Here is a 70,523-nt window from a genome sequence, read left to right as displayed (position 1 = left end):
AAACCGGGAGATCCGAGATAAAGTCCATAGAGATGTGCGTCCACGGCCTCTTCGGAATAGGCAAGGACAACAACAATCCACTAGCCCGAGAACAGCAAGGCTTGGCTCGAGCACAAACATCACAAGACTGTACAAAGGTACGCACATCCCGAGACAGGGAAGGCCACCAGAAGGACCTGGCCACCAAATCTCTGGTACCAAAAATTCCAGGGTGGCCCGCCAACACAGAAGAATGAACCTCTGAGATGACTCTACTGGTCCACTCATCTGGAACAAACAATCTCCCAGACGGACAACGATCAGGCCTATCAGTCTGAAACTCCTGCAAAGCACGTCGCAAGTCTGGGTAGACAGCAGACAAAATCACTCCATCCTTAAGGATACCCGTAGGCTCAGAATCACCAGAGGAGTCAGGCTCAAAACTCCTAGAAAGAGCATCTGCCTTCACATTTTTCGAGCCCGGCAAGTATGAAACCACAAAAGTAAACAGAGAGAAAAACAATGACCAGCGCGCCTGTCTAGGATTCAGACGCCTGGCGGACTCAAGGTAAATCAGATTCTTGTGATCAGTCAAGACCACCACCTGATGTCTAGCACCCTCAAGCCAATGACGCCACTCCTCAAATGCCCACTTCATAGCCAAGAGCTCCCGATTACCGACATCATAATTTCGCTCGGCGGGCGAAAACTTTCGAGAGAAAAATGCACATGGTCTCATCACTGAGCAATCGGGACTTTTCTGCGACAAAACCGCCCCCGCTCCAATCTCGGAAGCATCATCCTCAACCTGAAAAGGGAGCGAAACATCAGGCTGGCGCAACACAGGGGCAGAAGAAAAGCGGCGCTTAAGCTCCCGAAAGGCCTCCACAGCCGCAGAGGACCAATTGGCAACATCAGCACCCTTCTTAGTCAAATCAGTCAGAGGTTTAGCAACACTTGAAAACCCAGTTATAAATCGACGATAGAAATTAGCAAAGCCCAAGAACTTCTGAAGACTCTTCAGGGAAGTAGGCTGCGTCCAATCACAAATCGCCCGAACCTTGACAGGATCCATCTCAACAGAAGAAGGGGAAAAAATATACCCCAAAAAGGAGATCTTCTGAACCCCAAAGATACACTTTGAACCCTTTACAAACAGAGAATTGGACCGCAAAACCTGAAAAACCTTCCTAACCTGTTGAACATGCGACTCCCAGTCATCCGAAAAAATCAAAATATCATCCAAATACACAATCATAAATTTATCCAGGTATTTACGGAAAATATCGTGCATAAAGGACTGAAAGACTGAAGGAGCATTAGAAAGACCAAAAGGCATTACCAAATACTCAAAATGGCCCTCGGGCGTATTAAATTCAGTTTTCCACTCATCTCCCTGCTTGATCCGCACCAAATTATATGCACCCCGAAGATCAACCTTAGAGAACCACTTTGCCCCTTTAATTCGAGCAAATAAATAAGTCAGTAGTGGCAAAGGATACTGGTATTTGACTGTAATCTTATTCAACAGGCGATAATCAATACAGGGCCTCAGGGAGCCATCTTTTTTACCCACGAAAAAAAAACCTGCTCCTAAAGGGGATGAGGATGGACGGATATGTCCCTTTTCCAAGGACTCCTTAATATACTCTCGCATAGCAGCATGCTCAGGCACAGATAGATTGAACAAACGACCCTTGGGAAACTTGCTGCCCGGAATCAAGTCTATAGCACAATCGCAATCCCGGTGAGGGGGGAGAGAACTAAGTTTAGGCTCCTCAAAAACATCACCATAATCAGACAAAAATGCCGGAATTTCAGAGGGAGTAGATGAAGCAATGGAAACCAAAGGTACTTCCCCATGAGCCCCCTGACATCCCCAGCTTAACACAGACATTGTTTTCCAGTCAAAGACTGGATTATGAGTTTGCAACAATGGCAATCCAAGCACTAAGACATCATGCAAGTTATGCAACACAAGGAAGCGAATCACCTCCTGATGGTCAGGAGTCATACACATAGTCACTTGTGTCCAGAACTGTGGTTTATTCCTAGCCAAAGGTGTGGAGTCGATACCCTTCAGAGGGATAGGAACTTCCAAAGGCTCTAGGCTAAACCCACAACGTCTGGCAAAGGACCAATCCATAAGACTCAAGGAAGCGCCAGAATCCACATAGGCATCCACAGTAATAGTTGATAATGAACAGATCAAAGTTACAGACAAAATAAACTTAGACTGTAAGGTGCCAATTGCAAAAGACTTATCAACCTTTTTTGTGCGTTTAGAGCATGCTGATATAACATGAGCAGAATCACCACAGTAGAAGCACAACCCATTTTTACGCCTATAATTCTGCCGTTCACTTCTGGACAGAATTCTATCACATTGCATAATCTCCGGTGCCTGCTCAGAAGACACCGCCAAATGGTGCACAGGTTTGCGCTCCCGCAAACGCCGATCAATCTGAATAGCCATAGTCATGGATTCATTCAGACCTGTGGGCGTAGGAAACCCCACCATGACATCTTTAACGGCGTCAGAGAGACCTTCTCTGAAATTCGCCGCCAGGGCGCACTCATTCCACTGAGTAAGCACAGACCATTTTCTAAATTTTTGACAATATACTTCAGCTTCATCATGCCGTTGAGAGAGGGCTAGCAAGGCCTTTTTAGCCTGAATCTCCAAATTAGGTTCCTCATAGAGCAACCCCAGTGCCAGAAAAAACGCATCCACATTGAGCAGCGCAGGATCCCCTGGTGCCAATGCAAATGCCCAATTCTGGGGGTCACCCCGCAACAAGGCAATAACAATTTTAACCTGCTGAGCAGGGTCTCCAGCGGAACGAGATCTCAGAGAAAGATACAATTTACAATTGTGCTTAAAATTCAAAAAGCGAGATCTATCTCCAGAAAAGAACTCAGGTATAGGGATCTTGGGTTCAGACATAGGAGCATGTATCACATAGTCTTGGATATTTTGAACCTTAGAGGCAAGAGTATTAAGATTAGAAGCTAAACTCTGGATATCCATTTCTCAACAGCAGAGATCTGAGCCATTCAGGGGTTAAGAGGAGAGAAAAAAAAAACAACAAAAAAAAACAGCAGATTGCAATTATGGCTAGACAGAACCTCTGAGTAAAAAAAAAAAAGTGTCAGAAACTTCTTTTTTTTCTCTCCTTCTTTAGCCAATACCTTTAATACATTATGGCCGGCAATACTGTCATGATTCCCAATGGCAGGGACATGGGCACAAACGGACTAGCTCTAGGAAGATGGTATCTCAGGTAACCGCGATGCTGAACCTAACACGCAAATAAAAGTAGCCAGGGGGTGTGCCTACGTTGTATCCCTAGACACCTCGCGCCAGCCGGAGAGCTAACTACCCCTATAAGAGGAATACACAGACCTGGCTTGCCTCCAGGGAAACCCCAAAAGTTATAGTAGCCCCCCACATGTAATAACGGTTAGGTAAGAGGAAAACACAAACGCAGTATGAATATAGATTCAGCAAAGTGAGGCCCTCTGACTAGATAGATGAAAATACGAAAGAGGACTTCGCGGTTACCTCAAAACCCTAAGCAGCCATCCTGAAACTACCTTAACTCCGTTATCAACTCATGACACCGGAGTAGTAATTTCAGATCACTAGAGCTTCCAGCAGCACGAGAAATATAAATGCATGCTGGACAAAACAAACACAAAAAGCCAAAGATTTCAACTTAGCTGAATTGCAGACTTGGAGCAGGTAGCAAGCAACAGAGATGCTCTGGTAACATTGATTGCCGGCACTAGAGTGACTGAGAAGCCAGACTAAATAGGAAACTCCCAATTTCCTGATGAAAACAGGTGCACTGGAAACACAAGACCAAAGTCAACCAGTACCACCAGTAGCCACCAGAGGGAGCCAAAAACAGAATTCACAACACAGAGGTGGAGGAGGGGCCGCAGCAGGCATCAACATCGCAACAGGTTCCATCTGCCGGGCCCGTATCTGGCCCAAAATGCGTGTCAAAGCCAAAACCTGTTGGAGGACAGCGTGGCCATCCGGTTAAAGCTCAGTCTGCAATCCCTGAAAAGGGATCCGATGCTAGGAAGAGTGCAGCCTGGCATTTTTTTAAACAACATCCAATTGATCAGCGCAAAGTCATCTGTCAAAAATGTTCAACTAGCTTAAGCAGAGGTCAGAATCTGAAAAGTCTCAATACTAGTTGCATGCATAGACACTTAACCACCATGCATTTTCAAGCCTGGACTAACTACCAAATGTCCCTTAAGGTTGTAGCACCCTCGGCCAATGAACCTAGTCAGCAACGCAACATCCCTTCCGTCACTGTAAGGCCACCATTTTCCGCACCACCGGCAGTATCTGTGCAGGTTTCTTTGCCAGCCAAAAGCAGTCAGGGTCAGGGAATCACCAGTTTTGTAGGAGGAAATATTGCATCTAGGGCACCGGCAGAAACAATACCGTCTCCAACCGTCTCTCAGTCTGCCATGTCCACCGGCACACCCGAAAGTTCCACGATCTCCAGCTCTCCAGTCCAGCTCACACTACATGAGACTCTGGTTAGAAAAAGGAAGTACTTATCCTCGCATCCGCGTACACAGGGTTTTAACGCCCACATAGCTAGACTAATCTCGTTAGAGATGATGCCCTACCGGTTAGTTGAAAGCGAAGCTTTCAAAGCCCTGATGGAGTACGCTGAACCACGATACGAGCTACCCAGTCGACCCTTTTTTTCCAGAAAAGCCATCCCAGCCCTGCACCAGCATGTTAAACAACGCATCGTCCATGCACTCAGGCAATCTGTGAGTACAAAGGTGCACCTGACTACAGATGCATGGACCAGTAGGCATGGCCAGGGACGTTATGTGTCCATCACGGCACACTGGGTGAATGTGGTGGATGCAGGGTCCACAGGGGACATCAATTTCGGGACAGTTGTGCCTAGCCCACGGTCTAGGAAACAGTTGGCTGTAGGCGTTCGCACCCCCTCCTCCTCCTCCTCCTCGTCCTCCTGCAGAAGCTACAGCTCTTCCACAGACCGCAGTCGGCCAACCACTCCATCAGCAGATGAAACTGTTGCACACCAGTTGTCCCATTATGGGCCAGCTACTGGCAAGCGTCAGCAGGCTGTATTGGCTATGAAGTGTTTGGGCGACAACATACACACCGCGGAAGTTCTGTCCGAGTTCTTGCAACAAGAAACGCAGTCATGGCTGGGCACAGTAGATCTTGAGGCAGGCAAGGTAGTGAGTGATAACGGAAGGAATTTCATGGCTGCCATCTCCCTTTCCCAACTGAAACACATTCCTTGCCTGGCTCACACCTTAAACCTGGTGGTGCAGTGCTTATTGAAAACTTATCCTGGGTTCTCTGACCTGCTCCTCAAAGTGTGTGGACTTTGCTCACATATCCGACGTTCGCCTGTACACTCCAGCTGTATGCAGACCTATCAGCGGTCTTTGAACCTTCCCCAGCATCGCCTAATCATAGACATTGCAACAAGGTGGAACTCAACACTGCACATGCTTCAGAGACTGTGCCAACAGAGGCGGGCTGTTATGTTTTTGTGGGAGGATACACATACACGGGCAGGCAGTAGGATGGCAGACATGGAGTTGTCAGGTGTGCAGTGGTCGAAGATACAAGACATGTGTCAAGTCCTTCAGTGTTTTGAGGAATGCACACGGCTTGTTAGTGCAGACAACGCCATAATAAGCATGATCATCCCCCTAATGTGTCTGCTGATGCAAAGTTTGACGCACATAAAGGATCAGGCGTCTGCACCAGAGGAAGAGGAAAGCCTTGATGACAGTCAGCCATTGTCTGGTCAGGGCAGTGTACAGGACGAGGTAGCGGGCGAAGAGGAGGTGGAGGACGAGGAGGATGATGGGGATGAGTATATTTTTAATGCGGAAGCTTTCCCGGGGGCACTGCAAATTGGTTGCGTGGCAAGGCCGGGTTCTGGTTTTTTGAGGGACACAAGTGACGTAGATTTGCCTGAAACTGCCCCTCAACCAATCACAACCGGAGATTTGACAACTGGAACTTTGGCCCACATGGCGGATTATGCCTTACGTATCCTAAAAAGGGACACACGCATTACGAAAATGATGAACGATGACGATTACTGGTTGGCCTGCCTCCTTGATCCACGCTATAAAGGCAAATTGCAAAATATTATGCCACATGAGAACTTGGAACTAATATTAGCAACCAAACAATCAACTCTTGTTGACCGTTTGCTTCAGGCATTCCCAGCACACAGCGCACGTGATCGTTCTCACACGAGCTCCAGGGGGCAGCAGACTAGGAGTGTTAGGGGTGCACACATCAGAAGTGGTGTTGGACAGAGGGGTTTTCTGACCAGGTTGTGGAGTGATTTTGCTATGATCGCAGACAGGACAGGTACTGCTGCATCAATTGAAAGTGACAGGAGACAACATTTGTCCAGTATGGTTACTAACTATTTTTCATCCCTTATCGATGTTCTCCCTCAACCGTCATTCCCATTTGATTACTGGGCATCAAAATTAGACACCTGGCCAGAATTGGCAGAATATGCATTGCAGGAGCTTGCTTGCCCGGCAGCAAGTGTCCTATCAGAAAGAGTATTCAGAGCTGCAGGTTCAATATTAACCGAAAAAAGGACTCGTCTGGCTACCCAAAATGTTGATGATCTAACATTCATTAAAATGAACCACAACTGGATTTCAAAATCTTTTGCCCCACCTTGCCTGGCCGACACCTAGCTTTCCTATGAAAAGCTCTTGCCTGTGGACTACTGTGAATTACTTTTCTAATGTCTAATTTGCTGCAGCTGATTGTCCAGCATATGACATGTTTACACCTCCCTAAATGGCCAAACTCCCCACACGGGGCCGTGGTATTGCGACTTGGCGCAAGCACCCGTGAGACTGCTCTTTGTCTGAAGAGGTGGGTGTGCTCGCTTTTGGTCGACGGCATTGCTACTGGGTCCCTCATAGTACAATAAAGTGTCTCTGGCGGTGGTGGTGCGCACCCAAAGTCAGACACACTGTTGTAACATGAGGGGCCCTGGGCCTGTACCGCCGGCCACAAGAGAGTTCACCCACCCCCAGGTCAACCATTGCTCTCCCACTTCCACAGTTATCTCTCACACTTCCACCAATGTTTAGTCTATGCGCTGACATCCTTCCATACCTGCCACTGACAATACCATTGTGTTGACATGTATGATGGTACTTAACATAGTCAGGGGCAGTGTCCTCTATTTACCACAGTAAATACTTTGCGCTAAATTAGTAGGTCTGAAACAACGCAGAGGATCCCACCCCTGAACCTAATGATTGCACCCTTTAGTGTTTTTGTTTTGTTTTAATGCGAGACATTCACATTTATTTGTTGTTTTGGACTACTAACTGGCAGACACTCATTACAATCGGCCTCCGTTGACCAGACCACTGCTGCCCGTGTACCCATGGAACCAATTATAAAGTGCCTACAGCCAGCCCATTTTATTATGTTAGGCCTTCGAAGCCTGTCTGCGGTCCCTCCTTCCACTAGGCCTCCACTGACCAGACCACTGCTGCCCATGTACCCCTGGAACCTATTTTACAGTGCATAGAGCCTATTTTTTAATTTTATTTAATATTAATAAAGCCATGATGGACTATGCTGTACCACGCTATGAGCTACCCAGTTGACAATTCAAAAGCCATCCCACCCCTCCACCAGCATGTTAAAGACCACATTGTCCTTTCATTCTGTCAATCAGTGAGTCCAAAGGTACACCTGACAACAGACACATGGAGCAATAGGCATGGCCACGGAAGGTTACATGTCCTTTGTGGCGCAATGGGTTAATGTATTGGATGCATGGTCCACACAGGGGACAGCCTGGTAAGTCTGTCTGCAGTCCCTAATTCAAGTTGTCCTCAAATGAATAAATCTGAGCTTCCACCTTCTGGCTCTCATTAACTGCTGTTTTTTAAAAGATTGTTGGTTATGGGCCTACTAACAGTGTCTGCCCCTGCCTGGTGTTGTCCTCAACTGAATAAAGCTGAGCTTCTACCTTCTGGCTCTGATTAACTGCTGTTTTTTAAAAAATTGGTGGTTCCGGCCTACTAACGGTGTCTGCCCCTGCCTGGTGTTGTCCTCAACTGAATAAAGCTGAGCTTCTACCTTCTGGCTCTGATTAACTGCTGTTTTTTAAAAAATTGGTGGTTCCGGCCTACTAACGGTGTCTGCCCCTGCCTGGTGTTGTCCTCAACTGAATAAAGCTGAGCTTCTACCTTCTGGCTCTGATTAAGCTTTTTTTTTTTTTTTTTAATTGCTGGATGGGGCCTAATACCTCTGTTTGCTGCTCCCTGGTGTTTGTCCTCAACTGAATAAAGCTGAGCTTCTACCTTCTGGCTCTCATTAAGTGCTGTTTTTTAAAAAATTGGTGGTTCCGGCCTACTAACGGTGTCTGCCCCTGCCTGGTGTTGTCCTCAACTGAATAAAGCTGAGCTTCTACCTTCTGGCTCTGATTAACTGCTGTTTTTTAAAAAATTGGTGGTTCCGGCCTACTAACGGTGTCTGCCCCTGCCTGGTGTTGTCCTCAACTGAATAAAGCTGAGCTTCTACCTTCTGGCTCTGATTAAGCTTTTTTTTTTTTTTTTTTTTTAATTGCTGGATGGGGCCTAATACCTCTGTTTGCTGCTCCCTGGTGTTTGTCCTCAACTGAATAAAGCTGAGCTTCTACCTTCTGGCTCTCATTAAGTGCTGTTTTTTAAAAAATTGGTGGTTCCGGCCTACTAACGGTGTCTGCCCCTGCCTGGTGTTGTCCTCAACTGAATAAAGCTGAGCTTCTACCTTCTGGCTCTGATTAACTGCTGTTTTTAAAAAAATTGGTGGTTCCGGCCTACTAACGGTGTCTGCCCCTGCCTGGTGTTGTCCTCAACTGAATAAAGCTGAGCTTCTACCTTCTGGCTCTGATTAAGCTTTTTTTTTTTTTTTAATTGCTGGATGGGGCCTAATACCTCTGTTTGCTGCTCCCTGGTGTTTGTCCTCAACTGAATAAAGCTGAGCTTCTACCTTCTGGCTCTCATTAAGTGCTGTTTTTTAAAAAATTGGTGGTTCCGGCCTACTAACGGTGTTTGCCCCTGCCTGGTGTTGTCCTCAACTGAATAAAGCTGAGCTTCTACCTTCTGGCTCTGATTAACTGCTGTTTTTTAAAAAATTGGTGGTTCCGGCCTACTAACGGTGTCTGCCCCTGCCTGGTGTTGTCCTCAACTGAATAAAGCTGAGCTTCTACCTTCTGGCTCTGATTAACTGCTGTTTTTTAAAAAATTGGTGGTTCCGGCCTACTAACGGTGTCTGCCCCTGCCTGGTGTTGTCCTCAACTGAATAAAGCTGAGCTTCTACCTTCTGGCTCTGATTAAGCTTTTTTTTTTTTTTAATTGCTGGATGGGGCCTAATACCTCTGTTTGCTGCTCCCTGGTGTTTGTCCTCAACTGAATAAAGCTGAGCTTCTACCTTCTGGCTCTGATTAACTGCTGTTTTTTAAAAAATTGGTTGTTCCGGCCTACTAACGGTGTCTGCCCCTGCCTGGTGTTGTCCTCAACTGAATAAAGCTGAGCTTCTACCTTCTGGCTCTGATTAACTGCTGTTTTTAAAAAAATTGGTGGTTCCGGCCTACTAACGGTGTCTGCCCCTGCCTGGTGTTGTCCTCAACTGAATAAAGCTGAGCTTCTACCTTCTGGCTCTGATTAACTGCTGTTTTTAAAAAAATTGGTGGTTCTGGCCTACTAACGGTGTCTGCCCCTGCCTGGTGTTGTCCTCAACTGAATAAAGCTGAGCTTCTACCTTCTGGCTCTGATTAAGCTTTTTTTTTTTTTTTTTTTTTAACTGCTGGATGGGGCCTAATACCTCTGTTTACTGCTCCCTGGTGTTTGTCCTCAACTGAATAAAGCTGAGCTTCTACCTTCTGGCTCTGATTAACTGCTGTTTTTAAAAAAATTGGTGGTTCCGGCCTACTAACGGTGTATGCCCCTGCCTGGTGTCCTCAACTGAATAAAGCTGAGCTTCTACCTTCTGGCTCTGATTAACTGCTGTTTTTTAAAAAATTGGTGGTTCCGGCATACTAACGGTGTCTGCCCTTGCCTGGTGTTGTCCTCAACTGAATAAAGCTGAGCTTCTACCTTCTGGCTCTGATTAACTGCTGTTTTTAAAAAAATTGGTGGTTCCGGCCTACTAACGGTGTCTGCCCCTGCCTGGTGTTGTCCTCAACTGAATAAAGCTGAGCTTCTACCTTCTGGCTCTGATTAAGCTTTTTTTTTCTTTTTTAATTGCTGGATGGGGCCCAATACCTCTGTTTGCTGCTCCCTGGTGTTTGTCCTCAACTGAATAAAGCTGAGCTTCTACCTTCTGGCTCTCATTAAGTGCTGTTTTTTAAAAAATTGGTGGTTCCGGCCTACTAACGGTGTCTGCCCCTGCCTGGTGTTGTCCTCAACTGAATAAAGCTGAGCTTTTACCTTCTGGCTCTGATTAACTGCTGTTTTTTAAAAAATTGGTGGTTCCGGCCTACTAACGGTGTCTGCCCCTGCCTGGTGTTGTCCTCAACTGAATAAAGCTGAGCTTCTACCTTCTGGCTCTGATTAAGCTTCTTTTTTTTTTTTAATTGCTGGATGGGGCCTAATACCTCTGTTTGCTGCTCCCTGGTGTTTGTCCTCAACTGAATAAAGCTGAGCTTCTACCATCTGGCTCTCATTAAGTGCTGTTTTTTAAAAAATTGGTGGTTCCGGCCTACTAACGGTGTCTGCCCCTGCCTGGTGTTGTCCTCAACTGAATAAAGCTGAGCTTCTACCTTCTGGCTCTGATTAACTGCTGTTTTTTAAAAAATTGGTGGTTCCGGCCTACTAACGGTGTCTGCCCCTGCCTGGTGTTGTCCTCAACTGAATAAAGCTGAGCTTCTACCTTCTGGCTCTGATTAACTGCTGTTTTTAAAAAAATTGGTGGTTCCGGCCTACTAACGGTGTCTGCCCCTGCCTGGTGTTGTCCTCAACTGAATAAAGCTGAGCTTCTACCTTCTGGCTCTGATTAAGCTTTTTTTTTCTTTTTTAATTGCTGGATGGGGCCCAATACCTCTGTTTGCTGCTCCCTGGTGTTTGTCCTCAACTGAATAAAGCTGAGCTTCTACCTTCTGGCTCTCATTAAGTGCTGTTTTTTAAAAAATTGGTGGTTCCGGCCTACTAACGGTGTCTGCCCCTGCCTGGTGTTGTCCTCAACTGAATAAAGCTGAGCTTTTACCTTCTGGCTCTGATTAACTGCTGTTTTTAAAAAAATTGGTGGTTCCGGCCTACTAACGGTGTCTGCCCCTGCCTGGTGTTGTCCTCAACTGAATAAAGCTGAGCTTCTACCTTCTGGCTCTGATTAAGCTTCTTTTTTTTTTTAAATTGCTGGATGGGGCCTAATACCTCTGTTTGCTGCTCCCTGGTGTTTGTCCTCAACTGAATAAAGCTGAGCTTCTACCATCTGGCTCTCATTAAGTGCTGTTTTTTAAAAAATTGGTGGTTCCGGCCTACTAACGGTGTCTGCCCCTGCCTGGTGTTGTCCTCAACTGAATAAAGCTGAGCTTCTACCATCTGGCTCTCATTAACTGCTGTTTTTTAAAAGATTGTTGGTTATGGGCCTACTAATGGTGTCTGCCACTGCCTGGTGTTGTCCTCAACTGAATAAAGCTGAGCTTCTACCTTCTGGCTCTGATTAACTGCTGTTTTTTAAAAAATTGGTGGTTCCGGCCTACTATCGGTGTCTGCCCCTGCCTGGTGTTGTCCTCAACTGAATAAAGCTGAGCTTCTACCTTCTGGCTCTGATTAACTGCTGTTTTTTAAAAAATTGGTGGTTCCGGCCTACTAACGGTGTCTGCCCCTGCCTGGTGTTGTCCTCAACTGAATAAAGCTGAGCTTCTACCTTCTGGCTCTGACTAAGCTTTTTTTTTTTTTTTTTTAATTGCTGGATGGGGCCTAATACCTCTGTTTGCTGCTCCCTGGTGTTTGTCCTCAACTGAATAAAGCTGAGCTTCTACCTTCTGGCTCTCATTAAGTGCTGTTTTTAAAAAAATTGGTGGTTCCGGCCTACTAACGGTGTCTGCCCCTGCCTGGTGTTGTCCTCAACTGAATAAAGCTGATCTTCTACCTTCTGGCTCTGATTAACTGCTGTTTTTTAAAAAATTGGTGGTTCCGGCCTACTAACGGTGTCTGCCCCTGCCTGGTGTTGTCCTCAACTGAATAAAGCTGAGCTTCTACCTTCTGGCTCTGATTAACTGCTGTTTTTAAAAAAATTGGTGGTTCCGGCCTACTAACGGTGTCTGCCCCTGCCTGGTGTTGTCCTCAACTGAATAAAGCTGAGCTTCTACCTTCTGGCTCTGATTAAGCTTTTTTTTTCTTTTTTAATTGCTGGATGGGGCCTAATACCTCTGTTTGCTGCTCCCTGGTGTTTGTCCTCAACTGAATAAAGCTGAGCTTCTACCTTCTGGCTCTCATTAAGTGCTGTTTTTTAAAAAATTGGTGGTTCCGGCCTACTAACGGTGTCTGCCCCTGCCTGGTGTTGTCCTCAACTGAATAAAGCTGAGCTTTTACCTTCTGGCTCTGATTAACTGCTGTTTTTTAAAAAATTGGTGGTTCCGGCCTACTAACGGTGTCTGCCCCTGCCTGGTGTTGTCCTCAACTGAATAAAGCTGAGCTTCTACCTTCTGGCTCTGATTAAGCTTCTTTTTTTTTTTTAAATTGCTGGATGGGGCCTAATACCTCTGTTTGCTGCTCCCTGGTGTTTGTCCTCAACTGAATAAAGCTGAGCTTCTACCATCTGGCTCTCATTAAGTGCTGTTTTTTTAAAAAATTGGTGGTTCCGGCCTACTAACGGTGTCTGCCCCTGCCTGGTGTTGTCCTCAACTGAATAAAGCTGAGCTTCTACCTTCTGGCTCTGATTAACTGCTGTTTTTTAAAAAATTGGTGGTTCCGGCCTACTAACGGTGTCTGCCCCTGCCTGGTGTTGTCCTCAACTGAATAAAGCTGAGCTTCTACCTTCTGGCTCTGATTAACTGCTGTTTTTTAAAAAATTGGTGGTTCCGGCCTACTAACGGTGTCTGCCCCTGCCTGGTGTTGTCCTCAACTGAATAAAGCTGAGCTTCTACCTTCTGGCTCTGATTAAGCTTTTTTTTCTTTTTTAATTGCTGGATGGGGCCTAATACCTCTGTTTGCTGCTCCCTGGTGTTTGTCCTCAACTGAATAAAGCTGAGCTTCTACCTTCTGGCTCTCATTAAGTGCTGTTTTTTAAAAAATTGGTGGTTCCGGCCTACTAACGGTGTCTGCCCCTGCCTGGTGTTGTCCTCAACTGAATAAAGCTGAGCTTCTACCTTCTGGCTCTGACTAAGCTTTTTTTTTTTTTTAAATTGCTGGATGGGGCCTAATACCTCTGTTTGCTGCTCCCTGGTGTTTGTCCTCAACTGAATAAAGCTGAGCTTCTACCATCTGGCTCTCATTAACTGCTGTTTTTTAAAAGATTGTTGGTTATGGGCCTACTAACGGTGTCTGCCACTGCCTGGTGTTGTCCTCAACTGAATAAAGCTGAGCTTCTACCTTCTGGCTCTGATTAACTGCTGTTTTTTAAAAAATTGGTGGTTCCGGCCTACTAACGGTGTCTGCCCCTGCCTGGTGTTGTCCTCAACTGAATAAAGCTGAGCTTCTACCTTCTGGCTCTGATTAACTGCTGTTTTTAAAAAAATTGGTGGTTCTGGCCAACTAACGGTGTCTGCCCCTGCCTGGTGTTGTCCTCAACTGAATAAAGCTGAGCTTCTACCTTCTGGCTCTGACTAAGCATTTTTTTTTTTTTTTTTCTTAATTGCTGGATGGGGCCTAATACCTCTGTTTGCTGCTCCCTGGTGTTTGTCCTCAACTGAATAAAGCTGAGCTTCTACCTTCTGGCTCTCATTAAGTGCTGTTTTTAAAAAAATTGGTGGTTCCGGCCTACTAACGGTGTCTGCCCCTGCCTGGTGTTGTCCTCAACTGAATAAAGCTGAGCTTCTACCTTCTGGCTCTGATTAACTGCTGTTTTTAAAAAAATTGGTGGTTCTGGAATACTAACTGTGTCTGCCCCTGCCTGGTGTTGTCCTCAACTGAATAAAGCTGAGCTTCTACCTTCTGGCTCTGATTAAGCTTTTTTTTTTTTTTTTTTTAATTGCTGGATGGGGCCTAATACCTCTGTTTGCTGCTCCCTGGTGTTTGTCCTCAACTGAATAAAGCTGAGCTTCTACCTTCTGGCTCTCATTAAGTGCTGTTTTTTAAAAAATTGGTGGTTCCGGCCTACTAACGGTGTCTGCCCCTGCCTGGTGTTTTCCTCAACTGAATAAAGCTGAGCTTCTACCTTCTGGCTCTGATTAACTGCTGTTTTTTAAAAAATTGGTGGTTCCGGCCTACTAACGGTGTCTGCCCCTGCCTTGTGTTGTCCTCAACTGAATAAAGCTGAGCTTCTACCTTCTGGCTCTGATTAACTGCTGTTTTTAAAAAAATTGGTGGTTCCGGCCTACTAACGGTGTCTGCCCCTGCCTGGTGTTGTCCTCAACTGAATAAAGCTGAGCTTCTACCTTCTGGCTCTGATTAAGCTTTTTTTTTTTTTTTTTTTTATTGCTGGATGGGGCCTAATACCTCTGTTTGCTGCTCCCTGGTGTTTGTCCTCAACTGAATAAAGCTGAGCTTCTACCTTCTGGCTCTCATTAAGTGCTGTTTTTTAAAAAATTGGTGGTTCCGGCCTACTAACTGTGTCTGCCCCTGCCTGGTGTTGTCCTCAACTGAATAAAGCTGAGCTTTTACCTTCTGGCTCTGATTAACTGCTGTTTTTTTTTTTTTTTTTAACTGCTGGATGGGGCCTAATACCTCTGTTTGCTGCTCCCTGGTGTTTGTCCTCAACTGAATAAAGCTGAGCTTCTACCTTCTGGCTCTCATTAAGTGCTGTTTTTAAAAAAATTGGTGGTTCCGGCCTACTAATGGTGTCTGCCCCTGCCTGGTGTTGTCCTCAACTGAATAAAGCTGAGCCTCTACCTTCTGGCTCTGATTAAGCTTTTTTTTTCTTTTTTAATTGCTGGATGGGGCCTAATACCTCTGTTTGCTGCTCCCTGGTGTTTGTCCTCAACTGAATAAAGCTGAGCTTCTACCTTCTGGCTCTCATTAAGTGCTGTTTTTTAAAAAATTGGTGGTTCCGGCCTACTAACGGTGTCTGCCCCTGCCTGGTGTTGTCCTCAACTGAATAAAGCTGAGCTTTTACCTTCTGGCTCTGATTAACTGCTGTTTTTTAAAAAATTGGTGGTTCCGGCCTACTAACGGTGTCTGCCCCTGCCTGGTGTTGTCCTCAACTGAATAAAGCTGAGCTTCTACCTTCTGGCTCTGATTAAGCTTCTTTTTTTTTTTTAAATTGCTGGATGGGGCCTAATACCTCTGTTTGCTGCTCCCTGGTGTTTGTCCTCAACTGAATAAAGCTGAGCTTCTACCATCTGGCTCTCATTAAGTGCTGTTTTTTAAAAAATTGGTGGTTCCGGCCTACTAACGGTGTCTGCCCCTGCCTGGTGTTGTCCTCAACTGAATAAAGCTGAGCTTCTACCTTCTGGCTCTGACTAAGCATTTTTTTTTTTTTTTTTTTAATTGCTGGATGGGGCCTAATACCTCTGTTTGCTGCTCCCTGGTGTTTGTCCTCAACTGAATAAAGCTGAGCTTCTACCTTCTGGCTCTCATTAAGTGCTGTTTTTAAAAAAATTGGTGGTTCCGGCCTACTAACGGTGTCTGCCCCTGCCTGGTGTTGTCCTCAACTGAATAAAGCTGAGCTTCTACCTTCTGGCTCTGATTAACTGCTGTTTTTAAAAAAATTGGTGGTTCTGGAATACTAACTGTGTCTGCCCCTGCCTGGTGTTGTCCTCAACTGAATAAAGCTGAGCTTCTACCTTCTGGCTCTGATTAAGCTTTTTTTTTTTTTTTTTTTAATTGCTGGATGGGGCCTAATACCTCTGTTTGCTGCTCCCTGGTGTTTGTCCTCAACTGAATAAAGCTGAGCTTCTACCTTCTGGCTCTCATTAAGTGCTGTTTTTTAAAAAATTGGTGGTTCCGGCCTACTAACGGTGTCTGCCCCTGCCTGGTGTTTTCCTCAACTGAATAAAGCTGAGCTTCTACCTTCTGGCTCTGATTAACTGCTGTTTTTTAAAAAATTGGTGGTTCCGGCCTACTAACGGTGTCTGCCCCTGCCTTGTGTTGTCCTCAACTGAATAAAGCTGAGCTTCTACCTTCTGGCTCTGATTAACTGCTGTTTTTAAAAAAATTGGTGGTTCCGGCCTACTAACGGTGTCTGCCCCTGCCTGGTGTTGTCCTCAACTGAATAAAGCTGAGCTTCTACCTTCTGGCTCTGATTAAGCTTTTTTTTTTTTTTTTTTTATTGCTGGATGGGGCCTAATACCTCTGTTTGCTGCTCCCTGGTGTTTGTCCTCAACTGAATAAAGCTGAGCTTCTACCTTCTGGCTCTCATTAAGTGCTGTTTTTTAAAAAATTGGTGGTTCCGGCCTACTAACTGTGTCTGCCCCTGCCTGGTGTTGTCCTCAACTGAATAAAGCTGAGCTTTTACCTTCTGGCTCTGATTAACTGCTGTTTTTTTTTTTTTTTTTAACTGCTGGATGGGGCCTAATACCTCTGTTTGCTGCTCCCTGGTGTTTGTCCTCAACTGAATAAAGCTGAGCTTCTACCTTCTGGCTCTCATTAAGTGCTGTTTTTAAAAAAATTGGTGGTTCCGGCCTACTAATGGTGTCTGCCCCTGCCTGGTGTTGTCCTCAACTGAATAAAGCTGAGCTTCTACCTTCTGGCTCTGATTAAGCTTTTTTTTTTTTTTTTAATTGCTGGATGGGGCCTAATACCTCTGTTTGCTGCTCCCTGGTGTTTGTCCTCAACTGAATAAAGCTGAGCTTCTACCTTCTGGCTCTCATTAAGTGCTGTTTTTTAAAAAATTGGTGGTTCCGGCCTACTAACGGTGTCTGCCCCTGCCTGGTGTTGTCCTCAACTGAATAAAGCTGAGCTTCTACCTTCTGGCTCTGATTAACTGCTGTTTTTTAAAAAATTGGTGGTTCCGGCCTACTAACGGTGTCTGCCCCTGCCTGGTGTTGTCCTCAACTGAATAAAGCTGAGCTTCTACCTTCTGGCTCTGATTAAGCTTTTTTTTTTTTTTTTTTTTTAATTGCTGGATGGGGCCTAATACCTCTGTTTGCTGCTCCCTGGTGTTTGTCCTCAACTGAATAAAGCTGAGCTTCTACCTTCTGGCTCTCATTAAGTGCTGTTTTTTAAAAAATTGGTGGTTCCGGCCTACTAACGGTGTCTGCCCCTGCCTGGTGTTGTCCTCAACTGAATAAAGCTGAGCTTCTACCTTCTGGCTCTGATTAACTGCTGTTTTTAAAAAAATTGGTGGTTCCGGCCTACTAACGGTGTCTGCCCCTGCCTGGTGTTGTCCTCAACTGAATAAAGCTGAGCTTCTACCTTCTGGCTCTGATTAAGCTTTTTTTTTTTTTTTAATTGCTGGATGGGGCCTAATACCTCTGTTTGCTGCTCCCTGGTGTTTGTCCTCAACTGAATAAAGCTGAGCTTCTACCTTCTGGCTCTCATTAAGTGCTGTTTTTTAAAAAATTGGTGGTTCCGGCCTACTAACGGTGTTTGCCCCTGCCTGGTGTTGTCCTCAACTGAATAAAGCTGAGCTTCTACCTTCTGGCTCTGATTAACTGCTGTTTTTTAAAAAATTGGTGGTTCCGGCCTACTAACGGTGTCTGCCCCTGCCTGGTGTTGTCCCCAACTGAATAAAGCTGAGCTTCTACCTTCTGGCTCTGATTAACTGCTGTTTTTTAAAAAATTGGTGGTTCCGGCCTACTAACGGTGTCTGCCCCTGCCTGGTGTTGTCCTCAACTGAATAAAGCTGAGCTTCTACCTTCTGGCTCTGATTAAGCTTTTTTTTTTTTTTAATTGCTGGATGGGGCCTAATACCTCTGTTTGCTGCTCCCTGGTGTTTGTCCTCAACTGAATAAAGCTGAGCTTCTACCTTCTGGCTCTGATTAACTGCTGTTTTTTAAAAAATTGGTTGTTCCGGCCTACTAACGGTGTCTGCCCCTGCCTGGTGTTGTCCTCAACTGAATAAAGCTGAGCTTCTACCTTCTGGCTCTGATTAACTGCTGTTTTTAAAAAAATTGGTGGTTCCGGCCTACTAACGGTGTCTGCCCCTGCCTGGTGTTGTCCTCAACTGAATAAAGCTGAGCTTCTACCTTCTGGCTCTGATTAACTGCTGTTTTTAAAAAAATTGGTGGTTCTGGCCTACTAACGGTGTCTGCCCCTGCCTGGTGTTGTCCTCAACTGAATAAAGCTGAGCTTCTACCTTCTGGCTCTGATTAAGCTTTTTTTTTTTTTTTTTTTTTAACTGCTGGATGGGGCCTAATACCTCTGTTTACTGCTCCCTGGTGTTTGTCCTCAACTGAATAAAGCTGAGCTTCTACCTTCTGGCTCTGATTAACTGCTGTTTTTAAAAAAATTGGTGGTTCCGGCCTACTAACGGTGTATGCCCCTGCCTGGTGTCCTCAACTGAATAAAGCTGAGCTTCTACCTTCTGGCTCTGATTAACTGCTGTTTTTTAAAAAATTGGTGGTTCCGGCATACTAACGGTGTCTGCCCTTGCCTGGTGTTGTCCTCAACTGAATAAAGCTGAGCTTCTACCTTCTGGCTCTGATTAACTGCTGTTTTTAAAAAAATTGGTGGTTCCGGCCTACTAACGGTGTCTGCCCCTGCCTGGTGTTGTCCTCAACTGAATAAAGCTGAGCTTCTACCTTCTGGCTCTGATTAAGCTTTTTTTTTCTTTTTTAATTGCTGGATGGGGCCCAATACCTCTGTTTGCTGCTCCCTGGTGTTTGTCCTCAACTGAATAAAGCTGAGCTTCTACCTTCTGGCTCTCATTAAGTGCTGTTTTTTAAAAAATTGGTGGTTCCGGCCTACTAACGGTGTCTGCCCCTGCCTGGTGTTGTCCTCAACTGAATAAAGCTGAGCTTTTACCTTCTGGCTCTGATTAACTGCTGTTTTTTAAAAAATTGGTGGTTCCGGCCTACTAACGGTGTCTGCCCCTGCCTGGTGTTGTCCTCAACTGAATAAAGCTGAGCTTCTACCTTCTGGCTCTGATTAAGCTTCTTTTTTTTTTTTAATTGCTGGATGGGGCCTAATACCTCTGTTTGCTGCTCCCTGGTGTTTGTCCTCAACTGAATAAAGCTGAGCTTCTACCATCTGGCTCTCATTAAGTGCTGTTTTTTAAAAAATTGGTGGTTCCGGCCTACTAACGGTGTCTGCCCCTGCCTGGTGTTGTCCTCAACTGAATAAAGCTGAGCTTCTACCTTCTGGCTCTGATTAACTGCTGTTTTTTAAAAAATTGGTGGTTCCGGCCTACTAACGGTGTCTGCCCCTGCCTGGTGTTGTCCTCAACTGAATAAAGCTGAGCTTCTACCTTCTGGCTCTGATTAACTGCTGTTTTTAAAAAAATTGGTGGTTCCGGCCTACTAACGGTGTCTGCCCCTGCCTGGTGTTGTCCTCAACTGAATAAAGCTGAGCTTCTACCTTCTGGCTCTGATTAAGCTTTTTTTTTCTTTTTTAATTGCTGGATGGGGCCCAATACCTCTGTTTGCTGCTCCCTGGTGTTTGTCCTCAACTGAATAAAGCTGAGCTTCTACCTTCTGGCTCTCATTAAGTGCTGTTTTTTAAAAAATTGGTGGTTCCGGCCTACTAACGGTGTCTGCCCCTGCCTGGTGTTGTCCTCAACTGAATAAAGCTGAGCTTTTACCTTCTGGCTCTGATTAACTGCTGTTTTTAAAAAAATTGGTGGTTCCGGCCTACTAACGGTGTCTGCCCCTGCCTGGTGTTGTCCTCAACTGAATAAAGCTGAGCTTCTACCTTCTGGCTCTGATTAAGCTTCTTTTTTTTTTTAAATTGCTGGATGGGGCCTAATACCTCTGTTTGCTGCTCCCTGGTGTTTGTCCTCAACTGAATAAAGCTGAGCTTCTACCATCTGGCTCTCATTAAGTGCTGTTTTTTAAAAAATTGGTGGTTCCGGCCTACTAACGGTGTCTGCCCCTGCCTGGTGTTGTCCTCAACTGAATAAAGCTGAGCTTCTACCTTCTGGCTCTGATTAACTGCTGTTTTTTAAAAAATTGGTGGTTCCGGCCTACTAACGGTGTCTGCCCCTGCCTGGTGTTGTCCTCAACTGAATAAAGCTGAGCTTCTACCTTCTGGCTCTGATTAACTGCTGTTTTTAAAAAAATTGGTGGTTCCGGCCTACTAACGGTGTCTGCCCCTGCCTGGTGTTGTCCTCAACTGAATAAAGCTGAGCTTCTACCTTCTGGCTCTGATTAAGCTTTTTTTTTCTTTTTTAATTGCTGGATGGGGCCTAATACCTCTGTTTGCTGCTCCCTGGTGTTTGTCCTCAACTGAATAAAGCTGAGCTTCTACCTTCTGGCTCTCATTAAGTGCTGTTTTTTAAAAAATTGGTGGTTCCGGCCTACTAACGGTGTCTGCCCCTGCCTGGTGTTGTCCTCAACTGAATAAAGCTGAGCTTCTACCTTCTGGCTCTGACTAAGCTTTTTTTTTTTTTTAAATTGCTGGATGGGGCCTAATACCTCTGTTTGCTGCTCCCTGGTGTTTGTCCTCAACTGAATAAAGCTGAGCTTCTACCATCTGGCTCTCATTAACTGCTGTTTTTTAAAAGATTGTTGGTTATGGGCCTACTAATGGTGTCTGCCACTGCCTGGTGTTGTCCTCAACTGAATAAAGCTGAGCTTCTACCTTCTGGCTCTGATTAACTGCTGTTTTTTAAAAAATTGGTGGTTCCGGCCTACTATCGGTGTCTGCCCCTGCCTGGTGTTGTCCTCAACTGAATAAAGCTGAGCTTCTACCTTCTGGCTCTGATTAACTGCTGTTTTTTAAAAAATTGGTGGTTCCGGCCTACTAACGGTGTCTGCCCCTGCCTGGTGTTGTCCTCAACTGAATAAAGCTGAGCTTCTACCTTCTGGCTCTGACTAAGCTTTTTTTTTTTTTTTTTTAATTGCTGGATGGGGCCTAATACCTCTGTTTGCTGCTCCCTGGTGTTTGTCCTCAACTGAATAAAGCTGAGCTTCTACCTTCTGGCTCTCATTAAGTGCTGTTTTTAAAAAAATTGGTGGTTCCGGCCTACTAACGGTGTCTGCCCCTGCCTGGTGTTGTCCTCAACTGAATAAAGCTGATCTTCTACCTTCTGGCTCTGATTAACTGCTGTTTTTTAAAAAATTGGTGGTTCTGGAATACTAACTGTGTCTGCCCCTGCCTGGTGTTGTCCTCAACTGAATAAAGCTGAGCTTCTACCTTCTGGCTCTGATTAAGCTTTTTTTTTTTTTTTTAATTGCTGGATGGGGCCTAATACCTCTGTTTGCTGCTCCCTGGTGTTTGTCCTCAACTGAATAAAGCTGAGCTTCTACCTTCTGGCTCTCATTAAGTGCTGTTTTTTAAAAAATTGGTGGTTCCGGCCTACTAACGGTGTCTGCCCCTGCCTGGTGTTGTCCTCAACTGAATAAAGCTGAGCTTCTACCTTCTGGCTCTGATTAACTGCTGTTTTTTAAAAAATTGGTGGTTCCGGCCTACTAACGGTGTCTGCCCCTGCCTGGTGTTGTCCTCAACTGAATAAAGCTGAGCTTCTACCTTCTGGCTCTGATTAACTGCTGTTTTTAAAAAAATTGGTGGTTCCGGCCTACTAACGGTGTCTGCCCCTGCCTGGTGTTGTCCTCAACTGAATAAAGCTAAGCTTCTACCTTCTGGCTCTGATTAAGCTTTTTTGCTTTTTTTTTTATTGCTGGATGGGGCCTAATACCTCTGTTTGCTGCTCCCTGGTGTTTGTCCTCAACTGAATAAAGCTGAGCTTCTACCTTCTGGCTCTCATTAAGTGCTGTTTTTAAAAAAATTGATGGTTCCGGCCTACTAACGGTGTCTGCCCCTGCCTGGTGTTGTCCTCAACTGAATAAAGCTGAGCTTTTACCTTCTGGCTCTGATTAACTGCTGTTTTTTAAAAAATTGGTGGTTCCGGCCTACTAACGGTGTCTGCCCCTGCCTGGTGTTGTCCTCAACTGAATAAAGCTGAGCTTCTACCTTCTGGCTCTGATTAAGCTTCTTTTTTTTTTTTAAATTGCTGGATGGGGCCTAATACCTCTGTTTGCTGCTCCCTGGTGTTTGTCCTCAACTGAATAAAGCTGAGCTTCTACCATCTGGCTCTCATTAAGTGCTGTTTTTTAAAAAATTGGTGGTTCCGGCCTACTACCGGTGTCTGCCCCTGCCTGGTGTTGTCCTCAACTGAATAAAGCTGAGCTTCTACCTTCTGGCTCTGATTAACTGCTGTTTTTTAAAAAATTGGTGGTTCCGGCCTACTAACGGTGTCTGCCCCTGCCTGGTGTTGTCCTCAACTGAATAAAGCTGAGCTTCTACCTTCTGGCTCTGATTAACTGCTGTTTTTAAAAAAATTGGTGGTTCCGGCCTACTAACGGTGTCTGCCCCTGCCTGGTGTTGTCCTCAACTGAATAAAGCTGAGCTTCTACCTTCTGGCTCTGATTAAGCTTTTTTTTTCTTTTTTAATTGCTGGATGGGGCCTAATACCTCTGTTTGCTGCTCCCTGGTGTTTGTCCTCAACTGAATAAAGCTGAGCTTCTACCTTCTGGCTCTCATTAAGTGCTGTTTTTTAAAAAATTGGTGGTTCCGGCCTACTAACGGTGTCTGCCCCTGCCTGGTGTTGTCCTCAACTGAATAAAGCTGAGCTTTTACCTTCTGGCTCTGATTAACTGCTGTTTTTTAAAAAATTGGTGGTTCCGGCCTACTAACGGTGTCTGCCCCTGCCTGGTGTTGTCCTCAACTGAATAAAGCTGAGCTTCTACCTTCTGGCTCTGATTAAGCTTCTTTTTTTTTTTTAAATTGCTGGATGGGGCCTAATACCTCTGTTTGCTGCTCCCTGGTGTTTGTCCTCAACTGAATAAAGCTGAGCTTCTACCATCTGGCTCTCATTAAGTGCTGTTTTTTTAAAAAATTGGTGGTTCCGGCCTACTAACGGTGTCTGCCCCTGCCTGGTGTTGTCCTCAACTGAATAAAGCTGAGCTTCTACCTTCTGGCTCTGATTAACTGCTGTTTTTTAAAAAATTGGTGGTTCCGGCCTACTAACGGTGTCTGCCCCTGCCTGGTGTTGTCCTCAACTGAATAAAGCTGAGCTTCTACCTTCTGGCTCTGATTAACTGCTGTTTTTTAAAAAATTGGTGGTTCCGGCCTACTAACGGTGTCTGCCCCTGCCTGGTGTTGTCCTCAACTGAATAAAGCTGAGCTTCTACCTTCTGGCTCTGATTAAGCTTTTTTTTCTTTTTTAATTGCTGGATGGGGCCTAATACCTCTGTTTGCTGCTCCCTGGTGTTTGTCCTCAACTGAATAAAGCTGAGCTTCTACCTTCTGGCTCTCATTAAGTGCTGTTTTTTAAAAAATTGGTGGTTCCGGCCTACTAACGGTGTCTGCCCCTGCCTGGTGTTGTCCTCAACTGAATAAAGCTGAGCTTCTACCTTCTGGCTCTGACTAAGCTTTTTTTTTTTTTTAAATTGCTGGATGGGGCCTAATACCTCTGTTTGCTGCTCCCTGGTGTTTGTCCTCAACTGAATAAAGCTGAGCTTCTACCATCTGGCTCTCATTAACTGCTGTTTTTTAAAAGATTGTTGGTTATGGGCCTACTAACGGTGTCTGCCACTGCCTGGTGTTGTCCTCAACTGAATAAAGCTGAGCTTCTACCTTCTGGCTCTGATTAACTGCTGTTTTTTAAAAAATTGGTGGTTCCGGCCTACTAACGGTGTCTGCCCCTGCCTGGTGTTGTCCTCAACTGAATAAAGCTGAGCTTCTACCTTCTGGCTCTGATTAACTGCTGTTTTTAAAAAAATTGGTGGTTCTGGCCAACTAACGGTGTCTGCCCCTGCCTGGTGTTGTCCTCAACTGAATAAAGCTGAGCTTCTACCTTCTGGCTCTGACTAAGCATTTTTTTTTTTTTTTTTTTAATTGCTGGATGGGGCCTAATACCTCTGTTTGCTGCTCCCTGGTGTTTGTCCTCAACTGAATAAAGCTGAGCTTCTACCTTCTGGCTCTCATTAAGTGCTGTTTTTAAAAAAATTGGTGGTTCCGGCCTACTAACGGTGTCTGCCCCTGCCTGGTGTTGTCCTCAACTGAATAAAGCTGAGCTTCTACCTTCTGGCTCTGATTAACTGCTGTTTTTAAAAAAATTGGTGGTTCTGGAATACTAACTGTGTCTGCCCCTGCCTGGTGTTGTCCTCAACTGAATAAAGCTGAGCTTCTACCTTCTGGCTCTGATTAAGCTTTTTTTTTTTTTTTTTTTAATTGCTGGATGGGGCCTAATACCTCTGTTTGCTGCTCCCTGGTGTTTGTCCTCAACTGAATAAAGCTGAGCTTCTACCTTCTGGCTCTCATTAAGTGCTGTTTTTTAAAAAATTGGTGGTTCCGGCCTACTAACGGTGTCTGCCCCTGCCTGGTGTTTTCCTCAACTGAATAAAGCTGAGCTTCTACCTTCTGGCTCTGATTAACTGCTGTTTTTTAAAAAATTGGTGGTTCCGGCCTACTAACGGTGTCTGCCCCTGCCTTGTGTTGTCCTCAACTGAATAAAGCTGAGCTTCTACCTTCTGGCTCTGATTAACTGCTGTTTTTAAAAAAATTGGTGGTTCCGGCCTACTAACGGTGTCTGCCCCTGCCTGGTGTTGTCCTCAACTGAATAAAGCTGAGCTTCTACCTTCTGGCTCTGATTAAGCTTTTTTTTTTTTTTTTTTTATTGCTGGATGGGGCCTAATACCTCTGTTTGCTGCTCCCTGGTGTTTGTCCTCAACTGAATAAAGCTGAGCTTCTACCTTCTGGCTCTCATTAAGTGCTGTTTTTTAAAAAATTGGTGGTTCCGGCCTACTAACTGTGTCTGCCCCTGCCTGGTGTTGTCCTCAACTGAATAAAGCTGAGCTTTTACCTTCTGGCTCTGATTAACTGCTGTTTTTTTTTTTTTTTTTAACTGCTGGATGGGGCCTAATACCTCTGTTTGCTGCTCCCTGGTGTTTGTCCTCAACTGAATAAAGCTGAGCTTCTACCTTCTGGCTCTCATTAAGTGCTGTTTTTAAAAAAATTGGTGGTTCCGGCCTACTAATGGTGTCTGCCCCTGCCTGGTGTTGTCCTCAACTGAATAAAGCTGAGCCTCTACCTTCTGGCTCTGATTAAGCTTTTTTTTTCTTTTTTAATTGCTGGATGGGGCCTAATACCTCTGTTTGCTGCTCCCTGGTGTTTGTCCTCAACTGAATAAAGCTGAGCTTCTACCTTCTGGCTCTCATTAAGTGCTGTTTTTTAAAAAATTGGTGGTTCCGGCCTACTAACGGTGTCTGCCCCTGCCTGGTGTTGTCCTCAACTGAATAAAGCTGAGCTTCTACCTTCTGGCTCTGATTAACTGCTGTTTTTTAAAAAATTGGTGTTTCCGGCCTACTAACGGTGTCTGCCCCTGCCTGGTGTTGTCCTCAACTGAATAAAGCTGAGCTTCTACCTTCTGGCTCTGATTAAGCTTTTTTTTTTTTTTTAAATTGCTGGATGGGGCCTAATACCTCTGTTTGCTGCTCCCTGGTGTTTGTCCTCAACTGAATAAAGCTGAGCTTCTACCATCTGGCTCTCATTAAGTGCTGTTTTTTAAAAAATTGGTGGTTCCGGCCTACTAACGGTGTCTGCCCCTGCCTGGTGTTGTCCTCAACTGAATAAAGCTGAGCTTCTACCTTCTGGCTCTGATTAACTGCTGTTTTTAAAAAAATTGGTGGTTCCGGCCTACTAACGGTGTCTGCCCCTGCCTGGTGTTGTCCTCAACTGAATAAAGCTGAGCTTCTACCTTCTGGCTCTGATTAACTGCTGTTTTTTAAAAAATTGGTGGTTCCGGCCTACTAACGGTGTCTGCCCCTGCCTGGTGTTGTCCTCAACTGAATAAAGCTGAGCTTCTACCTTCTGGCTCTGATTAACTGCTGTTTTTAAAAAAATTGGTGGTTCCGGCCTACTAACGGTGTCTGCCCCTGCCTGGTGTTGTCCTCAACTGAATAAAGCTGAGCTTCTACCTTCTGGCTCTGATTAAGCTTTTTTTTTCTTTTTTAATTGCTGGATGGGGCCTAATACCTCTGTTTGCTGCTCCCTGGTGTTTGTCCTCAACTGAATAAAGCTGAGCTTCTACCTTCTGGCTCTCATTAAGTGCTGTTTTTTAAAAAATTGGTGGTTCCGGCCTACTAACGGTGTCTGCCCCTGCCTGGTGTTGTCCTCAACTGAATAAAGCTGAGCTTCTACCTTCTGGCTCTGATTAAGCTTTTTTTTTTTTTTTTTTATTGCTGGATGGGGCCTAATACCTCTGTTTGCTGCTCCCTGGTGTTTGTCCTCAACTGAATAAAGCTGAGCTTCTACCTTCTGGCTCTCATTAAGTGCTGTTTTTTAAAAAATTGGTGGTTCCGGCCTACTAACGGTGTCTGCCCCTGCCTGGTGTTGTCCTCAACTGAATAAAGCTGAGCTTTTACCTTCTGGCTCTGATTAACTGCTGTTTTTTAAAAAATTGGTGGTTCCGGCCTACTAACGGTGTCTGCCCCTGCCTGGTGTTGTCCTCAACTGAATAAAGCTGAGCTTCTACCTTCTGGCTCTGATTAAGCTTCTTTTTTTTTTTTAAATTGCTGGATGGGGCCTAATACCTCTGTTTGCTGCTCCCTGGTGTTTGTCCTCAACTGAATAAAGCTGAGCTTCTACCATCTGGCTCTCATTAAGTGCTGTTTTTTAAAAAATTGGTGGTTCCGGCCTACTAACGGTGTCTGCCCCTGCCTGGTGTTGTCCTCAACTGAATAAAGCTGAGCTTCTACCTTCTGGCTCTGATTAACTGCTGTTTTTTAAAAAATTGGTGGTTCCGGCCTACTAACGGTGTCTGCCCCTGCCTGGTGTTGTCCTCAACTGAATAAAGCTGAGCTTCTACCTTCTGGCTCTGATTAACTGCTGTTTTTAAAAAAATTGGTGGTTCCGGCCTACTAACGGTGTCTGCCCCTGCCTGGTGTTGTCCTCAACTGAATAAAGCTGAGCTTCTACCTTCTGGCTCTGATTAACTGCTGTTTTTAAAAAAATTGGTGGTTCCGGCCTACTAACGGTGTCTGCCCCTGCCTGGTGTTGTCCTCAACTGAATAAAGCTGAGCTTCTACCTTCTGGCTCTGATTAACCCCTTCACCCCCAAGGGTGGTTTGCACGTTAATGACCGGGCCAATTTTTACAATTCTGACCACTGTCCCTTTATGAGGTTATAACTCTGGAACGCTTCAACGGATCTTGGCGATTCTGACATTGTTTTCTCGTGACATATTGTACTTCATGATAGTGGTAAAATTTCTTTGATATTACCTGCGTTTATTTGCAGAAAAAATGGAAATTTGGCGAAAATTTTGAAAATTTCGCAATTTTCCAACTTTGAATTTTTATGCCCTTAAATCACAGAGATATGTCATGCAAAATACTTAATAAGTAACATTTCCCACATGCCTACTTTACATCAGCACAATTTTGGAACCAAAATTTTTTTTTGTTAGGGAGTTATAAGGGTTAAAAGTTGACCAGCAATTTCTCATTTTTACAACACCATTTTTTTTTAGGGACCACATCTCATTTGAAGTCATTTTGAGGGGTCTATATGATAGAAAATACCCATGTGTGACACCATTCTAAAAACTGCACCCCTCAAGGTGCTCAAAACCATATTCAAGAAGTTTATTAACCCTTCTGGTGCTTCACAGGAATTTTTGGAATGTTTAAATAAAAATGAACATTTAACTTTTTTTCACAAAAAAATTACTTCAGCTCCAATTTGTTTTATTTTACCAAGGGTAACAGGAGAAAATGGACCCCAAAATTTGTTGTACAATTTGTCCTGAGTACGCCGATACCCCATATGTGGGGGTAAACCACTGTTTGGGCGCATGACAGAGCTCGGAAGCGAAGGAGCGCCATTTGACTTTTCAATGCAAAATTGACTGGAATTGAGATGGGACGCCATGTTGCGTTTGGGGAGCCCCTGATGTGCCTAAACATTGAAACCCCCCACAAGTGATACCATTTTGGAAATTAGACCCCATAAGGAACTTATCTAGAGGTGTGGTGAGCACTTTGACCCACCAAGTACTTCACAGAAGTTTATAATGCAGAACCGTAAAAATAAAAAATCATATTTTTCACAAAAATTATTTTTCGCCCCCAATTTTTTATTTTCCCAAGGGTAAGAGAAGAAATTGGACCCCAAAAGTTGTTGTACAATTTGTCCTGAGTACGCTGATACCCCATATGTGGCGATAAACCACTGTTTGGGCGCATGGGAGAGCTCGGAAGGGAAGTAGCACCGTTTGACTTTTCAATGCAAAATTGACAGGAATTGAGATGGGACGCCATGTTGCGTTTGGAGAGCCACTGATGTGCCTAAACATTGAAACCCCCCACAAGTGACACCATTTTGGAAAGTAGACCCCCTAAGGAACTTATCTAGATGTGTTTTGAGCGCTTTGACCCACCAAGGGCTTCACAGAAGTTAATAATGCAGAGCCGTAAAAATAAAACAAAAATTTTTTCCCACAAAAATTATTTTTTTAGCCCCCAGTTTTGTATTTTCCCGAGGGTAGCAGGAGAAATTGGACCCCAAAATCTGTTGTCCAAGTTGTCCTGAATGCGATGATATACCATATGTAAGGAGAACCACTGTTTGGGCGCATGGGAGGGCTCGGAAAGGAAGGAGCGCCATTTGGAATGCAGACTTAGATGGAATGGTCTGCAGGCGTCACATTGCGTTTGCAGAGCCCCTAATGTACCTAAACAGTAGAAACCCCCCACAAGTGACACCATGTTGGAAAGTAGACCCCCTAAGGAACTTATCTAGATGTGTGATGAGCGCTTTGACCCACCAAGGGCTTCACAGAAGTTTATAATGCAGAGCCGTAAAAATAAAACAAAAATTTTTTCCCACAAAAATTATTTTTCAGCCCCCAGTTTTGTATTTTCCCGAGGGTAACAGGAGAAATTGGACCGCAAGAGTTGTTGTCCAATTTGTCCTGAGTGCGCTGATACCCCATATGTGGGGGGAAACCACCGTTTGGACGCATGGAAGGGCTCGGAAGTGAAGGAGCGCCATTTGGAATGCAGACTTAGATGGAATGGTCTGCAGGCGTCACATTGCGTTTGCAGAGCCCCTAATGTACTTAAACAGTAGAAATCCCCCACAAGTGACACCATGTTGGAAAGTAGACCCCCTAAGGAACTTATCTAGATGTGTGATGAGCGCTTTGACCCACCAAGGGCTTCACAGAAGTTTATAATGCAGAGCCGTAAAAATAAAACAAAAATTTTTTCCCACAAAAATTATTTTTCAGCCCCCAGTTTTGTATTTTCCCGAGGGTAACAGGAGAAATTGGACCCCAAAAGTTGTTGTCCAATTTGTCCTGAGTGCGCTGATACCCCATATGTGGGGGGAAACCACCGTTTGGACGCATGGAAGGGCTCGGAAGTGAAGGAGCGCCATTTGGAATGCAGACTTAGATGGAATGGTCTGCAGGCGTCACATTGCGTTTGCAGAGCCCCTAATGTACCTAAACAGTAGAAACCCCCCACAAGTGACACCATGTTGGAAAGTAGACCCCCTAAGGAACTTATCTAGATGTGTGGTGAGCGCTTTGACCCACCAAGGGCTTCACAGAAGTTTATAATGCAGAGCCGTAAAAATAAAACAAAAATTTTTTCCCACAAAAATTATTTTTCAGCCCCCAGTTTTGTATTTTCCCGAGGGTAACAGGAGAAATTGGACCCTAAAAGTTGTTGTCCAATTTGTCCTGAGTGCGCTGATACCCCATATGTGGGGGGAAACCACCGTTTGGACGCATGGAAGGGCTCGGAAGTGAAGGAGCGCCATTTGGAATGCAGACTTAGATGGAATGGTCTGCAGGCGTCACATTGCGTTTGCAGAGCCCCTAATGTACCTAAACAGTAGAAACCCCCCACAAGTGACACCATGTTGGAAAGTAGACCCCCTAAGGAACTTATCTAGATGTGTGGTGAGCGCATTGACCCACCAAGGGCTTCACAGAAGTTTATAATGCAGAGCCGTAAAAATAAAACAAAAATTTTTTCCCACAAAAATTATTTTTCAGCCCCCAGTTTTGTATTTTCCCGAGGGTAACAGGAGAAATTGGACCCTAAAAGTTGTTGTCCAATTTGTCCTGAGTGCGCTGATACCCCATATGTGGGGGGAACCACCGTTTGGATGCATGGGAGGGCTCGGAAGGGAAGGAGCGCCATTTGGAATGCAGACTTAGATGGAATGGTCTGCAGGCGTCACATTGCGTTTGCAGAGCCCCTAATGTACCTAAACAGTAGAAGCCCCGCACAAGTGACCCCATTTTGGAAACTAGACCCCCCAAGGAACTTATCTAGATGTGTTGTAAGAACTTTGAACCCCCAAGTGTTTCACTACAGTTTATAACGCAGAGCCGTGAAAATAAAAAATCCTTTTTTTTCCCACAAAAATTATTTTTTAGCCCCCAGTTTTGTATTTTCCTAGGGGTAACAGGAGAAATTGGACCCCAAAGGTTGTTGTTCTATTTGTCCTGAGTACGCTGATACCCCATATGTTGGGGTAAACCCCTGTTTGGGCACACGGGAGAGCTCGGAAGGGAAGGAGCACTGTTTTACTTTTTCAACGCAGAATTGGCTGGAATTGAGATCGGACGCCATGTCGCGTTTGGAGAGCCCCTGATGTGCCGAAACAGTGGAAACCCCCCAATTATAACTGAAACCCTAATCCAAACACACCCCTAACCCTAATCCCAACAGTAACCCTAACCACACCTCTAACCCTGACACACCCCTAACCCTAATCCCAACCCTATTCCCAACCGTAAATGTAATCTAAACCCTAACCGTAACTTTAGCCCCAACCCTAACCCTATCTTTAGCCCCAACCCTAACCCTAACTTTAGCCCCAACCCTAACTGTAGCCTTAACCCTAGCCCCAACCCTAGCCCTAACCCTAGCCCTAATGGGAAAATGGAAATAAATACTTTTTTTTTATTTTTCCCTAACTAAGGGGGTGATGAAGGGGGGTTTGATTTACTTTTATAGTGGGTTTTTTAGCGGATTTTTATGATTGGCAGCCGTCACACACTGAAAGACGCTTTTTATTGCAAAAAATATTTTTTGCGTTACCACATTTTGAGAGCTATAAATTTTCCATATTTTGGTCCACAGAGTCATGTGAGGTCTTGTTTTTTGCGGGACGAGTTGACGTTTTTATTGGTAACATTTTTGGGCACGTCACATTTTTTGATCGCTTTTTATTCCGATTTTTGTGAGGCAGAATGACCAAAAACCAGCTATTCATGAATTTCTTTTGGGGGAGGCGTTTATACCGTTCCGCGTTTGGTAAAATTGATAAAGCAGTTTTATTCTTCGGGTCAGTACGATTACAGCGATATCTCATTTATATTATTTTTTTTATGTTTTGGCGCTTTTATACGATAAAAACTATTTTATGGAAAAAATAATTATTTTTGCATCGCTTTATTCTCAGGACTATAACTTTTTTATTTTTCTGCTGATGATGCTGTATGGTGGCTCGTTATTTGCGGGACAAGATGACACTTTCAGCGGTACCATGGTTATTTATATCTGTCTTTTTTATCGCGTGTTATTCCACTTTTTGTTCGGCGGTATGATAATAAAGCGTTGTTTTTTGCCTCGTTTTTTTTTTTTTTTCTTACGGTGTTTACTGAAGGGGTTAACGAGTGGGCCAGTTTTATAGGTCGGGTCGTTACGGACGCGGCGATACTAAATATGTGTACTTTTATTGTTTTGTTTTTTTTATATTTAGGTAAAGAAATGTATTTATGGGAATAATATTTTTTTTTTTTTTCATTATTTTGGAATATTTTTTTTTATTTTTTTTTACACATTTGGAAATTTTTTTTTTTACTTTTTTACTTTGCCCCAGGGGGGGACAATACAGATCGGTGATCTGCCAGTTTGCATAGCACTCTGACAGATCACCGATCTGCGAGAAGTGCAGGCTGCTTCACAGTGCCTGCTCTGAGCAGGCTTCTGTGAAGCCACCTCCCTCCCTGCAGGACCCGGATCCGCGGCCATCTTGGATCCGGGTCTGGAGCAGGCAGGGAGGGAGGTAAGACCCTCGCAGCAACGCGATCACATCGCGTGGCTGCGGGGGGCTCAGGGAAGCCCGCAGGGAGCCCTCTCCCTGCGCGATGCTTCCCTGCATCGCCGGCACATCGCGATCATGTTTGATCGCGGTGTGCCGGGGGTTAATGTGCCGGGGGCGGTCCGTGACCGCTCCTGGCACATAGTGCCGGATGTCAGCTGCGATATGCAGCTGACACCCGGCCGCGATCGGCCGCGCTCCCCCCGTGAGCGCGGCCGATCGGCTATGACGTACTATCCCGTCAAGGGTCAGATAGGCCCAGGTCACCTCGACGGGATAGTACGTCAAAGGTCACAGAGGGGTTAAGCTTCTTTTTTTTTTTTAAATTGCTGGATGGGGCCTAATACCTCTGTTTGCTGCTCCCTGGTGTTTGTCCTCAACTGAATAAAGCTGAGCTTCTACCATCTGGCTCTCATTAAGTGCTGTTTTTTAAAAAATTGGTGGTTCCGGCCTACTAACGGTGTCTGCCCCTGCCTGGTGTTGTCCTCAACTGAATAAAGCTGAGCTTCTACCTTCTGGCTCTGATTAACTGCTGTTTTTTAAAAAATTGGTGGTTCCGGCCTACTAACGGTGTCTGCCCCTGCCTGGTGTTGTCCTCAACTGAATAAAGCTGAGCTTCTACCTTCTGGCTCTGATTAACTGCTGTTTTTAAAAAAATTGGTGGTTCCGGCCTACTAACGGTGTCTGCCCCTGCCTGGTGTTGTCCTCAACTGAATAAAGCTGAGCTTCTACCTTCTGGCTCTGATTAAGCTTTTTTTTTCTTTTTTAATTGCTGGATGGGGCCTAATACCTCTGTTTGCTGCTCCCTGGTGTTTGTCCTCAACTGAATAAAGCTGAGCTTCTACCTTCTGGCTCTCATTAAGTGCTGTTTTTTAAAAAATTGGTGGTTCCGGCCTACTAACGGTGTCTGCCCCTGCCTGGTGTTGTCCTCAACTGAATAAAGCTGAGCTTTTACCTTCTGGCTCTGATTAACTGCTGTTTTTTAAAAAATTGGTGGTTCCGGCCTACTAACGGTGTCTGCCCCTGCCTGGTGTTGTCCTCAACTGAATAAAGCTGAGCTTCTACCTTCTGGCTCTGATTAAGCTTCTTTTTTTTTTTTAAATTGCTGGATGGGGCCTAATACCTCTGTTTGCTGCTCCCTGGTGTTTGTCCTCAACTGAATAAAGCTGAGCTTCTACCTTCTGGCTCTGATTAACTGCTGTTTTTAAAAAAATTGGTGGTTCCGGCCTACTAATGGTGTCTGCCCCTGCCTGGTGTTGTCCTCAACTGAATAAAGCTGAGCCTCTACCTTCTGGCTCTGATTAAGCTTTTTTTTTCTTTTTTAATTGCTGGATGGGGCCTAATACCTCTGTTTCCTGCTCCCTGGTGTTTGTCCTCAACTGAATAAAGCTGAGCTTCTACCTTCTGGCTCTCATTAAGTGCTGTTTTTTAAAAAATTGGTGGTTCCGGCCTACTAACGGTGTCTGCCCCTGCCTGGTGTTGTCCTCAACTGAATAAAGCTGAGCTTCTACCTTCTGGCTCTGATTAACTGCTGTTTTTTAAAAAATTGGTGGTTCCGGCCTACTAACGGTGTCTGCCCCTGCCTGGTGTTGTCCTCAACTGAATAAAGCTGAGCTTCTACCTTCTGGCTCTGATTAACTGCTGTTTTTAAAAAAATTGGTGGTTCCGGCCTACTAACGGTGTCTGCCCCTGCCTGGTGTTGTCCTCAACTGAATAAAGCTGAGCTTCTACCTTCTGGCTCTGATTAAGCTTTTTTTTCTTTTTTAATTGCTGGATGGGGCCTAATACCTCTGTTTGCTGCTCCCTGGTGTTTGTCCTCAACTGAATAAAGCTGAGCTTCTACCTTCTGGCTCTCATTAAGTGCTGTTTTTTAAAAAATTGGTGGTTCCGGCCTACTAACGGTGTCTGCCCCTGCCTGGTGTTGTCCTCAACTGAATAAAGCTGAGCTTCTACCTTCTGGCTCTGACTAAGCTTTTTTTTTTTTTTAAATTGCTGGATGGGGCCTAATACCTCTGTTTGCTGCTCCCTGGTGTTTGTCCTCAACTGAATAAAGCTGAGCTTCTACCATCTGGCTCTCATTAACTGCTGTTTTTTAAAAGATTGTTGGTTATGGGCCTACTAACGGTGTCTGCCACTGCCTGGTGTTGTCCTCAACTGAATAAAGCTGAGCTTCTACCTTCTGGCTCTGATTAACTGCTGTTTTTTAAAAAATTGGTGGTTCCGGCCTACTAACGGTGTCTGCCCCTGCCTGGTGTTGTCCTCAACTGAATAAAGCTGAGCTTCTACCTTCTGGCTCTGATTAACTGCTGTTTTTAAAAAAATTGGTGGTTCTGGCCAACTAACGGTGTCTGCCCCTGCCTGGTGTTGTCCTCAACTGAATAAAGCTGAGCTTCTACCTTCTGGCTCTGACTAAGCATTTTTTTTTTTTTTTTTTTAATTGCTGGATGGGGCCTAATACCTCTGTTTGCTGCTCCCTGGTGTTTGTCCTCAACTGAATAAAGCTGAGCTTCTACCTTCTGGCTCTCATTAAGTGCTGTTTTTAAAAAAATTGGTGGTTCCGGCCTACTAACGGTGTCTGCCCCTGCCTGGTGTTGTCCTCAACTGAATAAAGCTGAGCTTCTACCTTCTGGCTCTGATTAACTGCTGTTTTTAAAAAAATTGGTGGTTCTGGAATACTAACTGTGTCTGCCCCTGCCTGGTGTTGTCCTCAACTGAATAAAGCTGAGCTTCTACCTTCTGGCTCTGATTAAGCTTTTTTTTTTTTTTTTTTTAATTGCTGGATGGGGCCTAATACCTCTGTTTGCTGCTCCCTGGTGTTTGTCCTCAACTGAATAAAGCTGAGCTTCTACCTTCTGGCTCTGATTAACTGCTGTTTTTTAAAAAATTGGTGGTTCCGGCCTACTAACGGTGTCTGCCCCTGCCTTGTGTTGTCCTCAACTGAATAAAGCTGAGCTTCTACCTTCTGGCTCTGATTAACTGCTGTTTTTAAAAAAATTGGTGGTTCCGGCCTACTAACGGTGTCTGCCCCTGCCTGGTGTTGTCCTCAACTGAATAAAGCTGAGCTTCTACCTTCTGGCTCTGATTAAGCTTTTTTTTTTTTTTTTTTTATTGCTGGATGGGGCCTAATACCTCTGTTTGCTGCTCCCTGGTGTTTGTCCTCAACTGAATAAAGCTGAGCTTCTACCTTCTGGCTCTCATTAAGTGCTGTTTTTTAAAAAATTGGTGGTTCCGGCCTACTAACTGTGTCTGCCCCTGCCTGGTGTTGTCCTCAACTGAATAAAGCTGAGCTTTTACCTTCTGGCTCTGATTAACTGCTGTTTTTTTTTTTTTTTTTAACTGCTGGATGGGGCCTAATACCTCTGTTTGCTGCTCCCTGGTGTTTGTCCTCAACTGAATAAAGCTGAGCTTCTACCTTCTGGCTCTCATTAAGTGCTGTTTTTAAAAAAATTGGTGGTTCCGGCCTACTAATGGTGTCTGCCCCTGCCTGGTGTTGTCCTCAACTGAATAAAGCTGAGCCTCTACCTTCTGGCTCTGATTAAGCTTTTTTTTTCTTTTTTAATTGCTGGATGGGGCCTAATACCTCTGTTTGCTGCTCCCTGGTGTTTGTCCTCAACTGAATAAAGCTGAGCTTCTACCTTCTGGCTCTCATTAAGTGCTGTTTTTTAAAAAATTGGTGGTTCCGGCCTACTAACGGTGTCTGCCCCTGCCTGGTGTTGTCCTCAACTGAATAAAGCTGAGCTTCTACCTTCTGGCTCTGATTAACTGCTGTTTTTTAAAAAATTGGTGTTTCCGGCCTACTAACGGTGTCTGCCCCTGCCTGGTGTTGTCCTCAACTGAATAAAGCTGAGCTTCTACCTTCTGGCTCTGATTAAGCTTTTTTTTTTTTTTTAAATTGCTGGATGGGGCCTAATACCTCTGTTTGCTGCTCCCTGGTGTTTGTCCTCAACTGAATAAAGCTGAGCTTCTACCATCTGGCTCTCATTAAGTGCTGTTTTTTAAAAAATTGGTGGTTCCGGCCTACTAACGGTGTCTGCCCCTGCCTGGTGTTGTCCTCAACTGAATAAAGCTGAGCTTCTACCTTCTGGCTCTGATTAACTGCTGTTTTTAAAAAAATTGGTGGTTCCGGCCTACTAACGGTGTCTGCCCCTGCCTGGTGTTGTCCTCAACTGAATAAAGCTGAGCTTCTACCTTCTGGCTCTGATTAACTGCTGTTTTTTAAAAAATTGGTGGTTCCGGCCTACTAACGGTGTCTGCCCCTGCCTGGTGTTGTCCTCAACTGAATAAAGCTGAGCTTCTACCTTCTGGCTCTGATTAACTGCTGTTTTTAAAAAAATTGGTGGTTCCGGCCTACTAACGGTGTCTGCCCCTGCCTGGTGTTGTCCTCAACTGAATAAAGCTGAGCTTCTACCTTCTGGCTCTGATTAAGCTTTTTTTTTCTTTTTTAATTGCTGGATGGGGCCTAATACCTCTGTTTGCTGCTCCCTGGTGTTTGTCCTCAACTGAATAAAGCTGAGCTTCTACCTTCTGGCTCTCATTAAGTGCTGTTTTTTAAAAAATTGGTGGTTCCGGCCTACTAACGGTGTCTGCCCCTGCCTGGTGTTGTCCTCAACTGAATAAAGCTGAGCTTCTACCTTCTGGCTCTGATTAAGCTTTTTTTTTTTTTTTTTTATTGCTGGATGGGGCCTAATACCTCTGTTTGCTGCTCCCTGGTGTTTGTCCTCAACTGAATAAAGCTGAGCTTCTACCTTCTGGCTCTCATTAAGTGCTGTTTTTTAAAAAATTGGTGGTTCCGGCCTACTAACGGTGTCTGCCCCTGCCTGGTGTTGTCCTCAACTGAATAAAGCTGAGCTTTTACCTTCTGGCTCTGATTAACTGCTGTTTTTTAAAAAATTGGTGGTTCCGGCCTACTAACGGTGTCTGCCCCTGCCTGGTGTTGTCCTCAACTGAATAAAGCTGAGCTTCTACCTTCTGGCTCTGATTAAGCTTCTTTTTTTTTTTTAAATTGCTGGATGGGGCCTAATACCTCTGTTTGCTGCTCCCTGGTGTTTGTCCTCAACTGAATAAAGCTGAGCTTCTACCATCTGGCTCTCATTAAGTGCTGTTTTTTAAAAAATTGGTGGTTCCGGCCTACTAACGGTGTCTGCCCCTGCCTGGTGTTGTCCTCAACTGAATAAAGCTGAGCTTCTACCTTCTGGCTCTGATTAACTGCTGTTTTTTAAAAAATTGGTGGTTCCGGCCTACTAACGGTGTCTGCCCCTGCCTGGTGTTGTCCTCAACTGAATAAAGCTGAGCTTCTACCTTCTGGCTCTGATTAACTGCTGTTTTTAAAAAAATTGGTGGTTCCGGCCTACTAGCGGTGTCTGCCCCTGCCTGGTGTTGTCCTCAACTGAATAAAGCTGAGCTTCTACCTTCTGGCTCTGATTAAGCTTTTTTTTTCTTTTTTAATTGCTGGATGGGGCCTAATACCTCTGTTTGCTGCTCCCTGGTGTTTGTCCTCAACTGAATAAAGCTGAGCTTCTACCTTCTGGCTCTCATTAAGTGCTGTTTTTTAAAAAATTGGTGGTTCCGGCCTACTAACGGTGTCTGCCCCTGCCTGGTGTTGTCCTCAACTGAATAAAGCTGAGCTTCTACCTTCTGGCTCTGACTAAGCTTTTTTTTTTTTTTAAATTGCTGGATGGGGCCTAATACCTCTGTTTGCTGCTCCCTGGTGTTTGTCCTCAACTGAATAAAGCTGAGCTTCTACCATCTGGCTCTCATTAACTGCTGTTTTTTAAAAGATTGTTGGTTATGGGCCTACTAACGGTGTCTGCCACTGCCTGGTGTTGTCCTCAACTGAATAAAGCTGAGCTTCTACCTTCTGGCTCTGATTAACTGCTGTTTTTTAAAAAATTGGTGGTTCCGGCCTACTAACGGTGTCTGCCCCTGCCTGGTGTTGTCCTCAACTGAATAAAGCTGAGCTTCTACCTTCTGGCTCTGATTAACTGCTGTTTTTTAAAAAATTGGTGGTTCTGGCCTACTAACGATGTCTGCCCCTGCCTGGTGTTGTCCTCAACTGAATAAAGCTGAGCTTCTACCTTCTGGCTCTGATTAACTGCTGTTTTTAAAAAAATTGGTGGTTCTGGAATACTAACTGTGTCTGCCCCTGCCTGGTGTTGTCCTCAACTGAATAAAGCTGAGCTTCTACCTTCTGGCTCTGATTAAGCTTTTTTTTTTTTTTTTTTAATTGCTGGATGGGGCCTAATACCTCTGTTTGCTGCTCCCTGGTGTTTGTCCTCAACTGAATAAAGCTGAGCTTCTACCTTCTGGCTCTCATTAAGTGCTGTTTTTTAAAAAATTGGTGGTTCCGGCCTACTAACGGTGTCTGCCCCTGCCTGGTGTTGTCCTCAACTGAATAAAGCTGAGCTTCTACCTTCTGGCTCTGATTAACTGCTGTTTTTTAAAAAATTGGTGGTTCCGGCCTACTAACGGTGTCTGCCCCTGCCTGGTGTTGTCCTCAACTGAATAAAGCTGAGCTTCTACCTTCTGGCTCTGATTAACTGCTGTTTTTAAAAAAAATTGGTGGTTCCGGCCTACTAACGGTGTCTGCCCCTGCCTGGTGTTGTCCTCAACTGAATAAAGCTGAGCTTCTACCTTCTGGCTCTGATTAAGCTTTTTTTTTTTTTTTTTATTGCTGGATGGGGCCTAATACCTCTGTTTGCTGCTCCCTGGTGTTTGTCCTCAACTGAATAAAGCTGAGCTTCTACCTTCTGGCTCTCATTAAGTGCTGTTTTTTAAAAAAATTGGTGGTTCCGCCCTACTAACGGTGTCTGCCCCTGCCTGGTGTTGTCCTCAACTGAATAAAGCTGAGCTTCTACCTTCTGGCTCTGATTAACTGCTGTTTTTTAAAAAATTGGTGGTTCCGGCCTACTAACGGTGTCTGCCCCTGCCTGGTGTTGTCCTCAACTGAATAAAGCTGAGCTTCTACCTTCTGGCTCTGATTAACTGCTGTTTTTAAAAAAATTGGTGGTTCCGGCCTACTAATGGTGTCTGCCCCTGCCTGGTGTTGTCCTCAACTGAATAAAGCTGAGCCTCTACCTTCTGGCTCTGATTAAGCTTTTTTTTTCTTTTTTAATTGCTGGATGGGGCCTAATACCTCTGTTTGCTGCTCCCTGGTGTTTGTCCTCAACTGAATAAAGCTGAGCTTCTACCTTCTGGCTCTGATTAACTGCTGTTTTTTAAAAAATTGGTGTTTCCGGCCTACTAACGGTGTCTGCCCCTGCCTGGTGTTGTCCTCAACTGAATAAAGCTGAGCTTCTACCTTCTGGCTCTGATTAAGCTTTTTTTTTTTTTTAAATTGCTGGATGGGGCCTAATACCTCTGTTTGCTGCTCCCTGGTGTTTGTCCTCAACTGAATAAAGCTGAGCTTCTACCATCTGGCTCTCATTAAGTGCTGTTTTTTAAAAAATTGGTGGTTCCGGCCTACTAACGGTGTCTGCCCCTGCCTGGTGTTGTCCTCAACTGAATAAAGCTGAGCTTCTACCTTCTGGCTCTGATTAACTGCTGTTTTTTAAAAAATTGGTGGTTCCGGCCTACTAACGGTGTCTGCCCCTGCCTGGTGTTGTCCTCAACTGAATAAAGCTGAGCTTCTACCTTCTGGCTCTGATTAACTGCTGTTTTTTAAAAAATTGGTGGTTCCGGCCTACTAACGGTGTCTGCCCCTGCCTGGTGTTGTCCTCAACTGAATAAAGCTGAGCTTCTACCTTCTGGCTCTGATTAACTGCTGTTTTTAAAAAAATTGGTGGTTCCGGCCTACTAACGGTGTCTGCCCCTGCCTGGTGTTGTCCTCAACTGAATAAAGCTGAGCTTCTACCTTCTGGCTCTGATTAACTGCTTTTTTAAAAAAAATTGGTGGTTCCGGCCTACTAACGGTGTCTGCCCCTGCCTGGTGTTGTCCTCAACTGAATAAAGCTGAGCTTCTACCTTCTGGCTCTGATTAAGCTTTTTTTTTTTTATTGCTGGATGGGGCCTAATACCTCTGTTTGCTGCTCCCTGGTGTTTGTCCTCAACTGAATAAAGCTGAGCTTCTTCCTTCTGGCTCTCATTAAGTGCTGTTTTTTTTAAAATTGGTGGTTCCGGCCTACTAACGGTGTCTGCCCCTGCCTGGTGTTGTCCTCAACTGAATAAAGCTGAGCTTCTACCTTCTGGCTCTGATTAACTGCTGTTTTTTAAAAAATTGGTGGTTCCGGCCTACTAACGGTGTCTGCCCCTGCCTGGTGTTGTCCTCAACTGAATAAAGCTGAGCTTCTACCTTCTGGCTCTGATTAACTGCTGTTTTTAAAAAAATTGGTGGTTCCGGCCTACTAACGGTGTCTGCCCCTGCCTGGTGTTGTCCTCAACTGAATACAGCTGAGCTTCTACCTTCTGGCTCTGATTAAGCTTTTTTTTTTTTTTTTTTATTGCTGGATGGGGCCTAATACCTCTGTTTGCTGCTCCCTGGTGTTTGTCCTCAACTGAATAAAGCTGAGCTTCTACCTTCTGGCTCTCATTAAGTGCTGTTTTTTTAAAAATTGGTGGTTCCGGCCTACTAACGGTGTCTGCCCCTGCCTGGTGTTGTCCTCAACTGAATAAAGCTGAGCTTCTACCTTCTGGCTCTGATTAACTGCTGTTTTTTAAAAAATTGGTGGTTCCGGCCTACTAACGGTGTCTGCCCCTGCCTGGTGTTGTCCTCAACTGAATAAAGCTGAGCTTCTACCTTCTGGCTCTGATTAACTGCTGTTTTTTAAAAAATTGGTGGTTCCGGCCTACTAACGGTGTCTGCCCCTGCCTGGTGTTGTCCTCAACTGAATAAAGCTGAGCTTCTACCTTCTGGCTCTGATTAAGCTTTTTTTTTTTTTTTTTTAACTGCTGGATGGGGCCTAATACCTCTGTTTGCTGCTCCCTGGTGTTTGTCCTCAACTGAATAAAGCTGAGCTTCTACCTTCTGGCTCTCATTAAGTGCTGTTTTTTAAAAAATTGGTGGTTCCGGCCTACTAACGGTGTCTGCCCCTGCCTGGTGTTGTCCTCAACTGAATAAAGCTGAGCTTCTACCTTCTGGCTCTGATTAACTGCTGTTTTTAAAAAAATTGGTGGTTCCGGCCTACTAACGGTGTCTGCCCCTGCCTGGTGTTGTCCTCAACTGAATAAAGCTGAGCTTCTACCTTCTGGCTCTGATTAAGCTTTTTTTTTCTTTTTTAATTGCTGGATGGGGCCTAATACCTCTGTTTGCTGCTCCCTGGTGTTTGTCCTCAACTGAATAAAGCTGAGCTTCTACCTTCTGGCTCTGATTAAGCTTTTTTTTTTTTTTTTTTTATTGCTGGATGGGGCCTAATACCTCTGTTTGCTGCTCCCTGGTGTTTGTCCTCAACTGAATAAAGCTGAGCTTCTACCTTCTGGCTCTCATTAAGTGCTGTTTTTTAAAAAATTGGTGGTTCCGGCCTACTAACGGTGTCTGCCCCTGCCTGGTGTTGTCCTCAACTGAATAAAGCTGAGCTTTTACCTTCTGGCTCTGATTAACTGCTGTTTTTTAAAAAATTGGTGGTTCCGGCCTACTAACGGTGTCTGCCCCTGCCTGGTGTTGTCCTCAACTGAATAAAGCTGAGCTTCTACCTTCTGGCTCTGATTAAGCTTCTTTTTTTTTTTTAAATTGCTGGATGGGGCCTAATACCTCTGTTTGCTGCTCCCTGGTGTTTGTCCTCAACTGAATAAAGCTGAGCTTCTACCATCTGGCTCTCATTAAGTGCTGTTTTTTAAAAAATTGGTGGTTCCGGCCTACTAACGGTGTCTGCCCCTGCCTGGTGTTGTCCTCAACTGAATAAAGCTGAGCTTCTACCTTCTGGCTCTGATTAACTGCTGTTTTTTAAAAAATTGGTGGTTCCGGCCTACTAACGGTGTCTGCCCCTGCCTGGTGTTGTCCTCAACTGAATAAAGCTGAGCTTCTACCTTCTGGCTCTGATTAACTGCTGTTTTTAAAAAAATTGGTGGTTCCGGCCTACTAACGGTGTTTGCCCCTGCCTGGTGTTGTCCTCAACTGAATAAAGCTGAGCTTCTACCTTCTGGCTCTGATTAAGCTTTTTTTTCTTTTTTAATTGCTGGATGGGGCCTAATACCTCTGTTTGCTGCTCCCTGGTGTTTGTCCTCAACTGAATAAAGCTGAGCTTCTACCTTCTGGCTCTCATTAAGTGCTGTTTTTTAAAAAATTGGTGGTTCCGGCCTACTAACGGTGTCTGCCCCTGCCTGGTGTTGTCCTCAACTGAATAAAGCTGAGCTTCTACCTTCTGGCTCTGACTAAGCTTTTTTTTTTTTTTAAATTGCTGGATGGGGCCTAATACCTCTGTTTGCTGCTCCCTGGTGTTTGTCCTCAACTGAATAAAGCTGAGCTTCTACCATCTGGCTCTCATTAACTGCTGTTTTTTAAAAGATTGTTGGTTATGGGCCTACTAACGGTGTCTGCCACTGCCTGGTGTTGTCCTCAACTGAATAAAGCTGAGCTTCTACCTTCTGGCTCTGATTAACTGCTGTTTTTTAAAAAATTGGTGGTTCCGGCCTACTAACGGTGTCTGCCCCTGCCTGGTGTTGTCCTCAACTGAATAAAGCTGAGCTTCTACCTTCTGGCTCTGATTAACTGCTGTTTTTTAAAAAATTGGTGGTTCTGGCCAACTAACGGTGTCTGCCCCTGCCTGGTGTTGTCCTCAACTGAATAAAGCTGAGCTTCTACCTTCTGGCTCTGACTAAGCATTTTTTTTTTTTTTTTTTTAATTGCTGGATGGGGCCTAATACCTCTGTTTGCTGCTCCCTGGTGTTTGTCCTCAACTGAATAAAGCTGAGCTTCTACCTTCTGGCTCTCATTAAGTGCTGTTTTTAAAAAAATTGGTGGTTCCGGCCTACTAACGGTGTCTGCCCCTGCCTGGTGTTGTCCTCAACTGAATAAAGCTGAGCTTCTACCTTCTGGCTCTGATTAACTGCTGTTTTTAAAAAAATTGGTGGTTCTGGAATACTAACTGTGTCTGCCCCTGCCTGGTGTTGTCCTCAACTGAATAAAGCTGAGCTTCTACCTTCTGGCTCTGATTAACTGCTGTTTTTTAAAAAATTGGTGGTTCCGGCCTACTAACGGTGTCTGCCCCTGCCTTGTGTTGTCCTCAACTGAATAAAGCTGAGGTTCTACCTTCTGGCTCTGATTAACTGCTGTTTTTAAAAAAATTGGTGGTTCCGGCCTACTAACGGTGTCTGCCCCTGCCTGGTGTTGTCCTCAACTGAATAAAGCTGAGCTTCTACCTTCTGGCTCTGATTAAGCTTTTTTTTTTTTTTTTTTTATTGCTGGATGGGGCCTAATACCTCTGTTTGCTGCTCCCTGGTGTTTGTCCTCAACTGAATAAAGCTGAGCTTCTACCTTCTGGCTCTCATTAAGTGCTGTTTTTTAAAAAATTGGTGGTTCCGGCCTACTAACTGTGTCTGCCCCTGCCTGGTGTTGTCCTCAACTGAATAAAGCTGAGCTTTTACCTTCTGGCTCTGATTAACTGCTGTTTTTTTTTTTTTTTTTAACTGCTGGATGGGGCCTAATACCTCTGTTTGCTGCTCCCTGGTGTTTGTCCTCAACTGAATAAAGCTGAGCTTCTACCTTCTGGCTCTCATTAAGTGCTGTTTTTTAAAAAAATTGGTTGTTCCGGCCTACTAACGGTGTCTGCCCCTGCCTGGTGTTGTCCTCAACTGAATAAAGCTGAGCTTCTACCTTCTGGCTCTGATTAACTGCTGTTTTTAAAAAAATTGGTGGTTCCGGCCTACTAATGGTGTCTGCCCCTGCCTGGTGTTGTCCTCAACTGAATAAAGCTGAGCCTCTACCTTCTGGCTCTGATTAAGCTTTTTTTTTCTTTTTTAATTGCTGGATGGGGCCTAATACCTCTGTTTGCTGCTCCCTGGTGTTTGTCCTCAACTGAATAAAGCTGAGCTTCTACCTTCTGGCTCTCATTAAGTGCTGTTTTTTAAAAAATTGGTGGTTCCGGCCTACTAACGGTGTCTGCCCCTGCCTGGTGTTGTCCTCAACTGAATAAAGCTGAGCTTCTACCTTCTGGCTCTGATTAACTGCTGTTTTTTAAAAAATTGGTGTTTCCGGCCTACTAACGGTGTCTGCCCCTGCCTGGTGTTGTCCTCAACTGAATAAAGCTGAGCTTCTACCTTCTGGCTCTGATTAAGCTTTTTTTTTTTTTTAAATTGCTGGATGGGGCCTAATACCTCTGTTTGCTGCTCCCTGGTGTTTGTCCTCAACTGAATAAAGCTGAGCTTCTACCATCTGGCTCTCATTAAGTGCTGTTTTTTAAAAAATTGGTGGTTCCGGCCTACTAACGGTGTCTGCCCCTGCCTGGTGTTGTCCTCAACTGAATAAAGCTGAGCTTCCACCTTCTGGCTCTGATTAACTGCTGTTTTTAAAAAAATTGGTGGTTCCGGCCTACTAACGGTGTCTGCCCCTGCCTGGTGTTGTCCTCAACTGAATAAAGCTGAGCTTCTACCTTCTGGCTCTGATTAACTGCTGTTTTTTAAAAAATTGGTGGTTCCGGCCTACTAACGGTGTCTGCCCCTGCCTGGTGTTGTCCTCAACTGAATAAAGCTGAGCTTCTACCTTCTGGCTCTGATTAACTGCTGTTTTTAAAAAAATTGGTGGTTCCGGCCTACTAACGGTGTCTGCCCCTGCCTGGTGTTGTCCTCAACTGAATAAAGCTGAGCTTCTACCTTCTGGCTCTGATTAAGCTTTTTTTTTCTTTTTTAATTGCTGGATGGGGCCTAATACCTCTGTTTGCTGCTCCCTGGTGTTTGTCCTCAACTGAATAAAGCTGAGCTTCTACCTTCTGGCTCTCATTAAGTGCTGTTTTTTAAAAAATTGGTGGTTCCGGCCTACTAACGGTGTCTGCCCCTGCCTGGTGTTGTCCTCAACTGAATAAAGCTGAGCTTCTACCTTCTGGCTCTGATTAAGCTTTTTTTTTTTTTTTTTTATTGCTGGATGGTGCCTAATACCTCTGTTTGCTGCTCCCTGGTGTTTGTCCTCAACTGAATAAAGCTGAGCTTCTACCTTCTGGCTCTCATTAAGTGCTGTTTTTTAAAAAATTGGTGGTTCCGGCCTACTAACGGTGTCTGCCCCTGCCTGGTGTTGTCCTCAACTGAATAAAGCTGAGCTTTTACCTTCTGGCTCTGATTAACTGCTGTTTTTTAAAAAATTGGTGGTTCCGGCCTACTAACGGTGTCTGCCCCTGCCTGGTGTTGTCCTCAACTGAATAAAGCTGAGCTTCTACCTTCTGGCTCTGATTAAGCTTCTTTTTTTTTTTTAAATTGCTGGATGGGGCCTAATACCTCTGTTTGCTGCTCCCTGGTGTTTGTCCTCAACTGAATAAAGCTGAGCTTCTACCATCTGGCTCTCATTAAGTGCTGTTTTTTAAAAAATTGGTGGTTCCGGCCTACTAACGGTGTCTGCCCCTGCCTGGTGTTGTCCTCAACTGAATAAAGCTGAGCTTCTACCTTCTGGCTCTGATTAACTGCTGTTTTTTAAAAAATTGGTGGTTCCGGCCTACTAACGGTGTCTGCCCCTGCCTGGTGTTGTCCTCAACTGAATAAAGCTGAGCTTCTACCTTCTGGCTCTGATTAACTTCTGTTTTTAAAAAAATTGGTGGTTCCGGCCTACTAGCGGTGTCTGCCCCTGCCTGGTGTTGTCCTCAACTGAATAAAGCTGAGCTTCTACCTTCTGGCTCTGATTAAGCTTTTTTTTTCTTTTTTAATTGCTGGATGGGGCCTAATACCTCTGTTTGCTGCTCCCTGGTGTTTGTCCTCAACTGAATAAAGCTGAGCTTCTACCTTCTGGCTCTCATTAAGTGCTGTTTTTTAAAAAATTGGTGGTTCCGGCCTACTAACGGTGTCTGCCCCTGCCTGGTGTTGTCCTCAACTGAATAAAGCTGAGCTTCTACCTTCTGGCTCTGACTAAGCTTTTTTTTTTTTTTAAATTGCTGGATGGGGCCTAATACCTCTGTTTGCTGCTCCCTGGTGTTTGTCCTCAACTGAATAAAGCTGAGCTTCTACCATCTGGCTCTCATTAACTGCTGTTTTTTAAAAGATTGTTGGTTATGGGCCTACTAACGGTGTCTGCCACTGCCTGGTGTTGTCCTCAACTGAATAAAGCTGAGCTTCTACCTTCTGGCTCTGATTAACTGCTGTTTTTTAAAAAATTGGTGGTTCCGGCCTACTAACGGTGTCTGCCCCTGCCTGGTGTTGTCCTCAACTGAATAAAGCTGAGCTTCTACCTTCTGGCTCTGATTAACTGCTGTTTTTTAAAAAATTGGTGGTTCTGGCCTACTAACGATGTCTGCCCCTGCCTGGTGTTGTCCTCAACTGAATAAAGCTGAGCTTCTACCTTCTGGCTCTGATTAACTGCTGTTTTTAAAAAAATTGGTGGTTCTGGAATACTAACTGTGTCTGCCCCTGCCTGGTGTTGTCCTCAACTGAATAAAGCTGAGCTTCTACCTTCTGGCTCTGATTAAGCTTTTTTTTTTTTTTTTTTAATTGCTGGATGGGGCCTAATACCTCTGTTTGCTGCTCCCTGGTGTTTGTCCTCAACTGAATAAAGCTGAGCTTCTACCTTCTGGCTCTCATTAAGTGCTGTTTTTTAAAAAATTGGTGGTTCCGGCCTACTAACGGTGTCTGCCCCTGCCTGGTGTTGTCCTCAACTGAATAAAGCTGAGCTTCTACCTTCTGGCTCTGATTAACTGCTGTTTTTTAAAAAATTGGTGGTTCCGGCCTACTAACGGTGTCTGCCCCTGCCTGGTGTTGTCCTCAACTGAATAAAGCTGAGCTTCTACCTTCTGGCTCTGATTAACTGCTGTTTTTAAAAAAATTGGTGGTTCCGGCCTACTAACGGTGTCTGCCCCTGCCTGGTGTTGTCCTCAACTGAATAAAGCTGAGCTTCTACCTTCTGGCTCTGATTAAGCTTTTTTTTTTTTTTTTATTGCTGGATGGGGCCTAATACCTCTGTTTGCTGCTCCCTGGTGTTTGTCCTCAACTGAATAAAGCTGAGCTTCTACCTTCTGGCTCTCATTAAGTGCTGTTTTTTAAAAAAATTGGTGGTTCCGCCCTACTAACGGTGTCTGCCCCTGCCTGGTGTTGTCCTCAACTGAATAAAGCTGAGCTTCTACCTTCTGGCTCTGATTAACTGCTGTTTTTTAAAAAATTGGTGGTTCCGGCCTACTAACGGTGTCTGCCCCTGCCTGGTGTTGTCCTCAACTGAATAAAGCTGAGCTTCTACCTTCTGGCTCTGATTAACTGCTGTTTTTAAAAAAATTGGTGGTTCCGGCCTACTAATGGTGTCTGCCCCTGCCTGGTGTTGTCCTCAACTGAATAAAGCTGAGCCTCTACCTTCTGGCTCTGATTAAGCTTTTTTTTTCTTTTTTAATTGCTGGATGGGGCCTAATACCTCTGTTTGCTGCTCCCTGGTGTTTGTCCTCAACTGAATAAAGCTGAGTTTCTACCTTCTGGCTCTGATTAACTGCTGTTTTTTAAAAAATTGGTGTTTCCGGCCTACTAACGGTGTCTGCCCCTGCCTGGTGTTGTCCTCAACTGAATAAAGCTGAGCTTCTACCTTCTGGCTCTGATTAAGCTTTTTTTTTTTTTTTCAATTGCTGGATGGGGCCTAATACCTCTGTTTGCTGCTCCCTGGTGTTTGTCCTCAACTGAATAAAGCTGAGCTTCTACCATCTGGCTCTCATTAAGTGCTGTTTTTTAAAAAATTGGTGGTTCCGGCCTACTAACGGTGTCTGCCCCTGCCTGGTGTTGTCCTCAACTGAATAAAGCTGAGCTTCTACCTTCTGGCTCTGATTAACTGCTGTTTTTTAAAAAATTGGTGGTTCCGGCCTACTAACGGTGTCTGCCCCTGCCTGGTGTTGTCCTCAACTGAATAAAGCTGAGCTTCTACCTTCTGGCTCTGATTAACTGCTGTTTTTTAAAAAATTGGTGGTTCCGGCCTACTAACGGTGTCTGCCCCTGCCTGGTGTTGTCCTCAACTGAATAAAGCTGAGCTTCTACCTTCTGGCTCTGATTAACTGCTGTTTTTAAAAAAATTGGTGGTTCCGGCCTACTAACGGTGTCTGCCCCTGCCTGGTGTTGTCCTCAACTGAATAAAGCTGAGCTTCTACCTTCTGGCTCTGATTAAGCTTTTTTTTTCTTTTTTAATTGCTGGATGGGGCCTAATACCTCTGTTTGCTGCTCCCTGGTGTTTGTCCTCAACTGAATAAAGCTGAGCTTCTACCTTCTGGCTCTCATTAAGTGCTGTTTTTTAAAAAATTGGTGGTTCCGGCCTACTAACGGTGTCTGCCCCTGCCTGGTGTTGTCCTCAACTGAATAAAGCTGAGCTTCTACCTTCTGGCTCTGATTAACTGCTGTTTTTAAAAAAATTGGTGGTTCTGGAATACTAACTGTGTCTGCCCCTGCCTGGTGTTGTCCTCAACTGAATAAAGCTGAGCTTCTACCTTCTGGCTCTGATTAAGCTTTTTTTTTTTTTTTAATTGCTGGATGGGGCCTAATACCTCTGTTTGCTGCTCCCTGGTGTTTGTCCTCAAATGAATAAAGCTGAGCTTCTACCTTCTGGCTCTCATTAAGTGCTGTTTTTTAAAAAATTGGTGGTTCCGGCCTACTAACGGTGTCTGCCCCTGCCTGGTGTTGTCCTCAACTGAATAAAGCTGAGCTTCTACCTTCTGGCTCTGATTAACTGCTGTTTTTAAAAAAATTGGTGGTTCCGGCCTACTAACGGTGTCTGCCCCTGCCTGGTGTTGTCCTCAACTGAATAAAGCTGAGCTTCTACCTTCTGGCTCTGATTAACTGCTTTTTTTAAAAAAATTGGTGGTTCCGGCCTACTAACGGTGTCTGCCCCTGCCTGGTGTTGTCCTCAACTGAATAAAGCTGAGCTTCTACCTTCTGGCTCTGATTAAGCTTTTTTTTTTTTATTGCTGGATGGGGCCTAATACCTCTGTTTGCTGCTCCCTGGTGTTTGTCCTCAACTGAATAAAGCTGAGCTTCTACCTTCTGGCTCTCATTAAGTGCTGTTTTTTTTAAAATTGGTGGTTCCGGCCTACTAACGGTGTCTGCCCCTGCCTGGTGTTGTCCTCAACTGAATAAAGCTGAGCTTCTACCTTCTGGCTCTGATTAACTGCTGTTTTTTAAAAAATTGGTGGTTCCGGCCTACTAACGGTGTCTGCCCCTGCCTGGTGTTGTCCTCAACTGAATAAAGCTGAGCTTCTACCTTCTGGCTCTGATTAACTGCTGTTTTTAAAAAAATTGGTGGTTCCGGCCTACTAACGGTGTCTGCCCCTGCCTGGTGTTGTCCTCAACTGAATAAAGCTGAGCTTCTACCTTCTGGCTCTGATTAAGCTTTTTTTTTTTTTTTTTTATTGCTGGATGGGGCCTAATACCTCTGTTTGCTGCTCCCTGGTGTTTGTCCTCAACTGAATAAAGCTGAGCTTCTACCTTCTGGCTCTCATTAAGTGCTGTTTTTTTAAAAATTGGTGGTTCCGGCCTACTAACGGTGTCTGCCCCTGCCTGGTGTTGTCCTCAACTGAATAAAGCTGAGCTTCTACCTTCTGGCTCTGATTAACTGCTGTTTTTTAAAAAATTGGTGGTTCCGGCCTACTAACGGTGTCTGCCCCTGCCTGGTGTTGTCCTCAACTGAATAAAGCTGAGCTTCTACCTTCTGGCTCTGATTAACTGCTGTTTTTTAAAAAATTGGTGGTTCCGGCCTACTAACGGTGTCTGCCCCTGCCTGGTGTTGTCCTCAACTGAATAAAGCTGAGCTTCTACCTTCTGGCTCTGATTAAGCTTTTTTTTTTTTTTTTTTAACTGCTGGATGGGGCCTAATACCTCTGTTTGCTGCTCCCTGGTGTTTGTCCTCAACTGAATAAAGCTGAGCTTCTACCTTCTGGCTCTCATTAAGTGCTGTTTTTTAAAAAATTGGTGGTTCCGGCCTACTAACGGTGTCTGCCCCTGCCTGGTGTTGTCCTCAACTGAATAAAGCTGAGCTTCTACCTTCTGGCTCTGATTAACTGCTGTTTTTAAAAAAATTGGTGGTTCCGGCCTACTAACGGTGTCTGCCCCTGCCTGGTGTTGTCCTCAACTGAATAAAGCTGAGCTTCTACCTTCTGGCTCTGATTAACTGCTGTTTTTAAAAAAATTGGTGGTTCCGGCCTACTAACGGTGTCTGCCCCTCCCAGGTGTTGTCCTCAACTGAATAAAGCTGAGCTTCTACCTTCTGACTCTGATTAACTGCTGTTTTTAAAAAAATTGGTGGTTCCGGCCTACTAACGGTGTCTGCCCCTGCCTGGTGTTGTCCTCAACTGAATAACGCTGAGCTTCTACCTTCTGACTCTGATTAACTGCTGTTTTTAAAAAAATTGGTGGTTCCGGCCTACTAACGGTGTCTGCCCCTGCCTGGTGTTGTCCTCAACTGAATAAAGCTGAGCTTCTACCTTCTGGCTCTGATTAAGCTTTTTTTTTTTTTTTAAATTGCTGGATGGGGCCTAATACCTCTGTTTGCTGCTCCCTGGTGTTTGTCCTCAACTGAATAAAGCTGAGCTTCTACCATCTGGCTCTCATTAAGTGCTGTTTTTTAAAAAATTGGTGGTTCCGGCCTACTAACGGTGTCTGCCCCTGCCTGGTGTTGTCCTCAACTGAATAAAGCTGAGCTTCTACCTTCTGGCTCTGATTAACTGCTGTTTTTTAAAAAATTGGTGGTTCCGGCCTACTAACGGTGTCTGCCCCTGCCTGGTGTTGTCCTCAACTGAATAAAGCTGAGCTTCTACCTTCTGGCTCTGATTAACTGCTGTTTTTTAAAAAATTGGTGGTTCCGGCCTACTAACGGTGTCTGCCCCTGCCTGGTGTTGTCCTCAACTGAATAAAGCTGAGCTTCTACCTTCTGGCTCTGATTAACTGCTGTTTTTAAAAAAATTGGTGGTTCCGGCCTACTAACGGTGTCTGCCCCTGCCTGGTGTTGTCCTCAACTGAATAAAGCTGAGCTTCTACCTTCTGGCTCTGATTAAGCTTTTTTTTTTTTTTTTTTATTGCTGGATGGGGCCTAATACCTCTGTTTGCTGCTCCCTGGTGTTTGTCCTCAACTGAATAAAGCTGAGCTTCTACCTTCTGGCTCTCATTAAGTGCTGTTTTTTTAAAAATTGGTGGTTCCGGCCTACTAACGGTGTCTGCCCCTGCCTGGTGTTGTCCTCAACTGAATAAAGCTGAGCTTCTACCTTCTGGCTCTGATTAACTGCTGTTTTTTAAAAAATTGGTGGTTCCGGCCTACTAACGGTGTCTGCCCCTGCCTGGTGTTGTCCTCAACTGAATAAAGCTGAGCTTCTACCTTCTGGCTCTGATTAACTGCTGTTTTTTAAAAAATTGGTGGTTCCGGCCTACTAACGGTGTCTGCCCCTGCCTGGTGTTGTCCTCAACTGAATAAAGCTGAGCTTCTACCTTCTGGCTCTGATTAAGCTTTTTTTTTTTTTTTTTTAACTGCTGGATGGGGCCTAATACCTCTGTTTGCTGCTCCCTGGTGTTTGTCCTCAACTGAATAAAGCTGAGCTTCTACCTTCTGGCTCTCATTAAGTGCTGTTTTTTAAAAAATTGGTGGTTCCGGCCTACTAACGGTGTCTGCCCCTGCCTGGTGTTGTCCTCAACTGAATAAAGCTGAGCTTCTACCTTCTGGCTCTGATTAACTGCTGTTTTTAAAAAAATTGGTGGTTCCGGCCTACTAACGGTGTCTGCCCCTGCCTGGTGTTGTCCTCAACTGAATAAAGCTGAGCTTCTACCTTCTGGCTCTGATTAACTGCTGTTTTTAAAAAAATTGGTGGTTCCGGCCTACTAACGGTGTCTGCCCCTCCCAGGTGTTGTCCTCAACTGAATAAAGCTGAGCTTCTACCTTCTGACTCTGATTAACTGCTGTTTTTAAAAAAATTGGTGGTTCCGGCCTACTAACGGTGTCTGCCCCTGCCTGGTGTTGTCCTCAACTGAATAACGCTGAGCTTCTACCTTCTGACTCTGATTAACTGCTGTTTTTAAAAAAATTGGTGGTTCCGGCCTACTAACGGTGTCTGCCCCTGCCTGGTGTTGTCCTCAACTGAATAAAGCTGAGCTTCTACCTTCTGGCTCTGATTAACTGCTGTTTTTAAAAAAATTGGTGGTTCTGGAATACTAACTGTGTCTGCCCCTGCCTGGTGTTGTCCTCAACTGAATAAAGCTGAGCTTCTACCTTCTGGCTCTGATTAAGCTTTTTTTTTTTTTTTTAATTGCTGGATGGGGCCTAATACCTCTGTTTGCTGCTCCCTGGTGTTTGTCCTCAAATGAATAAAGCTGAGCTTCTACCTTCTGGCTCTCATTAAGTGCTGTTTTTTAAAAAATTGGTGGTTCCGGCCTACTAACGGTGTCTGCCCCTGCCTGGTGTTGTCCTCAACTGAATAAAGCTGAGCTTCTACCTTCTGGCTCTGATTAACTGCTGTTTTTAAAAAAATTGGTGGTTCCGGCCTACTAACGGTGTCTGCCCCTGCCTGGTGTTGTCCTCAACTGAATAAAGCTGAGCTTCTACCTTCTGGCTCTGATTAACTGCTTTTTTTAAAAAAATTGGTGGTTCCGGCCTACTAACGGTGTCTGCCCCTGCCTGGTGTTGTCCTCAACTGAATAAAGCTGAGCTTCTACCTTCTGGCTCTGATTAAGCTTTTTTTTTTTTATTGCTGGATGGGGCCTAATACCTCTGTTTGCTGCTCCCTGGTGTTTGTCCTCAACTGAATAAAGCTGAGCTTCTACCTTCTGGCTCTCATTAAGTGCTGTTTTTTTTAAAATTGGTGGTTCCGGCCTACTAACGGTGTCTGCCCCTGCCTGGTGTTGTCCTCAACTGAATAAAGCTGAGCTTCTACCTTCTGGCTCTGATTAACTGCTGTTTTTTAAAAAATTGGTGGTTCCGGCCTACTAACGGTGTCTGCCCCTGCCTGGTGTTGTCCTCAACTGAATAAAGCTGAGCTTCTACCTTCTGGCTCTGATTAACTGCTGTTTTTAAAAAAATTGGTGGTTCCGGCCTACTAACGGTGTCTGCCCCTGCCTGGTGTTGTCCTCAACTGAATAAAGCTGAGCTTCTACCTTCTGGCTCTGATTAAGCTTTTTTTTTTTTTTTTTTATTGCTGGATGGGGCCTAATACCTCTGTTTGCTGCTCCCTGGTGTTTGTCCTCAACTGAATAAAGCTGAGCTTCTACCTTCTGGCTCTCATTAAGTGCTGTTTTTTTAAAAATTGGTGGTTCCGGCCTACTAACGGTGTCTGCCCCTGCCTGGTGTTGTCCTCAACTGAATAAAGCTGAGCTTCTACCTTCTGGCTCTGATTAACTGCTGTTTTTTAAAAAATTGGTGGTTCCGGCCTACTAACGGTGTCTGCCCCTGCCTGGTGTTGTCCTCAACTGAATAAAGCTGAGCTTCTACCTTCTGGCTCTGATTAACTGCTGTTTTTTAAAAAATTGGTGGTTCCGGCCTACTAACGGTGTCTGCCCCTGCCTGGTGTTGTCCTCAACTGAATAAAGCTGAGCTTCTACCTTCTGGCTCTGATTAAGCTTTTTTTTTTTTTTTTTTAACTGCTGGATGGGGCCTAATACCTCTGTTTGCTGCTCCCTGGTGTTTGTCCTCAACTGAATAAAGCTGAGCTTCTACCTTCTGGCTCTCATTAAGTGCTGTTTTTTAAAAAATTGGTGGTTCCGGCCTACTAACGGTGTCTGCCCCTGCCTGGTGTTGTCCTCAACTGAATAAAGCTGAGCTTCTACCTTCTGGCTCTGATTAACTGCTGTTTTTAAAAAAATTGGTGGTTCCGGCCTACTAACGGTGTCTGCCCCTGCCTGGTGTTGTCCTCAACTGAATAAAGCTGAGCTTCTACCTTCTGGCTCTGATTAACTGCTGTTTTTAAAAAAATTGGTGGTTCCGGCCTACTAACGGTGTCTGCCCCTCCCAGGTGTTGTCCTCAACTGAATAAAGCTGAGCTTCTACCTTCTGACTCTGATTAACTGCTGTTTTTAAAAAAATTGGTGGTTCCGGCCTACTAACGGTGTCTGCCCCTGCCTGGTGTTGTCCTCAACTGAATAACGCTGAGCTTCTACCTTCTGACTCTGATTAACTGCTGTTTTTAAAAAAATTGGTGGTTCCGGCCTACTAACGGTGTCTGCCCCTGCCTGGTGTTGTCCTCAACTGAATAAAGCTGAGCTTCTACCTTCTGGCTCTGATTAAGCTTTTTTTTTTTTTTTAAATTGCTGGATGGGGCCTAATACCTCTGTTTGCTGCTCCCTGGTGTTTGTCCTCAACTGAATAAAGCTGAGCTTCTACCATCTGGCTCTCATTAAGTGCTGTTTTTTAAAAAATTGGTGGTTCCGGCCTACTAACGGTGTCTGCCCCTGCCTGGTGTTGTCCTCAACTGAATAAAGCTGAGCTTCTACCTTCTGGCTCTGATTAACTGCTGTTTTTTAAAAAATTGGTGGTTCCGGCCTACTAACGGTGTCTGCCCCTGCCTGGTGTTGTCCTCAACTGAATAAAGCTGAGCTTCTACCTTCTGGCTCTGATTAACTGCTGTTTTTTAAAAAATTGGTGGTTCCGGCCTACTAACGGTGTCTGCCCCTGCCTGGTGTTGTCCTCAACTGAATAAAGCTGAGCTTCTACCTTCTGGCTCTGATTAACTGCTGTTTTTAAAAAAATTGGTGGTTCCGGCCTACTAACGGTGTCTGCCCCTGCCTGGTGTTGTCCTCAACTGAATAAAGCTGAGCTTCTACCTTCTGGCTCTGATTAAGCTTTTTTTTTTTTTTTTTTATTGCTGGATGGGGCCTAATACCTCTGTTTGCTGCTCCCTGGTGTTTGTCCTCAACTGAATAAAGCTGAGCTTCTACCTTCTGGCTCTCATTAAGTGCTGTTTTTTTAAAAATTGGTGGTTCCGGCCTACTAACGGTGTCTGCCCCTGCCTGGTGTTGTCCTCAACTGAATAAAGCTGAGCTTCTACCTTCTGGCTCTGATTAACTGCTGTTTTTTAAAAAATTGGTGGTTCCGGCCTACTAACGGTGTCTGCCCCTGCCTGGTGTTGTCCTCAACTGAATAAAGCTGAGCTTCTACCTTCTGGCTCTGATTAACTGCTGTTTTTTAAAAAATTGGTGGTTCCGGCCTACTAACGGTGTCTGCCCCTGCCTGGTGTTGTCCTCAACTGAATAAAGCTGAGCTTCTACCTTCTGGCTCTGATTAAGCTTTTTTTTTTTTTTTTTTAACTGCTGGATGGGGCCTAATACCTCTGTTTGCTGCTCCCTGGTGTTTGTCCTCAACTGAATAAAGCTGAGCTTCTACCTTCTGGCTCTCATTAAGTGCTGTTTTTTAAAAAATTGGTGGTTCCGGCCTACTAACGGTGTCTGCCCCTGCCTGGTGTTGTCCTCAACTGAATAAAGCTGAGCTTCTACCATCTGGCTCTCATTAAGTGCTGTTTTTTAAAAAATTGGTGGTTCCGGCCTACTAACGGTGTCTGCCCCTGCCTGGTGTTGTCCTCAACTGAATAAAGCTGAGCTTCTACCTTCTGGCTCTGATTAACTGCTGTTTTTTAAAAAATTGGTGGTTCCGGCCTACTAACGGTGTCTGCCCCTGCCTGGTGTTGTCCTCAACTGAATAAAGCTGAGCTTCTACCTTCTGGCTCTGATTAACTGCTGTTTTTTAAAAAATTGGTGGTTCCGGCCTACTAACGGTGTCTGCCCCTGCCTGGTGTTGTCCTCAACTGAATAAAGCTGAGCTTCTACCTTCTGGCTCTGATTAACTGCTGTTTTTAAAAAAATTGGTGGTTCCGGCCTACTAACGGTGTCTGCCCCTGCCTGGTGTTGTCCTCAACTGAATAAAGCTGAGCTTCTACCTTCTGGCTCTGATTAAGCTTTTTTTTTTTTTTTTTTATTGCTGGATGGGGCCTAATACCTCTGTTTGCTGCTCCCTGGTGTTTGTCCTCAACTGAATAAAGCTGAGCTTCTACCTTCTGGCTCTCATTAAGTGCTGTTTTTTTAAAAATTGGTGGTTCCGGCCTACTAACGGTGTCTGCCCCTGCCTGGTGTTGTCCTCAACTGAATAAAGCTGAGCTTCTACCTTCTGGCTCTGATTAACTGCTGTTTTTTAAAAAATTGGTGGTTCCGGCCTACTAACGGTGTCTGCCCCTGCCTGGTGTTGTCCTCAACTGAATAAAGCTGAGCTTCTACCTTCTGGCTCTGATTAACTGCTGTTTTTTAAAAAATTGGTGGTTCCGGCCTACTAACGGTGTCTGCCCCTGCCTGGTGTTGTCCTCAACTGAATAAAGCTGAGCTTCTACCTTCTGGCTCTGATTAAGCTTTTTTTTTTTTTTTTTTAACTGCTGGATGGGGCCTAATACCTCTGTTTGCTGCTCCCTGGTGTTTGTCCTCAACTGAATAAAGCTGAGCTTCTACCTTCTGGCTCTCATTAAGTGCTGTTTTTTAAAAAATTGGTGGTTCCGGCCTACTAACGGTGTCTGCCCCTGCCTGGTGTTGTCCTCAACTGAATAAAGCTGAGCTTCTACCTTCTGGCTCTGATTAACTGCTGTTTTTAAAAAAATTGGTGGTTCCGGCCTACTAACGGTGTCTGCCCCTGCCTGGTGTTGTCCTCAACTGAATAAAGCTGAGCTTCTACCTTCTGGCTCTGATTAACTGCTGTTTTTAAAAAAATTGGTGGTTCCGGCCTACTAACGGTGTCTGCCCCTCCCAGGTGTTGTCCTCAACTGAATAAAGCTGAGCTTCTACCTTCTGACTCTGATTAACTGCTGTTTTTAAAAAAATTGGTGGTTCCGGCCTACTAACGGTGTCTGCCCCTGCCTGGTGTTGTCCTCAACTGAATAACGCTGAGCTTCTACCTTCTGACTCTGATTAACTGCTGTTTTTAAAAAAATTGGTGGTTCCGGCCTACTAACGGTGTCTGCCCCTGCCTGGTGTTGTCCTCAACTGAATAAAGCTGAGCTTCTACCTTCTGGCTCTGATTAACTGCTGTTTTTAAAAAAATTGGTGGTTCTGGAATACTAACTGTGTCTGCCCCTGCCTGGTGTTGTCCTCAACTGAATAAAGCTGAGCTTCTACCTTCTGGCTCTGATTAAGCTTTTTTTTTTTTTTTAATTGCTGGATGGGGCCTAATACCTCTGTTTGCTGCTCCCTGGTGTTTGTCCTCAAATGAATAAAGCTGAGCTTCTACCTTCTGGCTCTCATTAAGTGCTGTTTTTTAAAAAATTGGTGGTTCCGGCCTACTAACGGTGTCTGCCCCTGCCTGGTGTTGTCCTCAACTGAATAAAGCTGAGCTTCTACCTTCTGGCTCTGATTAACTGCTGTTTTTAAAAAAATTGGTGGTTCCGGCCTACTAACGGTGTCTGCCCCTGCCTGGTGTTGTCCTCAACTGAATAAAGCTGAGCTTCTACCTTCTGGCTCTGATTAACTGCTTTTTTTAAAAAAATTGGTGGTTCCGGCCTACTAACGGTGTCTGCCCCTGCCTGGTGTTGTCCTCAACTGAATAAAGCTGAGCTTCTACCTTCTGGCTCTGATTAAGCTTTTTTTTTTTTATTGCTGGATGGGGCCTAATACCTCTGTTTGCTGCTCCCTGGTGTTTGTCCTCAACTGAATAAAGCTGAGCTTCTACCTTCTGGCTCTCATTAAGTGCTGTTTTTTTTAAAATTGGTGGTTCCGGCCTACTAACGGTGTCTGCCCCTGCCTGGTGTTGTCCTCAACTGAATAAAGCTGAGCTTCTACCTTCTGGCTCTGATTAACTGCTGTTTTTTAAAAAATTGGTGGTTCCGGCCTACTAACGGTGTCTGCCCCTGCCTGGTGTTGTCCTCAACTGAATAAAGCTGAGCTTCTACCTTCTGGCTCTGATTAACTGCTGTTTTTAAAAAAATTGGTGGTTCCGGCCTACTAACGGTGTCTGCCCCTGCCTGGTGTTGTCCTCAACTGAATAAAGCTGAGCTTCTACCTTCTGGCTCTGATTAAGCTTTTTTTTTTTTTTTTTTATTGCTGGATGGGGCCTAATACCTCTGTTTGCTGCTCCCTGGTGTTTGTCCTCAACTGAATAAAGCTGAGCTTCTACCTTCTGGCTCTCATTAAGTGCTGTTTTTTTAAAAATTGGTGGTTCCGGCCTACTAACGGTGTCTGCCCCTGCCTGGTGTTGTCCTCAACTGAATAAAGCTGAGCTTCTACCTTCTGGCTCTGATTAACTGCTGTTTTTTAAAAAATTGGTGGTTCCGGCCTACTAACGGTGTCTGCCCCTGCCTGGTGTTGTCCTCAACTGAATAAAGCTGAGCTTCTACCTTCTGGCTCTGATTAACTGCTGTTTTTTAAAAAATTGGTGGTTCCGGCCTACTAACGGTGTCTGCCCCTGCCTGGTGTTGTCCTCAACTGAATAAAGCTGAGCTTCTACCTTCTGGCTCTGATTAAGCTTTTTTTTTTTTTTTTTTAACTGCTGGATGGGGCCTAATACCTCTGTTTGCTGCTCCCTGGTGTTTGCCCTCAACTGAATAAAGCTGAGCTTCTACCTTCTGGCTCTCATTAAGTGCTGTTTTTTAAAAAATTGGTGGTTCCGGCCTACTAACGGTGTCTGCCCCTGCCTGGTGTTGTCCTCAACTGAATAAAGCTGAGCTTCTACCTTCTGGCTCTGATTAACTGCTGTTTTTAAAAAAATTGGTGGTTCCGGCCTACTAACGGTGTCTGCCCCTGCCTGGTGTTGTCCTCAACTGAATAAAGCTGAGCTTCTACCTTCTGGCTCTGATTAACTGCTGTTTTTAAAAAAATTGGTGGTTCCGGCCTACTAACGGTGTCTGCCCCTCCCAGGTGTTGTCCTCAACTGAATAAAGCTGAGCTTCTACCTTCTGACTCTGATTAACTGCTGTTTTTAAAAAAATTGGTGGTTCCGGCCTACTAACGGTGTCTGCCCCTGCCTGGTGTTGTCCTCAACTGAATAACGCTGAGCTTCTACCTTCTGACTCTGATTAACTGCTGTTTTTAAAAAAATTGGTGGTTCCGGCCTACTAACGGTGTCTGCCCCTGCCTGGTGTTGTCCTCAACTGAATAAAGCTGAGCTTCTACCTTCTGGCTCTGATTAAGCTTTTTTTTTCTTTTTTAATTGCTGGATGGGGCCTAATACCTCTGTTTGCTGCTCCCTGGTGTTTGTCCTCAACTGAATAAAGCTGAGCTTCTACCTTCTGGCTCTCATTAAGTGCTGTTTTTTAAAAAATTGGTGGATCCGGCCTACTAACGGTGTCTGCCCCTGCCTGGTGTTGTCCTCAACTGAATAAAGCTGAGCTTCTACCTTCTGGCTCTGATTAACTGCTGTTTTTTAAAAAATTGGTGGTTCCGGCCTACTAACGGTGTCTGCCCCTGCCTTGTGTTGTCCTCAACTGAATAAAGCTGAGCTTCTACCTTCTGGCTCTGTTTAAGCTTTTTTTTTTTTTTAAATTGCTGGATGGGGCCTAATACCTCTGTTTGCTGCTCCCTGGTGTTTGTCCTCAACTGAATAAAGCTGAGCTTCTACCATCTGACTCTCATTAAGTGCTGTTTTTTAAAAAATTGGTGGTTCCGGCCTACTAACGGTGTCTGCCCCTGCCTGGTGTTGTCCTCAACTGAATAAAGCTGAGCTTCTACCTTCTGGCTCTGATTAACTGCTGTTTTTTAAAAAATTGGTGGTTCCGGCCTACTAACGGTGTCTGCCCCTGCCTGGTGTTGAACTCAACTGAATAAAGCTGAGCTTCTACCTTCTGGCTCTGATTAACTGCTGTTTTTTAAAAAATTGGTGGTTCCGGCCTACTAACGGTGTCTGCCCCTGCCTGGTGTTGTCCTCAACTGAATAAAGCTGAGCTTCTACCTTCTGGCTCTGATTAACTGCTGTTTTTTAAAAAATTGGTGGTTCCGGCCTACTAACGGTGTCTGCCCCTGCCTGGTGTTGTCCTCAACTGAATAAAGCTGAGCTTCTACCTTCTGGCTCTGATTAACTGCTGTTTTTAAAAAAATTGGTGGTTCCGGCCTACTAACGGTGTCTGCCCCTGCCTGGTGTTGTCCTCAACTGAATAAAGCTGAGCTTCTACCTTCTGGCTCTGATTAAGCTTTTTTTTTTTTTTTTTTATTGCTGGATGGGGCCTAATACCTCTGTTTGCTGCTCCCTGGTGTTTGTCCTCAACTGAATAAAGCTGAGCTTCTACCTTCTGGCTCTCATTAAGTGCTGTTTTTTAAAAAATTGGTGGTTCCGGCCTACTAACGGTGTCTGCCCCTGCCTGGTGTTGTCCTCAACTGAATAAAGCTGAGCTTCTACCTTCTGGCTCTGATTAACTGCTGTTTTTTAAAAAATTGGTGGTTCCGGCCTACTAACGGTGTCTGCCCCTGCCTGGTGTTGAACTCAACTGAATAAAGCTGAGCTTCTACCTTCTGGCTCTCATTAAGTGCTGTTTTTTTAAAAATTGGTGGTTCCGGCCTACTAACGGTGTCTGCCCCTGCCTGGTGTTGTCCTCAACTGAATAAAGCTGAGCTTCTACCTTCTGGCTCTGATTAACTGCTGTTTTTTAAAAAATTGGTGGTTCCGGCCTACTAACGGTGTCTGCCCCTGCCTGGTGTTGTCCTCAACTGAATAAAGCTGAGCTTCTACCTTCTGGCTCTGATTAACTGCTGTTTTTTAAAAAATTGGTGGTTCCGGCCTACTAACGGTGTCTGCCCCTGCCTGGTGTTGTCCTCAACTGAATAAAGCTGAGCTTCTACCTTCTGGCTCTGATTAAGCTTTTTTTTTTTTTTTTTTAACTGCTGGATGGGGCCTAATACCTCTGTTTGCTGCTCCCTGGTGTTTGTCCTCAACTGAATAAAGCTGAGCTTCTACCTTCTGGCTCTCATTAAGTGCTGTTTTTTAAAAAATTGGTGGTTCCGGCCTACTAACGGTGTCTGCCCCTGCCTGGTGTTGTCCTCAACTGAATAAAGCTGAGCTTCTACCTTCTGGCTCTGATTAACTGCTGTTTTTAAAAAAATTGGTGGTTCCGGCCTACTAACGGTGTCTGCCCCTGCCTGGTGTTGTCCTCAACTGAATAAAGCTGAGCTTCTACCTTCTGGCTCTGATTAACTGCTGTTTTTAAAAAAATTGGTGGTTCCGGCCTACTAACGGTGTCTGCCCCTCCCAGGTGTTGTCCTCAACTGAATAAAGCTGAGCTTCTACCTTCTGACTCTGATTAACTGCTGTTTTTAAAAAAATTGGTGGTTCCGGCCTACTAACGGTGTCTGCCCCTGCCTGGTGTTGTCCTCAACTGAATAACGCTGAGCTTCTACCTTCTGACTCTGATTAACTGCTGTTTTTAAAAAAATTGGTGGTTCCGGCCTACTAACGGTGTCTGCCCCTGCCTGGTGTTGTCCTCAACTGAATAAAGCTGAGCTTCTACCTTCTGGCTCTGATTAACTGCTGTTTTTAAAAAAATTGGTGGTTCTGGAATACTAACTGTGTCTGCCCCTGCCTGGTGTTGTCCTCAACTGAATAAAGCTGAGCTTCTACCTTCTGGCTCTGATTAAGCTTTTTTTTTTTTTTTAATTGCTGGATGGGGCCTAATACCTCTGTTTGCTGCTCCCTGGTGTTTGTCCTCAAATGAATAAAGCTGAGCTTCTACCTTCTGGCTCTCATTAAGTGCTGTTTTTTAAAAAATTGGTGGTTCCGGCCTACTAACGGTGTCTGCCCCTGCCTGGTGTTGTCCTCAACTGAATAAAGCTGAGCTTCTACCTTCTGGCTCTGATTAACTGCTGTTTTTAAAAAAATTGGTGGTTCCGGCCTACTAACGGTGTCTGCCCCTGCCTGGTGTTGTCCTCAACTGAATAAAGCTGAGCTTCTACCTTCTGGCTCTGATTAACTGCTTTTTTTAAAAAAATTGGTGGTTCCGGCCTACTAACGGTGTCTGCCCCTGCCTGGTGTTGTCCTCAACTGAATAAAGCTGAGCTTCTACCTTCTGGCTCTGATTAAGCTTTTTTTTTTTTATTGCTGGATGGGGCCTAATACCTCTGTTTGCTGCTCCCTGGTGTTTGTCCTCAACTGAATAAAGCTGAGCTTCTACCTTCTGGCTCTCATTAAGTGCTGTTTTTTTAAAAATTGGTGGTTCCGGCCTACTAACGGTGTCTGCCCCTGCCTGGTGTTGTCCTCAACTGAATAAAGCTGAGCTTCTACCTTCTGGCTCTGATTAACTGCTGTTTTTTAAAAAATTGGTGGTTCCGGCCTACTAACGGTGTCTGCCCCTGCCTGGTGTTGTCCTCAACTGAATAAAGCTGAGCTTCTACCTTCTGGCTCTGATTAACTGCTGTTTTTAAAAAAATTGGTGGTTCCGGCCTACTAACGGTGTCTGCCCCTGCCTGGTGTTGTCCTCAACTGAATAAAGCTGAGCTTCTACCTTCTGGCTCTGATTAAGCTTTTTTTTTTTTTTTTTTATTGCTGGATGGGGCCTAATACCTCTGTTTGCTGCTCCCTGGTGTTTGTCCTCAACTGAATAAAGCTGAGCTTCTACCTTCTGGCTCTCATTAAGTGCTGTTTTTTTAAAAATTGGTGGTTCCGGCCTACTAACGGTGTCTGCCCCTGCCTGGTGTTGTCCTCAACTGAATAAAGCTGAGCTTCTACCTTCTGGCTCTGATTAACTGCTGTTTTTTAAAAAATTGGTGGTTCCGGCCTACTAACGGTGTCTGCCCCTGCCTGGTGTTGTCCTCAACTGAATAAAGCTGAGCTTCTACCTTCTGGCTCTGATTAACTGCTGTTTTTTAAAAAATTGGTGGTTCCGGCCTACTAACGGTGTCTGCCCCTGCCTGGTGTTGTCCTCAACTGAATAAAGCTGAGCTTCTACCTTCTGGCTCTGATTAAGCTTTTTTTTTTTTTTTTTTAACTGCTGGATGGGGCCTAATACCTCTGTTTGCTGCTCCCTGGTGTTTGTCCTCAACTGAATAAAGCTGAGCTTCTACCTTCTGGCTCTCATTAAGTGCTGTTTTTTAAAAAATTGGTGGTTCCGGCCTACTAACGGTGTCTGCCCCTGCCTGGTGTTGTCCTCAACTGAATAAAGCTGAGCTTCTACCTTCTGGCTCTGATTAACTGCTGTTTTTAAAAAAATTGGTGGTTCCGGCCTACTAACGGTGTCTGCCCCTGCCTGGTGTTGTCCTCAACTGAATAAAGCTGAGCTTCTACCTTCTGGCTCTGATTAACTGCTGTTTTTAAAAAAATTGGTGGTTCCGGCCTACTAACGGTGTCTGCCCCTCCCAGGTGTTGTCCTCAACTGAATAAAGCTGAGCTTCTACCTTCTGACTCTGATTAACTGCTGTTTTTAAAAAAATTGGTGGTTCCGGCCTACTAACGGTGTCTGCCCCTGCCTGGTGTTGTCCTCAACTGAATAACGCTGAGCTTCTACCTTCTGACTCTGATTAACTGCTGTTTTTAAAAAAATTGGTGGTTCCGGCCTACTAACGGTGTCTGCCCCTGCCTGGTGTTGTCCTCAACTGAATAAAGCTGAGCTTCTACCTTCTGGCTCTGATTAAGCTTTTTTTTTCTTTTTTAATTGCTGGATGGGGCCTAATACCTCTGTTTGCTGCTCCCTGGTGTTTGTCCTCAACTGAATAAAGCTGAGCTTCTACCTTCTGGCTCTCATTAAGTGCTGTTTTTTAAAAAATTGGTGGATCCGGCCTACTAACGGTGTCTGCCCCTGCCTGGTGTTGTCCTCAACTGAATAAAGCTGAGCTTCTACCTTCTGGCTCTGATTAACTGCTGTTTTTTAAAAAATTGGTGGTTCCGGCCTACTAACGGTGTCTGCCCCTGCCTTGTGTTGTCCTCAACTGAATAAAGCTGAGCTTCTACCTTCTGGCTCTGTTTAAGCTTTTTTTTTTTTTTAAATTGCTGGATGGGGCCTAATACCTCTGTTTGCTGCTCCCTGGTGTTTGTCCTCAACTGAATAAAGCTGAGCTTCTACCATCTGACTCTCATTAAGTGCTGTTTTTTAAAAAATTGGTGGTTCCGGCCTACTAACGGTGTCTGCCCCTGCCTGGTGTTGTCCTCAACTGAATAAAGCTGAGCTTCTACCTTCTGGCTCTGATTAACTGCTGTTTTTTAAAAAATTGGTGGTTCCGGCCTACTAACGGTGTCTGCCCCTGCCTGGTGTTGAACTCAACTGAATAAAGCTGAGCTTCTACCTTCTGGCTCTGATTAACTGCTGTTTTTTAAAAAATTGGTGGTTCCGGCCTACTAACGGTGTCTGCCCCTGCCTGGTGTTGTCCTCAACTGAATAAAGCTGAGCTTCTACCTTCTGGCTCTGATTAACTGCTGTTTTTTAAAAAATTGGTGGTTCCGGCCTACTAACGGTGTCTGCCCCTGCCTGGTGTTGTCCTCAACTGAATACAGCTGAGCTTCTACCTTCTGGCTCTGATTAAGCTTTTTTTTTCTTTTTTAATTGCTGGATGGGGCCTAATACCTCTGTTTGCTGCTCCCTGGTGTTTGTCCTCAACTGAATAAAGCTGAGCTTCTACCTTCTGGCTCTCATTAAGTGCTGTTTTTTAAAAAATTGGTGGTTCCGGCCTACTAACGGTGTCTGCCTCTGCCTGGTGTTGTCCTCAACTGAATAAAGCTGAGCTTCTACCTTCTGGCTCTGATTAACTGCTGTTTTTTAAAAAATTGGTGGTTCCGGCCTACTAACGGTGTCTGCCCTAGCCTGGTGTTGTCCTCAACTGAATAAAGCTGAGCTTCTACCTTCTGGCTCTGATTAAGCTTTTTTTTTTTTTTTTTTTTAACTGCTGGATGGGGCCTAATACCTCTGTTTGCTGCTCCCTGGTGTTTGTCCTCAACTGAATAAAGCTGAGCTTCTACCTTCTGGCTCTCATTAAGTGCTGTTTTTTAAAAAATTGGTGGTTCCGGCCTACTAACGGTGTCTGCCCCTGCCTGGTGTTGTCCTCAACTGAGTAAAGCTGAGCTTCTACCTTCTGGCTCTGATTAACTGCTGTTTTTAAAAAAATTGGTGGTTCCGGCCTACTAACGGTGTCTGCCCCTGCCTGGTGTTGTCCTCAACTGAATAAAGCTGAGCTTCTACCTTCTGGCTCTGATTAACTGCTGTTTTTTAAAAAATTGGTGGTTCCGGCCTACTAACGGTGTCTGCCCCTGCCTGGTGTTGTCCTCAACTGAATAAAGCTGAGCTTCTACCTTCTGGCTCTGATTAACTGCTGTTTTTAAAAAAATTGGTGGTTCCGGCCTACTAACGGTGTCTGCCACTGCCTGGTGTTGTCCTCAACTGAATAAAGCTGAGCTTCTACCTTCTGGCTCTGATTAAGCTTTTTTTTTCTTTTTTAATTGCTGGATGGGGCCTAATACCTCTGTTTGCTGCTCCCTGGTGTTTGTCCTCAACTGAATAAAGCTGAGCTTCTACCTTCTGGCTCTCATTAAGTGCTGTTTTTTAAATAATTGGTGGTTCCGGCCTACTAACGGTGTCTGCCCCTGCCTGGTGTTGTCCTCAACTGAATAAAGCTGAGCTTCTACCTTCTGGCTCTGATTAACTGCTGTTTTTTAAAAAATTGGTGGTTCCGGCCTACTAACGGTGTCTGCCCCTGCCTGGTGTTGTCCTCAACTGAATAAAGCTGAGCTTCTACCTTCTGGCTCTGATTAAGCTTTTTTTTTTTTTTAAATTGCTGGATGGGGCGTAATACCTCTGTTTGCTGCTCCCTGGTGTTTGTCCTCAACTGAATAAAGCTGAGCTTCTACCATCTGGCTCTCATTAAGTGCTGTTTTTTAAAAAATTGGTGGTTCCGGCCTACTAACGGTGTCTGCCCCTGCCTGGTGTTGTCCTCAACTGAATAAAGCTGAGCTTCTACCTTCTGGCTCTGATTAACTGCTGTTTTTTAAAAAATTGGTGGTTCCGGCCTACTAACGGTGTCTGCCCCTGCCTGGTGTTGTCCTCAACTGAATAAAGCTGAGCTTCTACCTTCTGGCTCTGATTAACTGCTGTTTTTTAAAAAATTGGTGGTTCCGGCCTACTAACGGTGTCTGCCCCGGCCTGGTGTTGTCCTCAACTGAATAAAGCTGAGCTTCTACCTTCTGGCTCTGATTAAGCTTTTTTTTTTTTTTTTTAAATTGCTGGATGGGGCCTAATACCTCTGTTTGCTGCTCCCTGGTGTTTGTCCTCAACTGAATAAAGCTGAGCTTCTACCATCTGGCTCTCATTAACTGCTGTTTTTTAAAAGATTGTTGGTTATGGGCCTACTAACGGTGTCTGCCCCTGCCTGGTGTTGTCCTCAACTGAATAAAGCTGAGCTTCTACCTTCTGGCTCTGATTAACTGCTGTTTTTTAAAAAATTGGTGGTTCCGGCCTACTAACGGTGTCTGCCCCTGCCTGGTGTTGTCCTCAACTGAATAAAGCTGAGCTTGTACCTTCTGGCTCTGATTAAGCTTTTTTTTTTTTTTAAATTGCTGGATGGGGCCTAATACCTCTGTTTGCTGCTCCCTGGTGTTTGTCCTCAACTGAATAAAGCTGAGCTTCTACCATCTGGCTCTCATTAAGTGCTGTTTTTTAAAAAATTGGTGGTTCCGGCCTACTAACGGTGTCTGCCCCTGCCTGGTGTTGTCCTCAACTGAATAAAGCTGAGCTTCTACCTTCTGGCTCTGATTAACTGCTGTTTTTTAAAAAATTGGTGGTTCCGGCCTACTAACGGTGTCTGCCCCTGCCTGGTGTTGTCCTCAACTGAATAAAGCTGAGCTTCTACCTTCTGGCTCTGATTAACTGCTGTTTTTTAAAAAATTGGTGGTTCCGGCCTACTAACGGTGTCTGCCCCTGCCTGGTGTTGTCCTCAACTGAATAAAGCTGAGCTTCTACCTTCTGGCTCTGATTAACTGCTGTTTTTAAAAAAATTGGTGGTTCCGGCCTACTAACGGTGTCTGCCCCTGCCTGGTGTTGTCCTCAACTGAATAAAGCTGAGCTTCTACCTTCTGGCTCTGATTAAGCTTTTTTTTTTTTTTTTAAATTGCTGGATGGGGCCTAATACCTCTGTTTGCTGCTCCCTGGTGTTTGTCCTCAACTGAATAAAGCTGAGCTTCTACCATCTGGCTCTCATTAACTGCTGTTTTTTAAAAGATTGTTGGTTATGGGCCTACTAACGGTGTCTGCCCCTGCCTGGTGTTGTCCTCAACTGAATAAAGCTGAGCTTCTACCTTCTGGCTCTGATTAACTGCTGTTTTTTAAAAAATTGGTGGTTCCGGCCTACTAACAGTGTCTGCCCCTGCCTGGTGTTGTCTTCAACTGAATAAAGCTGAGCTTCTACCTTCTGGCTCTGATTAAGCTTTTTTTTTTTTTTTTAATTGCTGGATGGGGCCTAATACCTCTGTTTGCTGCTCCCTGGTGTTTGTCCTCAACTGAATAAAGCTGAGCTTCTACCTTCTGGCTCTCATTAAGTGCTGTTTTTTAAAAAATTGGTGGTTCCGGCCTACTAACGGTGTCTGCCCCTGCCTGGTGTTGTCCTTAACTGAATAAAGCTGAGCTTCTACCTTCTGGCTCTGATTAACTGCTGTTTTTAAAAAAATTGGTGGTTCCGGCCTACTAACGGTGTCTGCCCCTGCCTGGTGTTGTCCTCAACTGAATAAAGCTGAGCTTCTACCTTCTGGCTCTGATTAACTGCTGTTTTTTAAAAAATTGGTGGTTCCGGCCTACTAACGGTGTCTGCCCCTGCCTGGTGTTGTCCTCAACTGAATAAAGCTGAGCTTCTACCTTCTGGCTCTGATTAACTGCTGTTTTTTAAAAAATTGGTGGTTCCGGCCTACTAACGGTGTCTGCCCCTGCCTGGTGTTGTCCTCAACTGAATAAAGCTGAGCTTCTACCTTCTGGCTCTGATTAAGCCTTTTTTTTTTTTTTAATTGCTGGATGGGGCCTAATACCTCTGTTTGCTGCTCCCTGGTGTTTGTCCTCAACTGAATAAAGCTGAGCTTCTACCTTCTGGCTCTCATTAAGTGCTGTTTTTTAAAAAATTGGTGGTTCCGGCCTACTAACGGTGTCTGCCCCTGCCTGGTGTTGTCCTCAACTGAATAAAGCTGAGCTTCTACCTTCTGGCTCTGATTAACTGCTGTTTTTTAAAAAATTGGTGGTTCCGGCCTACTAACGGTGTCTGCCCCTGCCTGGTGTTGTCCTCAACTGAATAAAGCTGAGCTTCTACCTTCTGGCTCTGATTAACTGCTGTTTTTAAAAAAAATTGGTGGTTCCGGCCTACTAATGGTGTCTGCCCCTGCCTGGTGTTGTCCTCAACTGAATAAAGCTGAGCTTCTACCTTCTGGCTCTGATTAACTGCTCAATTATAGCATAGATGGTTAGCACTCGACCATGTAGAGAAAAGGTGCTAGTGAAAAGGAACCAAAGATTCCGTAAGTCCAAAATAGATATAGAATCACTGCACTCAATAGATAAGTATGCTTTCAAGTGAATACATTTTATTTACGGTGGTGGATGAAGCGACAGTATTTTGACGTTTCGGCCGAACTCCGGCCTTTATCACATAGTCGCTGGAAAAAATATAAAACAATATATACAATCAGAATGTTTCATATACAAATATACAAGATATTTACAAAATATAAGAGAGCCAGTCTATCCAGGTTGATATGGGTGCAGATATGAAGATGCATCTAGGCTGGCAACATCCAAGAAAAAGACACTGGGTATCAGTAGTACAGGAATAGGTATAAAGCGTAAATGATTAAATCCAAATTAAATAAAATAAACATGGAGCATACCCTTTAAGGTCACCGAAAGGTTATTGGCACCGTTTATTGGGATATCTCAAATTGCTGATATATATCCTAGAGGTGAAAGGAGAGGGGGAAGAATAGTTAAGAAGGTAGCCTAAATATCACTGGCCAAGTGTAACATTGAGAACAAGGACTTAGATGTAGTTTATGGTGGTGCGTCTCTCAATGATTTAATATGGCGTGACCGTGGGTGGAGGAAGGAAAAAAGAGAAGAAGAACCAAAAGGAGAAAAAAGGGGAAGAATATGCATATGTATATATATATGTACCAGTTTAGTGGATGATCCAGGAGGGGTTTGCAGCAAGCCAAAGGAGCGCTGTCCTGACTGTGGTGCTTGAGCTATAGTGGGCAAAGTTGTCAGGGTAAGTGGCATGTGATGGCGATGGAGTCGATTATTGGGTGAGCACTGAATGTGTGCAACAGTACTTACAAGAAATAGGAGGCGCAGTAGTCTTGCTGGAGCCACAGCGTGCTCATGTAGTATATGCGTACTGCACTTGGAGGAGGAACAGGAACGGCCAGCCAGAGGAGCGCTGTCCTGACCGTGAACACTGAGCTGTAGTAAGTGGAGTAGATGAGGGTGAGAATGTGGCATGTACTGCCGCTTGTGTTTCAAAGGGTAGTAAAGGCGTACTTACTAGGATTGGTGGCGCAGTGGTCCTGCGGGCACAACGGCGTGCTGGTGCAGCGTGTGTGTTCTGCACCAGAGGAGGGATCCCTTTAATCCAGTGCCGTCCGGTCATGTGACCGGAAGTGAATGCGGCGCTATTGCGCCTGCGCCGGATCATAGCACAGGTGTCTATGGAGACCCGTGCCTGCACGTGTGGTGTAACACCGCTCTCTGTCATGATGTAAAGCGTCATGGCGGTTTGCGGAGGGGGTATATAGCGCGCACGCGCTGGACTGTGCTAGCCAGGAATGTCTGCGCCTGCGTGGGTGACTGAGTCACTAAAGTGCTATATAAAAAAAGGAGGAGGGCACTAGTAGATGGAGATAAAAGTGGGATATCCTTCTAGGGAGACTGCTAGTAATGTATACATAGTCATGGTAATAATACATAGTATTGTGGTAACAGTATATAGCTTAGTCGGCGGTTCATATACATGGAATGCTGATAGTATATATAGTAATTCACGGTCAGTACAATGAGGATGGTACCATATTCAATAGATAATTGAACAAACAAACAAAAATAAGTAAATAAGTAAATGAATTGGTAAACAATTGAAAATATAATAATACTAATCGGCATTTGTAGGAGTCCAAACAAAAGAAAATGGAAAATAAAAGAAAATAAATGGAAAAAAAAGGGGGGGTTTAAAGGAAAAAGAGAAAAGAAAAAAGGAAAAAAGGGAAAAAAAAAAGGGGGATATAGGTTGGTCTTACCGCCCCAGAAGAAGGATGAAG

The sequence above is a fragment of the Ranitomeya variabilis genome, chromosome 5 (genome assembly GCF_051348905.1).
Source record: "Ranitomeya variabilis isolate aRanVar5 chromosome 5, aRanVar5.hap1, whole genome shotgun sequence".
In the NCBI taxonomy this organism is placed as follows: Eukaryota; Metazoa; Chordata; class Amphibia; order Anura; family Dendrobatidae; genus Ranitomeya; species Ranitomeya variabilis.
This window is presented reverse-complemented; position numbering follows the sequence as displayed.